Consider the following 72,089-nt stretch of genomic DNA (forward strand, 5'->3'; position numbering starts at 1 on the left):
TGCTGAACTCGTAATAAAGTTTAATTAAAACAAAATTAATAGTTGTGTTACAACTCAGCTATTTTATTCCATCAACCAACCCTTAAGTTTACGTGACATGCCCAATGTTCCATCCATATCCTTATCCAGCCGCCGCGGTACATCTAACGAACGTACGCTAGTGGGGATTATCGTTGGGCCACGAAGGGAAGAGTCCGTCCGATCAATCACCTCATCCGTATGCGATTAATATCGCTGTATTCCAACAAATTCGTTCTTCTCTGAAATCGAGCTCGTATCGCTCCAAACAGCGTCTTGTATACTTCCAATGCACACACGCCATACGTTACACTTTGCGTAAGGCTACAAGTTTGCACGTTTGCGGAAACATAGTGCGGAATCTTTAATCGTCGAATTCGACGAACTTTAACGAACTGCGGTAAAATTTCTAACGACGTTAAAATTACCGTCGAAATTACGCAAGGCCACGAGCCCCTGTGCTCGTTAAACACCGAGTCCCAACCTTAATTTCTTTTTAGTTATGGTAGCGTTGCGTACACGATGGCAATTCTACGAGCGGGGTTGGCGTATACGCGAAGCTTGAAACGCTGAAAATCTGGCCGATTCGCTGGCTCGTGTTTAGAAGAATTAATTACAGAACGTGATATTTGAAATTATCGCTTAATTCGCGCGACACACCTTACAGCAGATAAACGCGTATTCGAAGAATTCAGATACTCGGCGTAAACGATTTACGATCGAGAGAACCCAGGAGAAAGATACGGGAAATGTATAACAGTTAACTACGAACCGCGTAACGAGTTTAGGCAGATTTTGCCGACCGAGCGTGTAAAATTACGATAAGAAATTTACAGGAAGAAAGTAGGGGAAAAACGTCGGAATCGTGGCAACCGCTACTCTAGACGAGCCGATAAAAGCATATAAACGCGTAACGTTAAACCGTAAAAAGCGGAGCAAATGATGGAAAAACGGTGTATCGAATCGCTAATTGCAAGATCGATATCAAATATTTCCGATAGCGTGGCCGATTTCCAGCTAGCTACAGAATTTTTACATCTGTTTCTCGCACAGACGCATTAACGGTACATTAGCGCGATAAAAAGCCATTTGCGCTAACAGCCAAGCGGATAGAAGCTCGTCGTCGTGATTTCTCTACGGCTCCGAGCCATACCTAGCGACTATGGACCGCGATTCGTTTCAACGAATCGGCGATAATACACCGGCACAGCCTTAATGTAGACATTACCGGCTCGATTGCGTCCCGATCGCAAGAATCCAGGTCGTCGTTTCTGACGCTTATTTAACGCAATATTTCGCCGGCAACAATATTCAGGAGCGGCGGTGAACCGTCTCGCCAGATAAAGGCGAAGAGAAAAGCAAGCGGAGACGAAATAAGGGCAGAGAGAAAAAGAAGAAGGGAATTGGCGCTTCGCGCGACTCTGCTATCCGAGCAACACTCGTATAAGACCACAGCTAAGCAGCTTATCTGTTGATGATGCACTGTATTTTCCGCCCACCGTACACTGCTGCTGCTAGACACCGGAGCGCCGGAGTGTTCCCGCTTGATAGCGTGTCGTTTTCTACCGCACATAACCCGCCCTTTATTCTCGCTTCCTCCTTACCAGTCCTTACACAGTCCCCTTGGCTACGTTTTCCCTCCAACGCAACGACCAGCTTTGCTATCGCCGCTGCACGCCGACGCGCCACGTCGCTGTGTTTTCTATCGTTCGCCAAACTATCGTTCTCCTTGCCTCGCTACCTTTTTCTCGGAACCGCCAATTTCTGTCCGGCCAGTCACCTTGTCAATGCCAACGCGACGCGAACCCCGCGTCCAACGCGCTCCGACCGATTCATACGGTCTTCGTTGCGCTATAACTTCGACGACGTATTCGAAATTAGTGTGTCTGCCCGTTTGGGAAATATATACGTTGAAAGTCGACTCTCCGCTTGGCCGTGGAAGCGAGCAAATAACGGGCTTGGCGAGAATTTAGGCGAGCCAAGTACGTAGATACACCGTGTCACCGGTACACGAACAAAAAGTCTTGATCTTCCGAAAGGGAAGAGGCAGCAAAAGGCAGAAGAAGGGTGCAGCGGTCTTTACAGTTTGCTTTCGACGATCGATAGTTGGAAAACTGATTTTTCTCTCGTAACAATTAATAGTTTGACGATATTTCAATTATTACTGTCAATTTATAGCCACGAAGATTTATCGCAACGACTAACGTTGTAATTTACATATTTTTCGCACGGTAAATGTCAACCTGAGGATTTAGCGGCATTAGTTATTCGCTTAGAACCACACTAATATTATACTAAACGCTAGTTTATGGTAAAAGTAGTTACGTATACAGCGGCCATCGATCAAGCATGAGCGCGTATGTACACGAAAAAATTCTGCTGGGAATAAAATGAAAGGTGCGATATTACACGTTCGAAGAGGAGAGAACGTGTGCGTTATATAAATTCGTAAGAATTACGGACTTTCGCTCGTTAATCGTTGCTAAACAACATCCTACAAGCGTTATCCCAATAATTTTAACTACTTTAATCGCTCGATAAAGCACCATTTTTATACTTTCTTTCCTATGATATTAAGGATGATCCATAGCCAATAAATAATGACAAATTGTTATTACGTGGCGGCGTATACTACGGGTATTTTCCGAATTAATCTCATCGTCGATCGTAATAAGATCGTAAGAACGATCGTTGTAATCGGTTACAGACGGCTAGCGTCTCCTTCGAAATCGCTATAATTATTTTTCCAGCAACTCCGACGCTCCTCCGATCAGCAACGTTTTAATCGACGCTAATCTCGTGGCTGCACCCCTTTAAGCTCGAATCCTCTCTAGCTTTTTCCAGCGTGAAGAAGGTTTCAATTGTTCGACTAAAACTCTACTTTGACATTCAGCGATTCAGACTCGTACATTGACCGCAATCTTACCTCTCGAAAGAGACGATAGAAAAAGGTAAAGAAAAAAGCTGAAGGAAACTTTGCAATCGCGATAGAAGTCGTTCGCAACGCAAGTATACTCGGTCGGTCGCTGCTTTCCTTCTACGAGACATCTGAAAGCGTCACGGAAGATTCTTTAGGGCACCTAGCCTCGAATCCCAACAGATTACACAATCTACGATGTCTCCCTTCCAGCTTGTAAACGGTGTTCTCGGCAGCAGCCAGCTTCCACGAACAAGCCCACGTAAAATCATTTTTATCGCTTTATATTTTGATACTCGTCGACGATGTGCTACTCGTGGTCAGTTTCGATGAACGTTTCGAAAGCTGCACCGTATCCCTGGCGAATTGTTCGATCGATTCCATGCGAGTAACCGGTCGAATTTACGTTACGTGGCTGCGCGTTTTCGAAAACTACCGCCCGGACTAACTAGAAAGGAAGATTCTCGTCGAAGTGCAGTTGCTATTCTATTCGGTTGGCAACTAAGTGGTTGCTGATTTTGTGCGCATTAAATGCGCTATCGCTTAGTTGCCAACCCAACAGAACTATCAAATTGACTGATTCTACAGTTTTATAAATGTGTCAATCCTCGTTGGTCCCAGATGGATTAATAGTACCAAAAATGTACTACATAACGTGGAATTCCTTCTGCAAGAAAGTAATAAGTCAATAAATATAAAAATATTCTATTATTACGTACTTTTTGAAGATCAATCGTTTCGACTGGTTTTGGTAGAAATAGCTTCGTGTTAACTATCGATAGTTCTAGCGTTAATTCCAGTGATTCGATTGCAAGCTAATCCTGTGTTACACGTTCAATCTACGATATTCTCAAAATATGGAATTGGGGAGAAAACAGGTACTAAACTCATTCGTCGAATGACAGTGACGGAGACGAAAAGACCCAGACAAATACGTAATCTTACCGATGTATTATGTTACAAACACACGGAGGAGCGTACAAAGCCGTCTGTCCGACAAAAGGAATCCTTCAGAAAGGGGAACCGAGGAAGAAAACTTGGAGGAAGCTGGCTGTCTCGCGTCCAAGTCGCTACGGGCTTTCAATCGACATTGATAGATAGGAAAAAATATTTGACATTAGAAAGAATCCTTTGGAAACTGATTTCTCGTGCTGTTTATGCGGTTGCCGCGAGTCGTTCTAGCTCGGTTCTAAGCTAAATTATTCTATACGATATTCTCCGTTAGATTTGATAATTTCATTCGAATTATCGCTCATCCACAGCGCTGTCACTGGTCGCTAACATGGAGCTGAAAAGACACATGTACGACGCGACGTAACGTGTCGTTGTAAAAGGTAGACATTTCCGAAATAGAAGAAACGTGCGAATTTACGACCGGCAAATATCATAACCATTAACAGTTTCCATGGAATATATTTCGTACCAAATGCCAACCACGATAAAATACTATTTTTACCTCTGGAAGCTGATTTTAACGTTCGTTGAATTTTCATCGGTGAACGTCGACTGACCGAGTTCTAAAAAATTCACATCAACGACACGAGCGATCTTTGTCCGATTTTATCGAACGCTACTTACTTAGGTACATACGTACGTGACGACAAAAAGAAAGGTGGAAGGTTTTTAAATAATTATTCGATCGATTTATAGCCTCGATATCGACGAAGTTTCTAGCTATTATCAGAACGTAGGTGGAGATACTGTTTGAGACGACAGAGTTTACGACAACGACGCTCAGTCTTTGTTATTTCTAAGATCTTGAGTAACGATAGACGACGTTTCCTGCGTCAACCACTGTGGCCGAGATTCGGGCCGAGAATCGAGCCAAGCGTTAAGCCAAGAAATTATTTTGTGGCCGTGGAAACATCTTCCAGTCACAGTGGATTACCACGTACCACGTATATACATACTCGCTTCTGCACTCTCGATATCAATAGAGGCGTCATGAACCCGGAACACGACCCGGGATTTCCCATTGATCTACAGCCGCTGTTCGCTAACGTTCCAGCCCTCGGATAGGCTAAGCGATTCCAGGCTCTGGAAAGCTGTCCAAGAGAGCGAATACTCGCTCATCAGCCATATTATAACAGATAAAGATCAGAATTAGAAGAAGAGGAGCGACGAGACTCGATGGACGATCGACTCGCCACGTTCCCAACTGTCGTTTCTGATATCGTGCGACGTGACGTAACGGCGAATGCGAATTTTCAACGGTAGATCGTCTCGACGATGAAAATTACGAAATTTTGGTATCGACTTGCAGCTTATTCGCGAACATACGTACGTCTTCCGATGACGCTGATAAATTTCGAGTAAGCGACGACGATTAACGGGCGATTCGTAACGATTTTTCGCGAGACGAGGGATGCAGATTGCAACGAGATCGAGTAGAGCGTGGCGTCGGCTGACGTGGTGACTCGTGCAACGGGATAAAATGATGCGATTCCGGTATATGTTATGTACACAGATATACAGAACGCGAGGATAGGGGAGGGAAGAGAAGCGTAGCGCTGCGTGTTAACGAATAAAGAATGGCATGTTGCACCAGCTGCATCGGATGGGACGCGGTGCACTGCAAAACGACATGCAACCGACAACGTGTCGGCAGGAACAAAAAAGAGGTCGTAGGCAAAAGGACAAAAGTGAATAGTCAAGTCAGCTTCTGGGGCCACCGGCTATCTATAGATGAGATAATTGCGATCAAACCTTTTAATAGAAGAACCGAGAAAATTTCAACTGGCAGGGCTGGTTTGTGGAACTGTGCGCGGAACGCTGAGTTTTCCAATGAATCCTACCCCTGTGCTTTTATACGCAGAATTCGCAATTCCATTGAATTTCATCGTAAAAAAGAATCCGACATTTCATTTAAAAAAAACGCCATTAGTCCGCAAATCTTCTTTATTCTTTCATCGTCTGTAAAGGAACTGACGTTGCTGAAACACGCCGATAACTACCAAGCATCTTGAGCGCGGCAATTTTTAACCAGGTACCAGGTTTTCAACGCGGATAAATAGCTTAAACTTTAGCGCAAATAGTTGCTCATGTACGAAGTTACAGCATTTACAGTTGTATGGACGATAGCTTGGTAATAAAAATTACGCGCGTTAAATTTAAACCAGTATCGTTCCGTATAAAGGAAAAACATGATCGCAAATGCCACTGGTTACACGTAGCATCGTACTAACTACAAATCGTTAAACACAAATGAGAACAAATGTTCGCTATGAATTTCTTTATATCGGTAGTAGCGACGAATCGAATCTCCATAAGGAAATTAGACATTTCACGAAAGTAACGAAACTTACTACGGAGAGAAACGCTACTAGCTAACAGCTCCCTTACGACGATGCGAACACTCTGTTACGCTTGGTCAATACAAAGATACAGGCGCACACACCAACACCATTTGCCGGTATTTTCTACTTTATGCACATTTACACGTTCCTAAACGTTCCCTTGCTTTGAATCGCACGTATGTCATTGGAGTGTAAAAAATTGGATCGGTTATAAACGTCAGAACGCATCCACATGCAGTAAAACCTGGAAAGCCGGAATAAAAGCTGTCAACGATCCCATCGATCTGCCGCCAATTTCCCCGTTTCTCCGTTTCCCGTGCCATTCGCATACCTAGACCAGACCAATTCGTTGTACGGCCTGCGGCATCGGTCTGCGAAAGAAAACGCGTTCGCTCCCCCAGCGTGAAACTCTCGACTGACTGTTTATCCGGTTCATTTATCTGCCAGTTGGAGTACAGGTCGCGTTACATTCTTCGCAATCCCCGCTTTCGATAGAAACGAAACACGCGGCGGTTGGTAAACGTGAACGATGCGACGTCGTAACTGGGAAACGACAAATTCACCATGAGGTTAATAAACAACGTGTTGGTATAGAGAAGGCGGGAGAGAAAGTAGATGAACGCGATACGGACAGAATTAAACGGAAAAACAGCAAAGGAAAAAGTAGAAAACGGGCGAAAACGAAAAGAGGCGAGTAAAAAGCGCGCTCCCGTCTCATTTCGCGTACAGCGCGAGAACATCAAAAGCAGCCGTCGAAATTGTCTGGAATGAAAGTGGGTTGCGGGTTGAACGGTCGAAAAAAAAGCAAAGAGCTGGACTGGCACGCGCTATCGTTCCAGGACGATCGATGCGAGCCGCCAAAAGAGCGAACATGTTGGGAAATCGAGACGTGTCGCGCAGCTGATTGTGAGTCGGCTGCACACTGGCGGCTGCAGGGATCGGGTCATCGCTCGTTACCATTACACCGCGCTGGCCGCGATACCATTCGTTTCGTCTCGCGTATTTCACCTGGACAAAGGGAGGATCGCGTATCGATCCAACGTCTCGTGTTTCCGTCGATTAAATTCAGCCGTCTTCGACGATGGCGGAAGATCGATTTGCCGAGAAAAATCTACGAAACGTTTCCATATTCCTGAAAACTGAAAACGGCTCGTTTTTCCACTATCGCATCGTATCGTCGACGATACGTCACTTAGCGGTAAACATCGTCGAACGTTCGATCTCTGAGAGAAGACGACGAAACGCTGCAAGTCCAAGAGCGAACCGAATTCGCAATATCGTGGATAAATCGCGTGTAAACTAAAATCAAACCAGATGTAATTCCCATCTAGCATCGATTGAGCGTACAATCCAATCGATATGAACAAAAAAAACTGAATTTAATACCGGACGATTTCAATTGATACGATACAGGAGTAACAGGCTTCGACTAATAGCAGAGGAGAAATCAATTTGCAATTGTAATTCCTTGGTGTTGCGCGACATTTTCAAGCGCATATCGGTGGTGTCACACCACCACTTTTCGTTTCGCGTACTTTAGGAGGAAATAGGGTGATGCAGCTACCCGCTAATGAACGAAGATTTCCGTGCGTAATCATTTTTCGAAGTAAATAAATAGCAATCGTGCTAGTAAATGTTTCGGAGCTAAACACCGCGATGTTGGAAAAACGAGTTTATCGCCAAGTCACCGTATTAACCGCACGTGTTGCGATTTTAGCAAAAATTCATTCTTTCGAACTACAGACCCACGTATTACTCGTTCTAGTTCCTAACTAACAAGCGGAAAAAATAATCCAACGTGGAACTTTATCCTCCGTATTCCGAGAATACTCGATGCCAAATGTCAAATCGTTGACGTTGAATTTTTCAGATACGTTCATCTACCGATTCTTCTTCTTCTATTCTTTACTCTTCCTTGTTTCCTCTTCCATAAACGATCCTGTAGTATCCATAGCCGTGTAACAGGTTACGCGGATAGAAAAATTACAAAATCGATTGAAAATATTTTCCACGAAATTGCGTTTCGATGTTTAACTATAAATTCCTACGACCCTACATCGCGCAATATTTTCCGCTTGCAATTGCCGTGTAGTAAAAATTCACCGGATCTATCGACCGAGTCGATCGATCATTGTCACGCATCAAAAACAATGGAACGAGACCGATATGAAGGCGATTGGTCGGCGTAAATTGTAAACCCATTCATAGCCGGACGATCACTTTATTCCCGACACTGTCGATGAAACGTTCTTTCTGGAATTGGCACGCCGCGCCGAGCCGAGTCGAGTCGCGCTGCGTCAGTCCCCACAGTTCTATTTGCGAGTAAGTCTGATTAATCGGAACAAGGGTAAACACGACACGATTGCCATTAACACGCGTATACGTTTGATCCGTTTACGGGTCTCTCGCGCCTCCAGGCACTAGCTTTGCTACGTAAACACATTTACGTGGCTCGCTGTGAAAGGTTAATGATAATGTAAGTTCGCATGCGATAACCGCAAACCCAATGCGTACTACGCGTAAAAACGTCGCCCGGTGAGCCGAGTTACCTGCGTTTCTACCTTCGCAAAGGTTGGCCCGTTTCGGAAAATTACATCACGGAACACTGTCAAATTGTACATCCATCGGTCTGCTTCGGTGTTCTTAATCCGCGTATTCAAACGACGAAACTACAACAGTGTGTTAACTACAGTTTCATCCAAGTTCATCGACCCCTTAACCTCGTACAGGTACATACTTTGTGTTACAGGTTACAGGTATTGAATTCAATGAATCGGTTGATTAGGTTGCGCAAAGAAAGGATGGAGAGGGAGATGGAAGGGAGCAAGACTTCCTAACTAACGTATTTAACCAACTTGGTAACGTAACTTCGTAACTTGGCAACGTATTTAAGGCGAGAATTTACGAGAATTACTACATATATTCGTGTAAATCTTGCCGGTGGCGAGAGAGCTGTGTACATTATAGTTTCCTAGTAAACTGCTATCATTTATATCGCTCGGATTTTATCATAAATTCTTTCGATTCGTTCAAAACCATTTTATTATACGGTACTCTTATTTCTGAAATGTGAACGTAACTTATGTATACCCTAGGCTCCTGCAATACGTTCTAATTCCTAGTGGAAAGCGGATATTTCTGCGAATGTATACAATTTAGATACAAGTTTACTCGGTGTTACGTGGTATTTCGCTTAACCGGAAACGGTAGAATATCTCACGAGGGATTAAAGTTATTAAAAAGTATTTTAACGAAAATTGTTTGGTTCGAACGAAAACATCCTGTAGAGCAGATCATTTTTTTCTTTTTTTTTTTTTTTTTTTTTTTGGATACGGTAGTGAGAAGATTTCGAGATCGACTTCGTTTTTTAAATGGAATATATCTTTTAATACATTAGTCGAAGCATCTCTTACACTGTAGAAAAGTATCAACCGATTAACTTTGATTTATCAAATTTAACGCGTCTTTCCTTGTCTTTCATACGGTGAATTCGACAAATCGAAATTAAAACATTTGCTAAACTAATAGTTTCTCGACATGAACGATACCTTTTCATAGGGAACGCGGAGATCGACCGATCGATGTATTAAAAGATATTGCATTAGAAAAAAAAAAGCGAATTTGATCTTAAAATCTATCTCGCCGCTCGATCCACAAAACAGTAATTTAATCCTTCGTGAGATATTTTATCGCTTCCAGTTAAACGAGAGACTTTTTTATGTATACACAAGGTCATAAAAATGTTTTGCAAGATCGTAAAAACTTTTGCATTTCTTGTGCGATACGTGTATATGTTTATACTCGATATCTCGTTACAGTTTACGTAAAAGGTTTACTTAACTCGTCCAATTGATTGTTTATCGGTAAATTCCCATTAGGCACTACTCTTGTTACAGCATTCGTAGCAATAATTATACAGCGAATACCAGCTATAAACCACGTCAAACTATAAACCACATATTTCCAATTTTGAATGGTTGGTTGAACGTCAGATGTTGCAGATTGCGTTTCGAATCCGGATGGTCGAGTTTGATTAAAACTACGCTATTATCTATAAATTGATAACCTGAATCGCTCATATCGTATTATGTACTGCAACGAATCTTGTCTTTAACTCCTGAATTTTTTAACACAATGTCGTGCCTCTAATTTTTCTACTTACGTATAACTATGCACATACGGTTTACGTGTATCTGGATAATATTATCGTTTCCCCTTCCCCCCTTTTTTTTCTTCTTTTTTTAACATATTCCTCGACTCTCGAATTTCATCCAACCGTGCAATATGAACGAACATTTTGCAAGGATGCATGCACGTGAGGCAGCAATTCATTTCAGTCAGATAAAATCATTTTAACATAAAGCCCATGACACAGAATTTATTAAAATTTGGTTGAAAGCTCATGGCGCATAATTTTGTAAACATTGTATTTCATGGTAATCGAAGCATAATATAACTTACATCCAAAAATATTCCAAGTTTTCAATTGAAGTCGCGCTAAATGAATTGTACAATTCCCGTATGCGACTTTGCTAAAACTCATAAATATTAGAGAGAGAGAGAGAGAGAGAGAGAGAGAAGCGAACTCGTTTCATAATTGAAACATCGTAACGTTACAAGTACTGCGAAACATAAGACATTAAATATTTAGAATTGTTAATACGTTAAATCTGATATGCGCCTTTTTCGTGGCGAAAGAAATTACGTTACGGTATAACGTTCGAATTTTGATTAAAATCAGTCGCGCGAAAGAGACGCTGGTTAGAGCATAATATTTTTATCGCTTACGCTGTTCAAATACGAACAAGCCTTTTAGCCAAAGAGAATTCCAATTGCTTCTACCAAATGAATCTATGAACTTTCGTATTTGCTTCATCTTTTCAGAACGATTCGTACGCTTTGCTGTGTATATCAAAGGAACGTTGATAAGAAAAAAGATTTCGAGATCGCAAGTCAAATACATATATTCCTACGTGTATAAACTAATTGAATGCAAACTCCAGAGATACTACGCTTCGTATCTGCGGGCGAGTAAGGCCGGGTGAATGACTAATTTACGCGTAGTTAATCCGGACACTGGAGGCAACGATAGAGGAGATCGACTCGAGAAATATCTGCGCTTTATTAGTCCGAGAGACGAGAATCGCATATCGTTTACGGTATTACCACGTTCATTTCCCATTCAATTGCCATACCTTATCCAGGAAACATTTTCATGATGCGATGGTCAGCGTTGCTCGCTTCGGTCGTTTCTTCCCTTAATTTCCCGTGTGCACGGAAATCCAGGTGAACGTGCAACGATAAATCACTTCTCCAAAATCTTGTACGCTAGGCGACGATTAAGTAGCCGAATGGAGTCGCGAAGATTTATTACTTGGAAGAAAGTTGAACGTGTATAGACGATATTCATAAAATATCGGGCCGAGCGAAGAAAGTACGACGCACGCCAGTGTCACGTAAAATAAACAGAAATTTAAGAAAAAAAAAAAAAGAAACTTTATTTTTTCTGGTTTACAATACACTTCCGAGCTCTAGGCGTGACTGTTCAAGACTCACCTGGACGATTTTAGGAGGAGTATTTAAATTCTTCTATTCGTGGAAGTGGGAAAAGACTTATTATATACTTCTGAGAACAGGTAGAGTGACCGGATGTTACCCCAGTGGTCACTCATGCTAAGGCGCTTGGAATTTCGCTATCTTGTCGCTTAGTTAGTCGGATTTCATCTGTGACACCGGACAAGTTGCTCGTGCGAAAGTTCGCGACGTACTGAGGCTGTTTCTATTGGAAATGTCGTCTGCTTTCAACGATTCTATCGGAAATAGAAACAACGTTATACCTCAATGGCAACAGAGTCGGCGCGTGTTGTGATAATAACGAGGAACGCGGTCCTTCGCTAGGTGATTTGACAGTTCTTGAAATTAAAGGTTCGGTTCGACGCGAAATTACGCGCATTTCGTCGCGTCATTTAATAACCGCTTAACGAGAAAATAAGAGGCTGCTCGTGTTTTCGTCGAAAGAGAAGCGTCGTTTCGTGTTGCGTGGCGTGGCGTCGGGTACAGTGCAGTTTTCTTCGCGCCGATTAATTTCCGCTAGCTTGGACACTGCCACTTTATTACTGCTCTCGCCAGGGCTCGAGTAACTCTTCCGTGCTTGGGATTTCTCCAGCTCGTTTTGCACCTACACACGTTCAACAGGAGGTACGTTCTTCTTCGAACTTGCGTTTTCGTCTTTCTTTTAACCATCGTCTATTTCCTTCCACTCAATTACGCGTTAACTTGTAACATTCTGCGACCAGCTGCCGTGTTAACGGAATCGATTCTCCTTTGATAAGGATACGCTGTCCAAATAAATACACGGGACGTATCGATGCTTTCGCTTTAAAATCAGTGCGCGAGTATCAAGCGCATTTAACGACAGCGTATATTTAAATGACGTATGTACGTACTCCGGTAATTCAATGGCACGAATTTCATTGCGAATTAGTCGTCGCATTTTCTTTCTATTTCACACACGTATATGAAAATTTGTACGGTTAATAGCATACACGCATAATATTGTAGCGTAAAATTTGCCGTGCTTTATAAATAACGAAAATTTCATCCGTTGGCGTACAATAGTTCCAGGATATACAGTTTTTTTTTTTTTTTTCGTTTTTACCAAAAATAACGTAATTTCCGCCTTAAATCGATAAATCGTATAGGACGCGTTTCGTCGTTGTATTAATTTATATAAATTTCGCAAATTTTACATATATTTTGGTTTCCTTTCAAACAGGAAATTCATTTTCGGATACTCGACACATAATATGATATTTTGTTTCTATAGAAATATACAGTTACGGGCAAATGCGTTTCGGCTTGAAATTGGTAACGTTTTTGTCCAAAGCTACGTACGCGCGTATTCGCTGAAATTCGACAGTTTGAAGTAACTACGCGCGTCATATCGTTGCTGTTTCAATTACCGAACAAAATGGGCAATCGCTGGTTAATACGAAATTGGAAGAAAAAACAAGACAGAAAGATATGAAATTGCGGTAGTCGTTTCGTCGTTGAATCGATCAAAGTTCACAAAATGAATTATACGTTAACGAAGTTAGCCGAGAGTTAGGAACTTGCAAGAACTCTGACCTGGCTTGTGCGTATACCTAGCGTAGAATACATTTTACTTTTAGTAAAAACGTATCGTTGATCGATCGTTCGGTCGAATAGTCGGAACCAGTGAAGTGCATACACGTGGTATATCGTAATATGATAGTTAAGTATAATAGAAATTTCGTCTTTAAATCGACTTATTTCACATCTGAATAATCGTTTCGCCAACTTCGATATTAAAACGTGGAAAGAACACTATTTTCCAAATATCGATAGATCGGTCGCGTTATCGAACGGTGCATATAAGACCAAGTACGTTATAGGAATAAATTGGCATAATTCGAAGATATCGATGATATATGAAATAGTATCGGGAATGGAATTACTGGATCATCCACGGTCCAACTGTAAACGTCGTATTATGGAAAAAATGCGCTGGATTTCCGTAAACATCGACATTTTTAGATTTACATTTTCTACGCTTAGCGAGTTCATTGCGTTTCTTCGTCCCTACGTACGAATATACTTTGCGCTTTAAATCAAGCATTAACCGCGTTTTAATAAGTACAACGTGTTACTTTTCTACGTAATATAGCGTACAGCTTCGTTTCCCTCTGCCTTTCCATTGCTACTATTATATCGGAAATGGAACGAATGGCCGATTAAAATAAGTCTGGGATCAGCGTAATACTACGCTAAAAGTTATTTATCGCGTTTAATGGATTTCATCTAACGAAAGCAACCAGACTTTACCACGTAATACGACACGTATTACCATTTTTACACATATATTTTCATATGACTTTCCCAAATGCATTTATACGCGGGCTCGTAGCTTCGCACCAATGTTCCCGCGAATTACCGGCGATTTTAACCATAAGCGAGTTATCTAAACGCCCGTCCAATGTAACGTAATCGATTTTTAAAAAGAATCGCAGCTGACGCCGGCTTGCAACGTCTTCCGCGCTATTTATTTATTTATTCGCGTGGAACGCATTCAACTTTCCCAGCTTGTAACTGTCGACCGCGATCTCTTACATCAATTTCAGCCTGTCATTCCGCAGAGAGTAGAGTACCGTGAATTCAAACGAAAAACCGCAGTCTCGCGAGCAATCTATGGCGAACCGAATGTACAATGTACAAGCGGCGAGCCCTCTCCGCCGTTCTTCATCCTACCGCGGCCCCTCCCTTTCCTTTTTTCCCTCTTCTTTTTCCTTTCTCTGCCACGACCGAGCGTGAATCGTGCGTGAAAATGCTTTACGCCGCGGGTACAGGACCAAGAGGGTGGCACCCTCGTTCTTACCTACGGTTCTCGAGTTGCTGGAGTCGGACGAGGAAGAGAAGCCAAAGAGAAGCCTCTCGCCCTCGAGAAATCTCGCGTGTCGCATCTGCAAGCACGAACTAGATCCGAGGAACCGTTGCGCGCCGCGTTTCCTTCGCCATAGCCCCGTCATATTATCTGGCGTTCGTTTCACTTGACTCGAGGTCCGACTAGCCTCGATTTCGTACGTCTACGAAAACTGCAGTCACGTACGCTGTGTAGACCGGGGACGAACGGTAATTCGGATAGCGTAATCGACGACGATATTGCAAAATTACGACGGTTATAATTTTGTTGGAGCCGTTTAAACCCAGCCAAGAACATCGACGTAGAATACGTTTGCAGCAGAGGATACCTCTTACAAGCGGTCGTATAGTTTTATCGAGTTTCGTGCGGAAGAATCAGCATCCATTTATATGCTACCTGCACAACTGCCAGGCGAACGTTAGATTGACACGAAGATAATTGAAATTTCGCCGAGCGAAGGAGACGAGAGACTATAACTGGGATTTTCTTGGCTGAAGCTTTCCAATTAACATAAGCATCGTGATTGTGTTTTTATATATATCGTACGATGTAGCTTTTCGCTGACTCTATGCGAAGTGTACGTGCGCAATTTCTGTTCATTCAACGCTAAGCTATTTATGATCGTAGACGTGGCTTTTTCAACCGAGCGTTCCTACAACATACACGCGGGTTACACTTTTCATTCGAGTCCTGGCAAAATGTAATTCTTCCAAGTTGCATCCGGTCGAATTCGTCCTTCGTTTCTTATCATCTCCGAAATAGAATTTTTCCTAAATACTCGTCGATATACGTGGAATTATCTTGCCATCGGTTTGCTCGTCGAATAAGTTCATTTGTATAATTCGAATGGACCAGCAGACTCGTACATTCAGCTCGATCTTCTCGGTTTGCTGACGTCGATTAAATCATCGGATCGACGACGCTTTCGAGAAGGTTCTCGTCTCAAATTTCGGAGGAAAAATGACGGATGAAAGATCCGCTTCGAATATAACGAACATATTTATGTATCTCGATTAATTGAAATTTAATTTGTATATTTATATATCATAGAGAGAGAGAGAGAGAGAGAGAGTAATGGAGAGCTGGTAATACAGGCGTATAATAGGTAGTTTCCAACTCAGCAAAACGGGGACGCAGGCTGCGCAACTGAGTAAAATCGGGTTTGGATTGTTATTGGATACACAAGTGTTCTACATGGCTGCAGTATCGTTGTTCGCGTCTGTATTCGTGCACTTGTGCTTCGCAAGAATGTAGAACCAGTGCATTACAGAAATTCTCATCGTGCAACGGTGTACATCGGATCCGGTCGTGTTACTTTTCGATGACAGGTATTCTCTTAATTATAAGAACAAAACTTCCAATGAGGCTGTAATTAAGACGGCGCGAGTGGGCGCAGCGTGGCGTTTGCATTTTCTACCGAGTACACCGCGGCTCGTTATCGCGAGCGACGAAGAAGCAAGCGATCGTCTCCGGTGAATTCTAATTTGTATCCGCATCTGATTTTCCTTGCCGCGTGTAGCTCAAATTCTATCGGTACTCGATCGATTTCCATGAGTTTGGTCGACAGAAATTAATCAAAGGCTTTCGTTAAGACGAGGCTCGATCGATAGCTTCTCGTAGAAATTGCAGAAATGAAAATACTATAATGATCGAATAAGAGGAGCAAGATACGACAAGAACGAAAGCGTGACGAAAGATCGAGAAGGTATTTTGTTTCGTTGTTGGCGGCTCGTACGTGTTCTACGTACCTACCTGTGTACGTGTATAGGTATATCGTAGCGAACGTTCGAGACAAAATGAATCGCGTCGAACGTTATTCCACGCGTGTTCTCAACTTTCTTGTAGCAAGTCCGATTGGCCGAAATGATGTTATTAGTGGCCCGTTACGAGTAGCTTTGCTCGTAGTATATCTAACGTCGCGTGATTTACGAGTAGACCGTGCAATCTACTCGTACTATCGCGACGGCTAATTTTTGGAAGCCGGTTGAAAAATGGCATTCCTCGGAAGGCGGATACGGTGGATATTAACCAAGCGTTGGCGCGAGTAATTGAGAATACAAACGTACTTGGCCAGTCGTGATAGCGGATGAGTAAAATTGGTCCTTCTGAAATATGGATTCGAAACACGCCAGACGATCCATACGGTCTGATGCGTAGCCGACTTCAGCGGTATAAATCTGTAGCTGGCGGCTATGAAAAACGCCCTGGATCCAGGCACTGCCATTCCCTAGCCGCTATCCTTCAAACAAGACGTTGGGCGTTAGGGTTTAATAGAAGGCGACGACGACGATGTCACGTCGGAGACACAATAAATCACGAAAATGATAGATCGCCGGTGATCTCCTCGCGTCGCAGTTCGAACGTTTCACAAATAAGGTGAAGAAATTGAACTTTGTATATGGTAATAGAATTTATTATGCAAATCCGACCGAGTGACGGTTCAAAGTGTTACAGACTGATGTCTAGCGCTTATTTGGGAGGGTTTCTATACCGAGGTTTTAGTCCCTCTGGAGGGGTTGTCGTTTGGTGTATCTCAGATGCGCCTATTCCGTTACTATTTGGTTATTGTTTCGATGACTGTGGTATGCAGAATGTCTAGCCTACCCTATTGCTGTTTTTGAACGTGTGACGACGACGATGACGACAACGACGCTCAATATGCGACACGCGAGTACGCGTTTCATCATACCAGGGGTATTCTTCTCAATCTATCCTCGCGTTTCATTTTCCAGTGTTGTTTCGTTCGACGTTGACTCCAGTGGTAGGAAACATTGAAACGGAAAGTAAAGTGTAACTATGTATATGTGTATATATATATATATATATATATATATATATATATATATATATATATATATATGCGGAAGCATGAAACATAATGCGAAGGTAATTATGGTCGAAAAAGCTACATAGATAACAGGTATGCGATTGGGAAATTTTTCTTCCAAGTAAAATATTCTCAAAACTCCAAGAAAATTCTTAACCAGATACCGTATTATCCGTATTATCACCGAGGATTACGAACGAAATTTTCACTTTTGAAAACGCCGACGCTGTACTTTGACCTCACGAAACTAACCGCAAGCCGCGACACAAATTTTTCGTTCGGACTTTTTCGTCGTTCGTCGTATGGAACAGAAATTCCAATAAGATTAACCTCGGTCGGAGAATGTGCGCGCTAGCGGCGTTGCGAATTACCAATCTGCTTCGACCTTCCGTCAAGTTTGCAAGTTCGTTTCTGACAACATGCCGCTTAACAGGTCGCGATACTCGCAAAATGACCTGATACGTTTCAATGGCGAAGAGTTTCCAAAGCTGGTGAATTAATTGACTCGTAGTAGGTTTGCGGTGCTCTAAACTCTGCCTCTTTCAGCGAAACGTTTGCTTCGCCATTCGAACAAATTAGGAAAGCTGACCGATAGAACTCGACCCAATTGAATAGTTAGCGTATCAGCGTAAAATGAAATGTTCACATCCTCGCTGATACGTCGGTCGCATTTGAAACCCGTGGGCGACGAAACTGTCGAAATTAAAGCAGCGTCATTGTCGCCGCGTTTAAGTTGCATTTCGTTGGTCGAACGAACGCGTTCGCTGGCTATTATATCGCTCATTGTTTGCCAATGGAAATTGCCTACAGTGAATTTACGCCTCTGTAATTGTAACGAGTTGCCGCGTCCCGTCCTTTCAAATTGCTCCAACACGACCAAAACTACGTCACGTTCGCGTAACCACCGAACGATACGTATCTAACGTTCTGATGTTTTAGATACGTACGACGTGCGTGTACAATATGCAGGAAGAAACATATTTTTCAGTACGATCGTTAGTACGGCCACCGGATCGTAGAACGAGAACTACGAACGAAACTAGTAGGTACTTGCATCTGATATAACGCGAACTCGATTTTGCTTGATCGCCGTTCGTGAGAATAACGAGCGGCCCTGAAATTTTCGAGTATGTTTTTCAATTTTCGCACGCATCGTTACTTTCAAGAGGCGATTTGCGAAGCAGCAACGTCGATAAATCGGAAACGCCGTTCTCGGGATCATTAACTTCTGGTTCTCGTTGCCAGCAGCGGCATTCGTTTTGGAAATTTTCGACGGTTGGCTGGAGCTCGTTGTTAAAATACGTCCGACCGAGCGACGGCCAGCGTTTTACGCGGCAATAGGAAACGCGATTAGTTTCGCCCAAGAACTTCTTTTTGCTTCGTTAGCAACCACGCTCGTCGTCCGATTTTAATTAACGTTCTCGAGTCAGTCGCGCGCGCACCGATTTCCGAGAACGTTGAAAAATTGCAGTTTCTGGGACGAAAGCCGAAACTCAACGCGCAATTCCATGACAGATAAAATGACGCTGTTCGCGTATTCCGCCGCGCCAGCCAAACTACCATATATAGAACAATTATTTCCGCGCACGTCTTGCGGATATCCAAATTTGTTAAACGCCGATTCTCCTGTTTCCAGGAAAACCACGAATCGGCTGATGCCTTCACAGCCATTGACGTTCGCGTATCGAAGTACGTGCTCGTTCTCGTAGAAACGAACGAGACAAAGCTATCTCTTGCCTGCAATATCGTTAACAGTAGCTTCGGGATTCAACATTTTCCAGCCTCTGATAGGTCACGAGAAACTTTTCTAGCTTTTCTAGCGGTAACAACAGCTTTCTCAAGCCATTTTAGCAGGTGGCTGGACTTTGACGGAAGAATTTACGAGACATCGCGACCAACTTTCGGAAGTTGCAGTCAAGCAACGACGTATGTTTCTTAGCCGCCAGTAAGCGGCAAGGCGTACGAGCAACCAATATTTTCCCATAACCTTATGGACGCGAGCACTCGTTTTTTCCCTTAAATCGAAGACTTAAATCGGCCACGTAGCTATCGGTAACTTTTCGGGTTTTCAACCTGTCAAGTACGTGACGTCCGCGGCACGAAGGAACACAAGGGGTCAATGGGGCCCCAGGGCGTGCCTACGAGGTTAACAGGCCCGTTAATTGCTCTGACACGACCTCGGGTTCATGGTGCGACAATAACTAAGGGAGCCAGGCCGTTGGGTGTACACTGTGCGCGCGTTTGCCACACATAACTCGTGACTTTCAAGGCCCAATTTGCCAAGCTGATGCACGAATTATTCGATCTCTTCGTATCGTAAATACGAGTTACCAAATGCCCTAACGACACAGCAAACGCGAATATACGCATCTAATAAATATCCACGTAGGCGAACGCGAAAGATCGTGGAGTTAGAATTTTCCACAGTCTACGATTCGAAGGTGAAACGTTGCGCGCATCTTATCTTTTCGTAAGATAAGCTGTATCGCTTTAACGACGACAGAATAGACAATTAACATAACGAGAAAACATAGATAGATTTGCATAGATGTAGGGAAGGGGAAGGGAGATAAGTAAAAAATTGGGAATCGTAACGGTAGAGGAAAAGAAGGATATCGGTGACTGAATGGTTTTGCCAGATGTATGGCAAGGAAAACAGAATTTAAATTCCGATTTCAATTCAACGACACGAAGCGTGTAAGCAATTTCTTTCTCTCTATTCTGCGTTCATCCAGGACTAAAACCTTGTTGCACGATGGATCAAACAGTTTTCGCATCCAACGAGTTTCGTTTTGCAAATAGTAAAAGTGCAGCCAGCGACGCATGGCCAAGCCAGTAATCTAGCAAATACCCGAGATTTCGCGATCGAGTAGTTTCATCCTGCGAAGCGTACATTTGATCCGTCTAGCCGCTAGTCTGGTCGTCGTAATATATTAGGTTGTCCGAAAAGTGTCCTTCTTTTGCAGACACGTCTTTTACAACAACGCATCTTTATTTATACAAACGCGAGACCTAATCTGTCGAACGTTGTGATCTTTATTTTGATAGAACAAAACGGATCATGCGTAATTCGATGAAATGATAACAAACGGAAAATGTTGTACGTCCATCATTTCCTTACAAAACGAAAGAAACATTTCGGACGACCTAACGCGAATCTCCGGCTTTGTTATACGAGTTGCATACGAATAACAACGAACAGCAACGATGTGGAGCATCGAAACGAGTGTCGAACATGTTAGATCAGGGCGAAGCTGAGTCCAGGCTTGTTACAACGTCACGGTATCCACGTGTTAATGAAATTCAGCCTGTCAAAGCCACCGACTAGCTGCCGCGGATTCTGACGCGGAAACAAACTGTAGCTGGTCTCGAAACGGTTACAGGTACGCGTTCGTTAACGGCAAATCGTGTCGGTAGATGGTTATGATTGATAGATAATCCCTCTTGCTTTTCTAAGCGGCCGGCTAGTGAATCGAGCGCAACGCGTGCTTACACACATACATCATCAGCGACATCGGGTGAACGTCGATACCGCGGCCGATTGTTATTTACGATCATAATCAACGCCGTACGACCGGCCAGTTATACCGCGTTTTCGAGATAACGCGTTCGTTTCGGACATCACCGGTCGAACCCTGGCCTGGCCGCGCGTCACGAATACGCTGCTTCTCCGATTTAGGATAAGAAATTCCACTATATTTCGTCACTTCTACGTACGCTAAAAATTAGATTTGTCGCTGTTGGATTATTATAAGATCGAGGTTATATTATCTAATTTATCTATATTTACCTGTATTTAATCTAATTATATATATGTGTGTGTATATAGAATTAAATGTATATATTTATGTATGTGTATATATATACGATATTCCTTTGTTCCTTCGTGTTTGGTTTGTGGTGCGAACGGGAGAGGAACGAGACAAGGTGTCGCTACGATTGGCCAAGGACAATTCCTTTGGTGTTCCTTTGTGCGTGATGCGCGCAGCCAAATGGCCCTAGATGGTCAAACCATCTTCAAATGGTTCAAACAGCGAGAACCAGTTGGTTAATGAAAATCAGACGTACAGACGTGCCATCCTCCACGCAAACTATATTAAATTAAATAATTATTTTAAAACAGCAACTACTATGTCCTTTAATTTGTCGCCTCTGATCAACCGAGTCATCGAGACTTATAGGACTTTATGGACCGGAGCGATCAATTTTCCTGCAGTGTCGATTTTAATTCTTACAACAGACACGCGTATGTGCGTTAACACGTAGGTGCATGTACATAGCTATTATCATATTTAGCGTCCTAATATCGGAAAAGTTCGTAGACGACAGTGGTCGTTAGTATGTCGTGGATCAACTTTCAGAATGCAGACTCTTTCACTTTCTTTGTGTTTTATATTTACGGCCATACGTGGTCACACGCTGTCCCATTACTCGCGTTACGTCATCAAGCTGCGATCATTTCGCACGATACGAGCATAGATCGACAAGCTCGAATACCAAAAAAGCTAGCAATATCGTATTTCAACGATAAGACAAAGAGGTATATAGCGACTGAATACTTCGAAGGTTTACGTTTTCAATTGCGCAAAAAAGCACGCAATACGATACGAAATATCGCGGGAATATCGTACTCGGTGGTACGCCTGTGACGGGCTGACTGAATTGCGAATTAATGGGAAACACCGTAGCGCTCGAGTAGAAAAAGATAAGAACCCGAGGAAGCTCGAATCTTTCTCACATTAGCAAACATCGGCTTGCTAACGAGTGCACTTAATTTCGCGTTGCGGGAACTGCCGCTGACACGAGATTAAAAACGTTCACGAGGATGTAAACCACGGCATAATTTCCGTCCTCCTCGGGCATAGCTTGGCGCACGCGCGAGTTTCTTTGCTCCCATCATCCTCGAGTATCACCGGCGCCGAGCGAAAACACGCGTGCCGCGAGCGCTTTCAATTTATCGTCAAACGTTCCCTCGCATTCGGCCGTTCTTTCTTTCGATTATCCTCGCGACGATTAGCGAACGAATTGCACGACCTAAAGATCGACAGCGTTCTGCGATGGAAAAAGTCGCCTTATTTTCGTTTATCATCGGCGTTACGTGGATGGATCGTTTAAGTGGCGAATTAAAGAGATAGCGAACCGCAAACTTTCGCATAACATGCCGCTATTTCAAACATTTGTCTGCACTCGCGGCGTGCATTTTTCGAGCGAACAATCGAACAAACGCGATGAAAGCAGTTGGAAAGTGCACGCTGAAAACGCACGATTGCCTTTCGATTCCCTCTTGGCCGCGGGAACTTCCAGAATAGCGCCGATAAAATCGCAAAGCAGCTGCGAAATTTCAACGCCGAGAGGCAGCCAATCGCGGTGCTAATGGCCACTGAAGTTGTTTGAACAATTTGTACCGCGTATCTCCTTATTTGCATCGGCAATAGCGTGTGCCCTGAAAAGAGGTGGGGCAACTACAAACAGCCGTTTAGCGTCATTCCACCGTGGCAAGCCCGTAATCACCGCTTAATGCAATTTGCAATCTTAAAACTCTCATATTTCCGCAATTTGAATGAATTTGCTTAAGCAGCGGTTACCGCGTTTTGCGCGACCCACGCCAATTATTTTATTGCGCTTACCTGCCTGGCTAATTTTTAATGGCCATCCGCTTTTAATGCACTGTTAGCCAGCGTTTACGGGTTTATCGCGAGCAAATGGCTACGCTCTTCAAACGACGCATCGTTGCGCTGTATCGCGCCTCGCTTTACCCTTCGACCAAAGACCTTCCACCGACTCTCTTTTTCGAATCGTCGTACACGACACGAAATTTAGAATAACGTTGCTTTCGCTTGCGATTCGAATTGCTGAAATCCAGCACTATGACGTTGCTAATGTCCATCTGGTCGAGTTACACGATATTAATTCCACGACAATATTACACGTGACAACAGAATACACGCGCAAGAAGATTCCCTTTGCACATAGTTAGCCACTCGGATTAGTCTCTTACACGTAGATTATTCTTTGAAATGTCAAAAAGCAAGAGGAATTACACCGCGTCGCGACTCCGTGAGCAAGTGAAACTTCGTAGCTTCGCTTTTCTCAAAAAGAAGGGATTACAGTCGGAGGGTATGCGATTTCTCGGCCTCGTAAGGTGGCGCGTATTTCTTTGAACACTTTACACGATTGGGGATGATTGTTCATGCAGAAACGAGTCGAAGAAAACAAAATCCTTTTTCTTCTTTTTTTGCTAGATTTTCTGTTCTGAAAAAGTCACGCTTCGAAAACCACGCTGGTTTCTACCTAATCTATGTTTACGAGGTATGAAGTAAAGTGGATAAAAGTAGCGCAAACGCCGACGCAACTGCGTACGAAATGTCAAGGAATTGTTAAAGTAGAATACAAAAGGATAGATATAGCAATACAAAATAAAGGAGAATATAAAAGTAAAATTGTTAATTGGATTAACTATGTAACAGAGGCCACTGTGTACTTTGAGAAGCGAACAGCAACCTCCATTGCGAGTTATTACGATTGAACGTACGATTATTTGACTGCGTTCTTAAAATTGCACCTACGTTTGGTTGTTAATATTTGAGAAAAATCCAATATTCAATGACTTTATTTAAATTCTTCGGCTTTTCCAAAGAATTGTTCGTTAAGTATTGATACTTTCTAGACATAAGTAGGTTAATAACTTGTTACGAGGTATGGCCATGACAGCTCAATTAATGTGTTAAAAACTGTGCGGTTCTATTAAGAAGAATAAAGTCGACCTTTGCCCGATTCCCGAACAATACTCGTAACACATTCACGAGATTTAGGACACGTACAGAAACGATCGACTATTTTCGAGAGAAAGATTTAATTTTCTACTGGCTGGTTAGCAACAGTCAGATGGTACACGACTTTCCAGTAATTTCGACGAACAACGTGTATCTTCAAATTTTCTGCCTTCGCCTTTCCTCGCCTCGATAGCAAATGTCGTGCCATAAATCTCACAGTCGCGCAGTGAAGCCGTTACGTCCCACACGCGGTAAAAATCCATTTACAAAAATGTTTCCATAATGAAGGAATTTGTGAGAAACTTCGGCGTTACCAGTCGCGAGTGATAAAGAATCCTGAAACGCGATTCTAGCCAGAGCAAAATTACTTTTGTCCATCTTTTTCTCTGAACGTCTGTATATTCTAAAACTGCTTATTTATTTCTTATTTTTAGCGTAATAAAATACATTTTATTTGCCTTTTACGTGTTGTACGCACAGGTACAGGGATTGTTCATTTACCACGATTGTTTCATACTTAGACACAGGAATGAACTTTATTTGTTTTTACTTTTGATCTCAAAACGTCAAAAATAATTTCTGCTAAGCGGTCACATTACTCTGGTTTCTCATTACGAGTTGGAAAAATGATTTATTTTCATGAAACGTGTGAAATTCGATTAAATTGTTTTTCTTTCATTTTCCTCGCAGATTATTAGTTGACGAACGTTTCAAGACACCGTGGTGGCAAGCAAACGAGAAACGCCAATGCGAAATTTGTTCGGCTGTCTTCTGTTTCTGTGAACCACGAAGGCTACGTTGATGAAACGTTGCGCGTTATACGAAAAGGTAGAAAAAGACAAGATTGTATAGCGTGCTCAGACAGATAATCTGCCGGAGGAAAACGAGAAACAAGCTTTTATCGTGTTACTTGTACTCTCAATCCAAGCTTATACGTTAAACATTGTTTCGAAAAGTCTATAATTTATAATCTCGTTTCGTGTAAAACATCGTCGACCTGCGAATCACAGTCGAGAGTGCGCTCGTCTGCAAAGAGTTAACGCGTACGAAATTCCACGTATGTCTTAATCGCTCAAAGAGTACTCGGCTCTGTCGTATATTTTAAGAAACAAAAGCTTTAATTTCCAATTCTTTACAGATATCATAATTGCATAACAAAGTTGGCAGCGTTGCATTTTCCGTTTATTAAATTTTCCAGCGCGTTAACTTGACCGTGTACAGTGTACACCTGTTATTTTATCCACCGTAACACGGTGTACAAAGAAAGACTAATAGATTTCAAATTCAACAACAAATCGAAAACGTTCGTGTATTAACGCGCTCGAACATACTTCACCGTAAAAGTCCTATCGATCGTGATTTATGATTTGCCACGCAACTACCCTACCCGCTCATTCTTCCTGTCGGTGGAATTCCAATTATTCACGATGACGACGACCCTTTAAATATACGAATCAATTAAAATTTATTGCCGCTTGCATTTACATGCAGCGCGAGTATCAAGCCATTAAAGTAACAGCGAGTCGAGCTCAAGCGACGCCCGGTACAACTCAACCGTTCCATTCGTTACGATGTTATTGTGAATTTGCGACACGCCTACCGTGTCTAGTATAAAATAATAAATAATCTAATAAAACGATTCTATTTATTTTACATCGCGCTAACCAGTGTCGTTTGAACGGCGCGTGTTCACTAGTCGTTCGTTGCCCCGATCACAATGTCAGTGTCCGCTGCACGTATCAACGTGACTGTGTCATTCGATCGAAAAACAAGGTAACAATACGGGAAAACATTATAACTCATACAGCGACCGAAGCTAGATGAGTTTACGAGCTAGTTGAGTCTAACAGTATTAGGTTGTCCCGATAGGTTCCCTTGTTTTATAAGGAAATAATAGATGCACGACATTGCTTGTTTTATATTATTCTATCAAATTATGTATGACGCATTTTGTTCTGTTTGTTAGGTAGATGATACGTTTACTCCGTACATGTGAATGTGTGTGTAAGCGTTAGAGGGCATCCTGGTCTCAGTTGAGGCAAAGGACTGGTGGTAGTTGTTAGAAGGATCTAGAAAAGTCGGTTGACAACGAGCGTGCGTGCAAGATGGTTATCGAGGTCTTCAGAGTGTAATATATATGTATAGCTGTTGTATGCGAAATAAAGTAAACTATTTGTATTTCCGAATCCTCTCTATACCTCAACACTGTTACGTTGTTCTATTTACATCTGACAGATCAGGTTTCATGTTTATGTAAACATTGCCAGATAAAGCAGCTGCGCGCACATTGCGAAGGACACTTTTGGCACAAGCTAATAGCTGCACTTTTTAAGATGGTAATACGATCATCGTGAGAACGACAGCGTGCCTATGCTTCGCGATCGACGAGTATTTGGAAACGTCGTACGAAAGCTGGGTTTCGAACGAAAGTGAAATATACGTTCGGCGGAATGGGCCGCACGCGTCACGCAAATCCATATCGAAGGTTCAGTTACGAGCGTCACAGGTGTCACTGACGATAGGGGCAAACCCGAAACAACGTGGCCCATGGATTTTTCCGTAAACTAGCATTCGTGACACGTTTGCCAGCGAGCAAAAGAAGAAAGAAGAAAGTGGAAAGAAAGAGTATCGGAATCGCCGGTGACCAAGTGTCAGCCTCAAAAGCTTGTCGAGGCAAGTTCCGCGCTCTCGTTCGAGCTTCGAAACTCGGCAAGTCCTTCCACATTCCGTAGTCCGTGGTTGTTAACAGAAAGAAGGAAGCAAGGTTTAAGTTTAAGCTGCCTGCAGCAAGCGCCGAAGGCACAAGCTATTCTCGATGCAACGCGAGCGTCGCAGATTGCATTCGCCGCGAGCGGAACGCGGCGTGGCGCGGTGGCGAGTTTTGTGTCAAGGCACTTGAGCGAATTCCCGACATTTTCCATTTCCGCTGAAAGGCTCGTAAACAGAGGAAGGAGCTGTACGAGCCTGCAGGCCGAGTATCTGGTTATCCAAGCGTGAAATAATGTATAAAGCGCGGATGAATAATGACCCGGTTGCGATCCATTGCGGCTACACCGTTGAACGCAACTTGCCGCGTCGCTTGTCGCTTCCTCGCCGTCTGGCTCGTGTAGCCTGCCGTTCTCCAACGTAATCCAATTTTCGTAACATTCGAACAACTCTGTCTCGTTCTTTTAATTTTTAATTCCCAACCGAACGAGTATCGACGACAGTTCCGAGCAACTTGTATACGGAATACACCGATTTTTCCAAGAAAACAGAAGATCGGGTTGTCGAATAGTTATCGACGATTCCCAGCGATTTCGATGCTCTTGAAGCGCGCCGTCGGGATTATTTTGAACAATTTTTTTCTATACGTATAACAGGTAGTTGATTCTGGTTTTCAACATGCGCGAAAATATATTTGGTATCACGTACGCCGCGTGAAGCAGTCGGTGTGTTACTTGCTCGGTGTGAATCTTAACGAGGTTTTACAAAACATACAACGAAAATAGTCATAAAAATTCCGGTCACTGAATACTGCAAATAGAAAGGAGTAGGCAGGTTGGGCTATTTAAGCGATGCAGGCGATTGAATAAAAAAATAATTTTTATTCGAACGAAAGTCAATTCACGATGACAAATGTAATAGGGAAAATCTTTTGTCATTGATAATGATTAACAGTAATCAAAATAAAATTAAAGTAATAAAAAAAACCATCGATAATGGTTATCGGTAAGAAATACAAATTTTGGTCATTTATATCGGTTAATAGTAACCAAAATGAAATTTCCACCATCGATAATGGTTGTTCGTAACCAAAATAAAGTTCCCATTGTCGATAATGAATACCGATAATCAGAAAAATTTTAATCATGCAGAATATGGTTAATCGTAACGAACATTTTTTAATGAAAGATATTAACTATCACACCATAACTTAAGCATCTATCTGGAGATAGTTATAACGTTTGGTTGTAACGTAAAGAAAAATATTGAGTTTGACCAAACTTGATTATGTCACGTTGCGGATGGTGGCCCCGGCAACATGTTGCAAGGTCATCGAAATTCTTCTAAAAAAAGATAATCAGGATTTGTTTAATTGTACAGCTCGTACCGATAACGTAATTAATATAATATACAGGGAATCGCGCCCATCAATTTTATCATTACGTTTTATCAACCCGAGCGATCGTTCGCGAAACACACGCGCGTTCTACGATTCGAGACACGCAAGAGCTTGGATCCGATTTCGATACATGGAAACGAAGCAAGATATACCACGCGTTAATTAGGCACCACTTCTGGGTTACGGGTATAATATGCTGCCCGCAGTATTGCAGATCTGTCACGTCCAGCTACGTTAATGAGTCATTAACCTGACGACGACCCACTTCGTTGCGGCAAAATGAAACGCAGATGTTAGGGGGGGAAAAAAGAGATAATTTCGCTAAACGATAAAAGGTAGGCTTTGAATTCATTAACTATACGTAATGTAACGATACTTCAATTTTTATTCTTTTTAACGGACAAAGGATTTCATTCGTTCTGCTCCACTTTTGACTGTAATGCGACGAAATATCGGTCGATATGTCGTCGTGTCGAAGCAACGTGACCGTCCAATTTGACTCGACCTTCGACTTTTTGCTTTTAACTTGCGTTCACAACGCGGTAAATAATTTTCAACGCGGCAACTACAAGTGGAATTAACGAACCGGCTACCACTTTACCATTGACATCTATATGTAACAGTATACGCATCGTACGAAGCAAACGTTGGAATTTTTCACTTTATATAAATATTCGATCATTCCGCTGGTAACTGTCCTACAAAAGCAATTTATTCCGCCTTTCGCTGTTTTTTCCTCGAAATTTCGATACATGGAAGAATAGCGAAGAGAATACAATGGCAGAAAATAAAAACGAAAGCATGAGAAAAGAAAAGTTTTCGACCGAACGCTTTTTTATATTCGATACGACGTACGCACCACCGCACACCGTACGAGACTATCGTACTTTCCTCGAAAACAAACTTTCGCCAAACTGGAGTATATCGTGGACCGGAATTCGAATCACGCGTTATCGTGAAAATATCATGCGAGTCCTTTTCTTTCGACATAATCGAAAGCTTCTCCGTAACAAGCATGCGTTAGGAGAAAACGCAACGGCTCGCGGAGGAATATTAACGAAGAACCGGTTGATGCATCGTCGAGGTGCATCTCCTTTAAACAAAATTTCATTTATGCATCTCTCCTACGCGCCACAATGCTCGAGCCTGAAATAGGTCGAAAGCTTGAAGCAGCAGGAGGGCGGCTTGCAATTTCATTTCACGGAAACGCAAAAAACAATGTTCCTCTTTAGAAAGCGGGCTAATTGAAAGGTTAACCGCAAAAATTAGGTACCCTACCTGTTTCAATTTTTCTGCCGTATAAAATAATGTTTTTAGAGATGTTTTCAGCCGGCAACGCGTCGAATACAGAGGGCATTCAGAGCCGCCGTTCCGTTTAAATAAGAAACTTCGAGACACGCACCTTTGCAATAACGACGATGCGTAATACCGTGCGTGAGACAAATAACGCAACCAACAATTACGTTGTAGCCACGAAATTCATTAAATCGTGATAATCGTAGTAATGGAAGCGCGTGTACTTTTGAACTGGCAAATGGTGGCAATCACTTTTGTAGGAACCTGTAGCTCCAGAAGGATAAGTAAACTTAGTATACAGCGTATGTAAACGTAGTATATAGGAATAGCAGGTAAACTAGTTATTTCGTACGTACGTTAGTTCAAATGTACGTTTATCTCTATCAGAGGTGCTATAAACTATAAATACTAAATATACGTCTCCTTCTACCACTAGAAACAGAATTAGTAGTTTCAACGCCGTTTTCGTAAGCGAGAAATTGTTGCCAGTGCTGCACGCGTAGCTTAGCATAGAGCAACATCGTATACGCAACATCGTACTGCTCTCTGTATGTCGGTATACGCGTGTTCGTCTGAGAAATGTCTCGAAAAAGGATATCCGCTGTAACGTAACAGGAGCTTGAAACGAGCAGGACCTTAGAAAGATAGAAAGAGCTCTGTTGATTTCGTAACCGAAGCTATATTTTATATAGAGAAGATGAAAATGCTGTTCGAGCACCTTTACGAGGTGATTGAAACTCTACGTTCGTACACGTTTCTTTTTGCGGTACAAGCTGATATTGTCTCGCGAAATAGCCGTTTCTTTCGGGCTTTCATTGCTATTTCTCAAGATCCTGTGAGAAATCTAGGAAAGGATAAACTTATCCATAAAGTTTTCAACTTTATTCCGAGGTGACTGTAGTGTGAACTGCACTCCTTTGTATTCTCTAGAGGAGGCAGTAGCTTATTTACATTATGTATTTTATCAGCTAGAATATCGAATGATCGTACACGCAAAAAGCAGGCGATATTATATAAACTCGTTGTTATTGTATATTAAATCCACATAGGACGTCGAACTAAATTTATAATAATAATATGCTTCCGCCATTGCCGGATATTACCATACGCGATATTTGCCACGGACGGGAGTCATCGCGTACCTTAAATTTAAACAGAATCGCTGATAAAAAGAGTATTTGAAATTCCTATCATCGCGTCCATCCAGTTCCGAATGTTCACGTATCCTTGCACGAGCATATCGTATATCGTATTTAAATAACAAATTCAATATGTATTATACAAGGTTTACCGCGTGTCTCTCTTTTCAAAGTCGTTCGAGGATATCGTCTTTACGACGCCTACGCAATTGATCTGAGAACATCAGGCGGTCAACGTACCAGAATTTATTTTTCCTATTTATTTTTCCAAGGTTTTAAGAGTTTCACGACACCGTACTATGTATCCTAGGTTGTCCGAAAAGTTTCTTTCGTTTTAAAAGGAAATAATAATATATGCGCGACATTTTTATTTTATTTTATTGAATTACGTATAATCTATTCTGTGGCAATAGAACAAAATTCAATGAAATGATATAGAACTAGAAATACCGCGCATATATTAATATTTCCTGATAAAACGAAAGAAACTTTTCGGGCAACCTAGCAAATAGCAGATTATCGAAAGCGAAATAACTTCACGACCTGGTTGCCGTGTCGTCTATTACAGACGTCTAACGTGCGATACAATATCGCGTTTAAAATCTAAGTTCATATTTTAATATGTCATATCAGGTATAATTATCTACCTTATTCCTCTATTATCCGTGTCGTGGTACATCGATAGGACAAACGTATAATTAATATCGCATAAACTAATAACGATGGCAAGATGGTCGAACGAATGCGAATTCATAGCGAGCAGTTTCGTAAGAGGAGCACGAGTGGCGCAGACTAGAACGACATGCGATAGATCAAGCGGTGACCTAGTACACAGTACACGGCTGCTTCCGGACGAACGAGCAACCGCACTAGAGTTTCGCTATACGTGGGATCTGAAAGTAACCCTTCCCGTTTTCCGGCTTGGTAGGACAGCTTGCCCAGCCACGAGGTACCCATTATTGCCCGCTCGACGACGCCCGCGCGACCACGCGCGATTTATCGCCACGTGTGTTTTATTGGTTTCCCCTGCTACCATCGACGTCCACTGGGTTTCCGGCAACCGTGGTTAAACGCCTGAAGGCTCGAAACGTAAGCCCGCACCATTCCTGCCATTTTTTCTTTTTTCTCCTTTTTTCTCGCTAATTATGCCATCACGCAGCTTTGTCTCGCCACTGTCCTTGTACGAAAGTGGAATTTCGATTAGACGATAAACGAAAGGTCTACCACCCTATCGATGGTGTTTCAAGCGTACGAATGGTACGAATAACCGACTAGAATTGCGGAGCATGGAGTTGGCTTGCAAGACCAAGTTAGCTGCTAGCTACTACCTGCTTCAAATACGACCTGGCATCTACGACTACATGCATGGCGTAGCTACGTGCTACTTGCCCTGTTTGGGATTCTCGCCTTCCGATTAGACCAGGATAAGTTCTTCTGCTCTGCAATTTCAGGTAATATCCTTTAGTTTCTAGCAAATTCTTGGGAGAATTATCTTTGACATGGTATACGTATATTATATCGGTAGCGAACAATCGCGCTACGTCGTCCATTGCTCTCCAGTTTTTCTTTTCTTAAACGAACAAATTTCTACGCGCTACGTAATTCTATTATACACATAGAATACGTAAATAGTATAATATATCGACATATCGTTATAGGACTCGTACCGTATTGATTCCATCGAAAGATCGGATTTTCCGATTCGATTATTTTCGACGTTAAAAGTAAGTGTCTACGCGTAGAAAAACAGATATACCGGATTCATTGCCTTTGTGGCGCACCGCTATAGCGATAAACTTGTTGATGCGTACCTACCCCTAAACAGGAGAGATTACGCGCCAGGAATATTAATTTTACAAGTTGTAACACCGTTCTCTGTTGGTTGTAGACCGTAGACTACAAACTGTAGACTGTGGAGAATAACACAATGCCGACAATTCTATCAGCTCCTCTCACGAGCCTCGAAACATTAAAACGATCCATTGTATACTTGTCAAGAGACGAATCCTATTATTTTACTATATTTATTTATTAATCATAACTTTATTATATCAATGGTTAACTAAGTGTGTTTTCGTATTAAGGAGAGGCGGGATATTTACGTTGCGACTTATCGTCGTAAAATAGGTCTCCATACGTGTTTTAATTCTATTATGAAGAATAGAAAGGGTTTAAATTTAGATCGTTCAACGTACCACGGATGGACACGTCAAAGTCAATATCAAGCAAGCTACTTTTATTTTTAGACGCTTCTCTGCGTTTATTTGACGATTGTTCGAGCTCTTCTTACCGTGTTGTGCAAGTACGAGCGAGAAGAGAGAGAGAGAGGGAACATTATCAAAGGAGTATATTTACGATTTTAACGTCTGTTCACGTTAATTACACATTTGCATGCTCGTTTCCATATCTACTGTTCCTAGATAAATAACACACTGTACACATTCATCATACGTCGTCGCAGAATTTATCACACGTTTTCATTAATTATTCAACCACAAAAGTTCTTCCCGGACATATTCGTACTGTTCTTATCTTAATTACACGCTGCAAGATTTATAGCGGCGAAGGAAAACGGATTTAGTATGCGTAGATCGCGACAAAGATAGACATCGAGGGCCTCGGTTGGTTAACTGATAACAAGCGAGTTTGCCCGGAAAGCGAAGGATCTTTGGTTCTGTCGGCTCGCGACCCACTTAACTAGAGAGGTTGATTCTTTTTCGAGATATCTGACAATACGGTTGCGTTTATCACCACCTTGTAGCATTTAATCTGGCGCATTCATTTGCACCTATAATATCTCTGTAAAACTATCGTGTGGTAAAACACGTCTGTGAAACACCATGATATCGTTACACCTTCGTCGGCCTGCCACATACAACGAACGCAATCGATTCAATTATTCGGGTTATCTCGAAGCAAATGGACCGATCACGCGACCAATAGAACTACGTTATTATTGGCTGACAAATTTACAATCGAGATCACGGTAATAATAGATGTTTGCTACAACTTCGACTAACTCGTTGTCTATATTCTCTGGACAAATTTTTTACAATCGAAACATAAATCAACCGTCTTTATTTAAAAAGTGAAATACACGCTCGTGTTTCAGTCTCAGAAAATGAGAAATATCCTTGTATCGGATATAACGCACGCGTAAATCATATTGGGTTGGTGACTAAGTGATTGCGGATTTTGTCAATACCACCTAATGACAAAATCCGCAATCGCTTTAGTTGCCAATCCAATACATGATTAAATACGTTTACGTTCATATAATGGGTAACCGTGATAGTCATTACGTCGCAAGTTCTCTTATACATATGTAGTATACGACATTAGAAAGAATTAGAAAAGAAGAAATCGAAAGAAGCGACACGATTCCGCCGAATGTAAGTATCTGCTTGTCGCGTTTTCCAAATATCGCGATTTCGTTAAACTCTGTATTCGTCGAGTCCTTACCGTGGAAAGTTGTACGTACAGAGATCGACGTTTTTCGAAATTTTAACGACAAAGAGATAATCGCGTAATACTCGTTCGACGATATAATAATACCGTGTAAAATAGTTTTGTGGCCGAGAGAATAAGCAACTCGTGAACAAGGTTTGATATTTCTACGCGGTAATTTACACGTGCCGTAGTATACTGCAAGGAGCAAGCATACGGTATACACACAGTGCACCTGCTGTATGTTCACCATATGAGCCATTAGGCAATGAACGTGGGCGGTATACGCGTTCTATATGTCGTATTATCGCGCGTATATCGAGCCTGCCAATAACAGCTGCTTATATATGGCCTATCCTTTCGTAACACGGTCGAGCTGTACTTCGGGCAACTTACTGCCGATGATGCGATCCCAAAAATTCCGATGTCACGACGCAACGATCCCCAAAGGGATGCTTCATTAAGAACGAATAAAAAAACGAGCGAGAAAGAGCTGCGCATAATTGGAAAACGAGGCGAATGTGAACGTCGTATTTCGGCATACACAGACCGTAAATTGATTTTCGTTCGGTGAAATTGACTCGCGTGTGGCTTAATTACGCGTTATCCTTTCGTTGTCGTAATCGTAGAAAATAGTAGGATGTAATCGTATTTTCCTGAACTTTCCGCGTTATATATTTCGCTATTTCTTACCGTCGTGCGATAACGTTAGTTCGCCTTCTTTTCCTTTTTTCTTTTCTTTTTTTTTTTTCTGAAAGAACCTGACAGTATCGTTGCTGGTTAATAAACCGTAATAATCCTTACGAGTTACGACGAGTTAGTAAACCAGTCGCGACACTGTCGCGTTTTTCCGAAGAAAAAGACGTTGCGACGTTATTGCGCGACGGGCGAAACAAATAGCGAAATATGTAACGCAAGAAGATCAAGAGAATACGATTACCACCTACTATTTTCTACGATCACGGCAATGAAAAGATAAAGCGTAATTAGGTCGAACGCAAGCCAATTTCACCGAGGGAAAACAAACTTTTGGCCTGGGAATCCTGAAATACGACGATTACATTCGCTTTGCCTTCCAATTATGCGCAGCTCTCTCTGTCTCTCTCAAGACTAATCGAAACGAATCTGGAATGCAGGACGCGACGTTTCGCAGTGCTCAGCACTGTCAGCGGCGGCTGACATTCTGGGATGAAGAGCGCGCGCGGGTAAGTTTGCTCGCTGGAAGGACACAAAAGCACATAGGCCTTAATTGACCGATGTGTACGAGAGACAAATAGTATCGGTTCGTAAGCGGGGCGCGGCACACAACGAAGACAGCTCGTGTAATCATCCCGTGTTCACCGTGTCTGTCTGCTCGCATTACCAATCCCTTATTTCCTACAAACTGTAACAGTACGCGATTCAAGGAACAGAAGCATAGACGAATAGATGCATAGATAGACGAGTCAATACTCCGAGCTATGCATCAGCTTGACATTACACGCCGAGTGTCACACTTGACATAGATCGTACATTACACGATTCCGTTGCCACGTATAATATTATGTTGAAACGCGTACGCGTCGAAACAAAGAGAACACAAATACTTGGAACGACGTGCTTCCGCTATTTTTGTATGTTCTTGTAATCGAATATTATCGTAGCGTACCGCGGAACTAATACGTCGATAGATAAGACATCCTTCAGTTAGTTGGAGGATCGTCAGCAGAACTGGCTGCTATCCGATTGAATTGGTCCGATCTGCGTCAGGAGGCTCAATGGTCGATGCTGTCCCGGTACATTGTCCACGTGTTTCGACTAAAGCAGCTAAGTAATTATGGTGAAACATGATCTGTCCATAATTCAATCGCATACCATGTGGGCGACGGTATGACGGTCTTGCGTTTCCAGCTAACGCAAAAACTGTCGATCGAAGTAACGATTTAGTTTATGCGAGAACACTCGATCGAAACTCTCGTCTTTACGGTACGCGTTCTTTTTTTAATTTCACTTTGCAAGTTTGACTGCGTATACAGTCACGAAGCGCGTTGCGCGTGTATATTAAAACCTCAAGAGCCTTTAAAATTGAGAATCTTCTGATTATCTATAGATCGTTTGAACAGAGAGAATTTTAACGGAACAAAGTACGTTGTACGTTTCTTTGCGTGGAACTACGCACCTACGTAACAGTTACGTTCGTACACGGCATGGAGAAACGAACGTACGTTCGAATTAATTCTGATATTTCTTTCATTACGAAAAGAAGATATATTCTCCTTGTAGACGATATTACGCACACGCGAGTATTTACAAAGACAGATTAAAATAATGAATTCTATGATAAATTGAATAATTCGACGAAATAGCCAGCCATTGGTACGATCAATTGTATCTGATATTAATGAAATGTGCAGTTAAAACGTATCCGTTCTATTTGATGAGAAACATCGTCCCCGAAGCTGGCTCTCATTGTCAATTATTGCAAAATCTTCCTCGCATCTAAAAAGATATTACGGTACAAGCTCAAACAATGGAAACTCATAAGCGATGCTGACAATGAGAACGATAGCGTGACGGAGGTCCGATAACCAATATTTTATGCATCGATCCACGGTCAGACACTGAACGAACGTCGATAAATAATAATGGCTATTCTCGTGCTATCCATAAATCCTGATACTTTAAATTACGTGTAGATACCAGTGCATCATGCATTATACGCGTGCTCGTGTATAATACTGACTTTCATAGGAAGCTTCAGCTGCTGCCTCTATATACAATTAACGCGTATTATGCAACTTCTGTATAAAACGACTTTGTAAAGCGACTGAAAGTTTCATGAATTCTTGCATTATAAAGTTTCGCTTATAATCTTACCGATATTGCTACGCAAAATATAAGTAATAAATTGATGAGAATCAGAAATCCGTAAACCTTTGCCCGTCGTGCCACTGTGCATGCACGAAAATATAAATGTACGCTCGGGTTATTTATTAATTTATTAATTTATTTATCTACAGGGGAAACAGCCATTAGTAAAATCCATTAGTTTTCGGTATTAACAAGAGTTACGTAGGATTAAAAAATTCACGAACCTCGAGGAATGATGGACAGCGTTTAAACGAGTTTTTAAATAGACGTCGATCAATCATTGTCATTTATAGGCAATTCCCTTTTTCTTTAACTTTCAAGTTGACATCAGATTTTACTTCGAGCGTATAATCGAGCGTTAACGCGCTGGTCAAAATCTCACGTCGAGAATAAATAAAAACCTATTCCAACTATTATATAAATCTGGCATTACTCGATTTCAAGTTAATGACATAAATAAAATTAAATAAAATTTTTCATCGATCCACCATTTTTGATAACGCAAGCCTCTGCGAGTAGATTATCGTCGAAATGAAAGACACCTTTGAAATATTTCGTTTCGCGTCAAGATATAAATTCTCTCGACTTCTATCCTTATTTCTTTACCTTCGTACGCGATTTAATTTATTCGAGACAAAATGTTCGCGCTTCGTTCGTTTCGATGTTATTGGCAATTAATAATTCATCCTAAAGGACCAGGGAAATCGCTATGTACACACGATACGTACATGCATAGGTAAGTAGCTTGCCAGAGATTCAAGTCGTTCCAAGTCAAATGTTCTTCCGTAGAACCGTTTCAGATATCGCGTAGGCTAAATCGTGCGATCTCGTTGAAAGTGGTAGAGTTAATAACGAGATGTTATCGCGGCAGTAAATTAACGTCTATTACCATTCTCTTGATATATTCGATCTGGAAGCAAGTAACAAATGGAAGTTGGATTTGCGTGTCACAAATTCGAAATCATATAACTTTCGGTACCAAGCAATGTCTAAATTATCAAGGAAAAGTAGCTTAAAGCAGAAACTTTATATATGGTAGAAATTTATCGTAATCGCCTTGTACTGGTAAGAACTGTAATTGAAAGCTTCGTAGCGGCGATGAAGTAATTTAGTTTCTAACATTAGACCGGCGATTGAGAGAAACATTTAAACTCTTCGAAATTGCAGTCTAAAACGTTTACAATTCAGTTCGTTGAAAATGGATAGATAGTTTAAAGCTCTAAAACATTTCGCATTATCTACGGCTCGATTCCTCTTAAGGATCGCAGAATGAAAGGAAACAACAGGATAGGATTTTGATACGCGGTAACAAACTTTATCTTATAGATACAATGTCTCGCTTCGCCTAAACAATTTCACTCGTAAGTATATAAAATGCCGATAAGCGATCTTTCGCGAACGATCGAGCGAAATCGTTGATTGAACGACGCTGTGCTCTTTCGTTTTGGACAACATGGAAAAAGAAAAAGGAAAACAATGAAAGAAGTACACTGGTATAAGCGTACTAAGGGAGGCTGTGAAGTTGACGACAGAAAGCAACCATCGGATAAGGAAAAAAGCAGGAGTTGAAATTCAATTACGTAAATGCAAGGAGACCGAAGAAACGGTTTGTGCGGTTCGGCGCTGATAAATTAGGTTTCACTGTAGAAATCTCGAGGCAGCTGATAAGCCGAGGTATTAAGAGGAAAGATTTTGAAGAAAAATGATGGGGGGGGGCGGAGGGGGCGAGAATATCAGGTGAACCGACAAGAAGTTAAATTCAAGTGATCATTGACACGGATGGGTTATGCGAGGAAATTATAGATCGCTGACCGTTGCTCGTTAGATTCACGCAATTCAGCATTGGCTGAACGAACGATCTCGGTTTCCCGTAGAATTCTACCTTTATATTCGATTTGAAGCCGTCTCAGCGAAGCTGGTCCGAAACGAACCTCGTTTAAATAATTCAAGCAATTGCCTGTTCTCTCGGTCTTTATCGCCATCAAACCGTGATTAAATGCTTTAAGGCGTGAACGATGATAACGTAGAATTCGTCCTTGAAATTTCTGTGGAACAGACTGGCAAGAAAAAGTAGGATTACAGGAGACAATTACTTGCTCGGTGGAGATCTATGGTATAACGATAGACGCTGACGAGCCGCGCTCCACTAAATGCAACGGAAACGTTACAATTGAGAAAGAACGACTGGCACTCGTAGTACAAGTCCCACAGAAATCAAGCTGCACGGCAATAGGAAAATTAATTACCACCGATTCAAATTGCTTTCATCGGCAAAGATACGAAAATATCCTAACGAGAAAATATTTTTAAAATTGTGTTATATTTCACGTTAGAATACTCCATACTATGCTTGTAATATATTCCGTTTGAACAATATAACTCTACGTTAAATGCAACGAGGAAAACGTTCGTTTAAAATTAACTAAAAGATACATGTACGTATATACGTCGATAAATCTCAGGAACAATATCACGTTCTATTATAAATTCTCGGCTTACTCGTCGGATTCGTAGGGAATCTCGTATCCAAAATGCAACTCATCGTCGAGCCGTGAAAAAATTAGTCGTCGTTTCGAAGAGAATTTGAAAGAGTCTCGTGGTCGAGCTTCTGCGGTTTTTCGTTATACATTACGCGCACGATGCGGCGCAACTCGACGCGACACGACGCGTTTCCTTTCCACTGTTACGTTTATGGTAGATCGTATCGTAGTCGTAGACAAGCAAATTTACCATAGTTATATTCTCGTGTACAAGCGAAATTTATACCACGTCCAAACACTTTTATTTCGAGTCGACTTCATTCAACGGAAAATGTCTTTTGTTTTTTTATCATCGTCCCGTCTCCGACCAGAAATTCGTGGAAATATCAGAAACTACTAATCTTTTGCGCGCGTTATTCGTTTAAAGTGATTCTTGCAAATGTTCGGTATTTTACAAAACGTCAAAGATAGATTGAGAAGGAAGATTTATCTTTGGGTAAATGTCAGAACAACGACTTCAACGTTGAGTCTACTCTTCTTATACGAATCGTTTGTATCTGTCGTAGCCATACGATACTATCGATAGATAGGTAATAAAGCACATCGTGTTCGTTGTAACATTTTCCATTACTTGGACAGTTGGTTCGTGGTTTCGCTTGCATCTCTACGGGTTTTATACGTAAACCGGAATTTTAACAGAGCTCGTTGCCTCTTAAGAACATTCGGAATTTATGGCGAAAAAAAGTTGTAGGTTCAGAGACTTGTACATCGCACTAGGTATATCAGCGCTATTACGGGTGCAATTTCTACTGAAAATACCTGAAATCGTGAAACTTTTGTAATTACCAGCACTTTCGTACGGCGACACAATTGAAAATGTTACTGGTTCACGAACTTCACGATACCGGCAGAGAATTTAAAGTTTAAAAAACACGAGAACCAAGCTCTAAAGTCGTTTGAAGAATGAAAAGGATAAGAAATACGAACAGCGTTATAAAGCAAATTTGTAATTTCTTTCTTGCAGCGCTCGCAACAGCGCGATGGAAGAACAGCATCGAAATATGCTAATCGTACGCTCAGAAATACCGATAACACGAAAAATTCTATTTATCTAGAAATTATTTTTCTCCTCGTCCAACCATCCAATCTCTCGCATCGGGTCGAGTGATCTTTCGAAATGTCTACGTCTCTTGGTAAACAGTTTCAGCTTTCCTCGAGGAAACTTCCATCTCCTTTTCCTCCATTATCTTTCTTTTTCTGTTTTTTTAGTTACCGCCTCTCCCTCTCTCTCTCTCTGTTACTAGCTTTTCCTCTTTCTTACAATTAGTCGCTGTATCATTCTTATTTCTTATTTCTCCGATTGCAAGAGAGGAAACGAGCTAATCGCTCATTCTCTCTCTTTCTCCTCGTCAAGAGATTTCTTAAACAACCTGACTCCACCTTACAAGCCAACGAGAAGCCTCTCTCTTCTTAGATAGTCTTTCCTTCCTCGTCCATTCGCAGACCTCGCTCTACGTCGTTCTCTCAGCCGACGTAGCTGGATACGGGTTAACTATCATAGCTGAGATATTTGTTTGGGAGGAAGAATAGGAAAGCTGGGTAACACGAGGCACAGACCATTAGAACTAAGCTCTGTTAGTGGCATAGGGCGTATCAAGGTGCATTCAAGCTACGCTGGAAAATGTAGTCGCCATTAACAGTGATACTTTCGCCAAGATGCTGGGCGGTCCAGATGTTTACCTACCGACTTCCAAGCAACAGAGCAACTAAAAATAAGTTTAGCTTGCTCGCTAACGCAAACCACTACCGCGCGTCCGTAGAAACTGCTTTTCTTCTCTGCTTTACAATGATCGTTACGTTTATGTCATTAGCGTTCATTTGTATACGTTTTTAAGTAAGTAAGCAAAGCTTGAATGCGTGGGTATTTGTAGAGATTTGAGAAAAAAACGAATCGTTGACAGACTTTAAAAGGGCCTCTGTGGAAATTTCCAACACGATCGTACGCCAAACATTCTTGCGTATCCTCGTTTGAAATAACGCCGCTTCGAAAACGCCCATCATACACGAATTTCATAATAATAGTAATCATTTCGTTGGAAAAACGTAAATATATATAATTATATTTTATCATAGTACATTCGCGATCATAGTTAAAAGGATTTTCATCCTCTTTAGGAACACGAACATTTCATCGTTGTAGGATAATTTAGCTTAGTTAAAATAAGATGCTATTAAACATTATTGCTAGGAAATATTTCAATGGAAAATGAGTTCGCAAAGAACGATGATAACCATAAATTGTTGTTAGCTACGTGAAGTATATATATATATATATATATTGTTTTCACTGTCCACTGCATAATGGATCAGTCCATTTAAATAATATTGCGAAACATATGCAGGGAATACAATATTAACACAGCTGCGCACGCAGTGCCACGAAAATTAACCAGTTAACTGCGGAATTTAGTTTTAGAAATCCGTCATGGGGTTAGATCGCGCAGCGCGTAAATAAATACAAGCAACGTCGAGTAAACGCACCGAAATAAAGTTTTTGTTTCACGTGCATACTCGTCAAACGCGGTTAACCGGTGAAAGAAGATAGCTAAGTTGACTATAGCTAAAAAGAGGAAGACACGGAATCGCGGCAGTGTGTGTATTCACTTGCGACGAGAAGATAGCCAAACTCGAAGGCGATAGAGGAATAGGGAAAAAGCTTTGCGAAGATTTCGTCGAATGACCTGTCACGAACGACTCTGTTAGGTTATTTCATCGTTTCTCGCCGATGCCCTGGTAGGCCTGCGAGGGACGATACGATGTGATTCGGGTCGAACTGAGAAGTATCTTTTCTTAACGGAGAAAAAAGAAACGATATTGAGCCATCAGGGGCGCGTGCGAACTTGCGTAATCCCATCAATTACTATCACCGGAACGTCCAGTCTCTTAGAAAGCAAGAGAAATAACTAAACAGAAACTACTGCTACGTAATTTGCTACCGGCGTTATAAAATAGGAAAATGGAAAAAGAGGAGAGGCGTTCCGTTTGAAAGCAGAAACAGCAAGGCAAAAAGTAAAACGGGTAAAGAAAAAGTACAGAGAAGGAAGGGAATTATACAAATAAGTATCGTAAAGCGAGAAAGTTAGAAAAGAAAGTACGTATCTTCACACTTATCGACCTATATATATATATATATATATATATATACATATAGCGATGCGAAGACCAAAACACGTAAAATACGCACACGCGTACATAAAAATAACAAACAGAACAACGTTCGGTTTGGATTTCATTTTCGTTGGCAGTAGCAGGAAACGCGATACTTCGAACGGTTGGAACGCGACCGGTCGCTTGGTTCTCGTCGCCCTGATATAAGCGAAGATATAAGAGAAAGCGAAGATACTTGAGCTTGACAGTGGCATAAATTAAGTTCTCTTCCGTGCCGCGTCGTACGGTGGTTTAGCGTGTCCCAACGGTTTTATGACTGCAACAGCGAAGCGACGCGACGTCAAGGATATTCTCGGTTATTCTTTGCGCGATGGTCAACGTGGACGCGGGTCAAGTAACATTTCACCTTTTTAACTAAATCTTGGCAATTTTTGCAAGCTCTGTGACTTTCTTAAACTGTGTATTTTATTCCTTTCGATTTGGCTGGCATGTTTACGACTGAATTCGTGTTCTCGTTAATTGCGACAATATACTTACACATATAGACGTTAAGTTATATATGCAGTAACAAAATGCAAATGTATCTTTGCACTTGCGAACAAGATATTATCGCGAATACGCGCATAGTCGGTTTTAAACTATTCGTTCTTTTTCTCTTTCATCTTTCCTCGTACTTGTCGGTAACGAGAAAGACGCTGAGAATTGATAGCGTGAAAATCCCGTATATTTTACCAGCTCCTCTTAAGCACCGACTCGAAGCTCGTCCGAATCTGTTATTTATAATTTTTCGCTAAGTAGTCGTTAATAATTTACGGCCACTCGGTTTTCTTTGGCCGATCTTTTTTCAGAAATTATTCAACCAGAAGCAATTAAGCAACTTTGTTTGCTGTTATTTAAATTTTCTACTCATTAGCGTGTCACAAAGGCCAGCAATAGAAAATACTTGTTTACGTTTTTCTGATTTCATTCCGTTCTTCGTTACGAACCAATCGTAAAAGTTAATTAAAAATTAATCACAGGCAACATCAATTGTTATTTTATTTTACGTCATATTTTTTCATCTGAAATAAATTTACCGTACGGTTGTTAACCCGATCGATCGCGCACAGGTCGTCACACAAATCTCGGTTCTGACCGTGGTGAACGTTAGCATATTACGTGTTTGTTTATAAAAAACGTAAAATAAATCTTAAGCACGACCGAAACGTTACATGCTTCTGCCATATGCACGTAATAGCGTACTGAATTTCTCGATACGACGAGATGCTTTTTTAGGAATATCAAGCCGAAACGTTGTACATGTATAGCGTGTGCGAGACATATTTTTAATCGATCTCTTCGAAAACAAATAACGAATAAACATAAAATGCGATATGACATTTCCATGGGAAATCCTTTGCCAGATGCGAAGCGACGGGATTGCGTCGAGACTGTTGCCGCTTCTAACTTTAAAATGCAAATATAAAAATGAAATTTCGCTTCTAATCCCACGTATTAAAGATCGAGTTTAATCCCTGGACACATATATATCTTGGAATGGAATTATTTAAGAGCGGCCGGCCAACGACGATAGCTTTTTTCCGCTACGCGAGTGATCGACGAGTTTCGTAAAATTCATTAAAACGAATTCCCGCTCGACGAAACTGGCTAATGACTAATGACGAACGCACGAGCCACCGTGTTACCTATATACTCATTAGTCGATAAAACTTTCGCAAAGACGAATTGCCCGTGCGCTTGGCCAATTGCGCGCAATTTCCCTCAATGTTCCTACCTTGAATAATGAAACAGTAGCGCGAGCCAGGTAAAAGTGGTCTCTAGTTCTACAGGTCATTACGCGTTACTCTACATGCAACTACGTACAACATGTCCGGTTTAACTGGAAACGATCAAATATATGGAAAAATACGAATGACACGAAAATATGTTTAAGGCGAACGTCGTACGATATCGAGAGGAACCACGCACTGTGTTATTTATCTCTTTGATCTTGCGATATCCTTCAAACGTTCTGTGGCGGCGACAGCGAGATTTTGAAATGGATATCTCCGTTTTTTATTGCATATTCTAGTAGCTGATAATCAGATGTTTTCAAAATAACACGAAGTCGCGCGTTTTGAAGCATCCGGCATCAGGATACGAACTTTCAAATCCGATCGATACAAGCAACTATGTTCGTACCGAAATTTACCGCTCGGAATTGACGAGCTGTTTTGGAAATATTGGAAAACTGTGAGCTTGCGTTCCGACAATGTCATACCAGTAACAGCACTATCAAAAACATCTTTCTGCACGGTGTACATCGAACAACGTTAATGCTGGATTATGTGGAGGACGCAACTTTGTAGCGTTTTGAAAACATCTGAATGTTAGCTACAAGGACATATAATAAAAGATGGAGGTAGCAATTGAAAAATTTTAATGTTACCTCTACAGCAGACCGCAAGGTCATCGCAAGACCAAACAGATAGAAGGAAAAAAATATGCCCGCCTTGATACCATACAACTTTCGTACGAAACATTTTTTCGCGTCGTTCGTGTTTTGCCAGATATTTGATCGTTCCGAGTAAAACCGTACATATCGTATATCGGTTTCCAACTACCTTTTACGTTACAAAAAAATTGTACCATTTTTATACTAAACAAGTTGCAGCATTTCTCCGATATTATTAACAGAAGTATACGAAATACGTATTTCTCTGTTTCCCTGTCTCTCGTTCTTTCTCTTCTTAAGATAGGAAAAATGCAGCAAAGAATTCATTCTATCCAGAAATGGAATTTTCTGTAGATACTTGAAAGTTGAGGAACGGTCGATCGGAAGGCAACGTAGAAGAAAGACGCGTTTAAACGCATCGTCCAAATCACCGTCAGCTCTCGCCGCGAACCACGATTTACATAGAAACTCAACGTTAAGTCAATTCCCAGGAGCGCGATCCAACGATCGAGTGAAAAAACCTTCGGCGATCTCTTGCTTGAAAGTGACTATAAAAAGAAAGTAAATCTGTCGGATGAAAGAAGCGTCGTAGGTAAATCACGTAGAAAACAGTTTTATCGCGTGCCGAAAACGTTCCAGTTCTCTTAAGAGGCAACGAACGATTTATGTTTATCGAATACGCAACAACCACGTAATTCGTCCCACGGTAACTAACACTAAACGGCAAATACGCGTAAAGTACACGTACGTATCTATCCATATAACTCGTATCACTTTTCCCAAGATTTTCGTTCGTTGCGTCGGTTAATCGTACAAGTAGGTGTATTTCGTAAGGTGTATCTGAACTATTGAGTGGAATATTTAGAAAGGAACTCGGTGTAGCCGTTACGAAACTGAAAGATGATTTTATAATAACGGCAAATAGTCGATGCATACATTGGAAAATCAGAATTGCGATGAAAAGAAAATTACTCGTTTACCTTTGATTGCTTATACAAATGTTGGAAAACCTTGCTCAAATGTTTACCGTCCTTTTCGTTTGTAGCGTGTCGAGCACGAATTACCGGCACACGGATGAATACACGTTCGATCGGTTGTACGACTCACCCATCTCTCGCGGGTACTGGTATTCACCGACTGTATGGCCTCCAAATACCGGTATTCATGCATGCATAGCTGCAAGTATTTTGCAGCGAAAGAGCTTTCCGCTCAACTGATCCCTACATACTCCCCTGCCTTCTTTCCATCCCTTTACCTCTACATTCGCTATGATGAAATCTTCGGCGCCGCGAAACCTCTAAAAAGTGAAACGAGACCGCCAAATTTTTTTTTTCTTCCTTCCAACCGCGCCAGATTCCGAGAAATGCACCTGCTACCCGCGGTTCAATCTTATCCGATCTTACGAACTACGCTTCCTTCTCGCGGCGATATCGCTCTATAAATACATTTTTTCTCACCGTAGCTGAATGTTAACCATGTCACGGATAAATGCATGCATATATAATACAAATGACGGCTTGGAAATTTTTCCAGTGGCAAGCAAACGTTTCCTCTTCGCCAGACACTCCTCCACTGTGCCAATTTTAAGCGTAATACGCGTGTGCTTCTTTTCGTGCCCTATACGTTGACATTAGAGAAAACTGTCCAATGTTTACGTATTATCTCTTTCCATTTCGATCGATCTCTCAACCGATACCGTTTTATTCGTCGTGCCGCTAATAGAATTCATGGAACGTGTACACACACACACACGCACACTTTTAATGCACTATCTTAGAAATACACGCGTTTGAAAATTCTCCACGAGTATTTCTTTATGATAACAACCTTGTAAACGTTAGTTCACGTTCGTGTATTAATTATTCGATTTGTATAGTAAAAATGGTATCTTTTTCTGTTAATATCGAACGTTTCAAGGAAGTTTCCTAATGTCACGTGGTTTACGTAAGGCGTTGGCATTCTCTAAACTTTAAACAATATATCGTGTTTGACAGCTACATATTTCATGGGAAAGGAGATTACCGTTTGCGTCTGAATGCTTGAAAAACTCTCTTGTTGAAATCTCTATGCTACAATTGAAATCTCTATGCCACAGTTGCAAGTAAAACTCGCTCCATTGTTACACGATGAATCCACGTCGATCAGATCGTTTTAAAGCGAAATATTCAAAAGCGTTAATAAAAAGATCGTAACCTATCGCTTCTGCGATCGAAAGTGCTGACAAATTTTAAGGATTATACTAGCGTGATTTATAGAAAAATTATACTCTCGTTCCAGAGACTTCTTTCTTCTTCGGTATTAGTCTTCCAGTCAATCTAAGAAGACACCGAACTCACATTTGAATTTTAAGCGTTTCTCCAAAGAATCGGAAGCTCGCTCCACAACGACCTCGTTCGTATTAAGGCCAAAAGTTCAAAGATCATCTTTCAATCGTCTCCTTCCAACTACAATTTCCCTATTCTACGTTAATCTTTACCTTAACGCGACTACGCTAATACTAAAATGCGAATCGTATCATCAAAGATAGAAACGATAAGAAGAACGCTTCGAAGATGTATTTTACCTAATTTTTGACAAGATATTTATGATTTATATAACAGTTAAATTCTGCTCCACGTGGAAGAAATATCGCTACTCTAACAGACGAGCAATTAGCTTTCCTGTCAAAGGTCGGTATCTTCTGAAATATATGTGGAGATGGTGTGACGTCAGGGAAGGACGTGGCGTGAGGGGTAATTGTTTATAAACGTTGTCAAGATATGTTAATGTTGTCAAGGAGTGTTGTGAGCGTTACCAAGGTATGTTAAGGGAAAAATGAGCATAGAAAATGCTGTCAGAGTTGAATTTATCGTGATCGTGTGGAGTACGTTGTGTTGTTGTGTCGTAGGATTAGTGAGAAAACTAAACGCGAAACGCGGTATTATATTCGATTTCGTGTGAATGCAACGATATTGTATTTATCATACTGTTTTCTATTAACTTATAATATAACATTCCTACATATATAGCGAAATTCTATCCTAGCTATGTTACAATTAGATAAGAATTCATTAAAATGGAAGCAAGTTCATCGACACTAACATGTATATATACTACACACGTATATCGCTATATTATTTCAATAACAGAAAGTCTCGTTTTATTCTATCCATTTATATTAAATCCGAGCGTAGATCGTATTACATATTTGAAGTATTCTGTACGATATAACGCATAATTTAACATTGAATTTTCTTTTAAAACGAGACCGTGAGACGTTCTCGCCGCTACGGAGTTTTATCTCTGTTCCGTTTTAAATTGCGACATACATTTTTCTGAAACAGAGAAAGGAATAAAGAGGGGAAAACCGACTCGTCTTGCTATCGTTTAACAAAGGCCACGCATTATCAAAGGTTCCTAGGGATGCGGAATTGATCGCTCGTTAGAGAAGCGGTGGTAAGCTGAAATAGCATTTCTACGGTCTGTGATGCGGCAGGTGTTGACGAACAAAAGTGAACGAAGGGATTTTTCCCCTTATTAACACATAGTTTACCGTTCTGTAGCTGAATAGTTGCATAATATGCAAATACATGCATACGTATATAGCAGAGCCGCGAACAGAACGTTTAAAATCATTCTCTTTTTTCCAACTTGAACGAACGCAGATCGGGAACAATGCACTGTACGCGTGTTTTCCCACCTCGTTAAATTTCAATTGGTTTTCCGAGTGATCAAAAAATTGATCGATAGCTCTCCCGAACTCCTTGCGACAAACACGACCTCCGAATTAATCGTTTCTCGAGTACGCGCTGCTTATTAAAATTAGTGCGACTTTCGATCTTACTTTCAGACAAGCCTGTAGTGCAGTTACCTTGTACACTCGTCGTTAGACACCAATATGGTCTTTAGACGTACCATATCCACGACGATTCAGTTCGTAATGTTAGAATTAAAATTTATCGATGGATTATCCGACTTGATGACGTATTTTTAGTAATCATAGTATGTATATGTTATCTTCCGAGCAATAAATCGGTATTTCTTACTAATCACAATAGTTGAAGTTTGTTTGTAAATATTGGCTCATCGCGGAGAGGACAGAGGATTTTTACGAATTTTCCGTTTGCACGAACTGACAAGGTATGATCGATGGTGATATATTGTTTTCATTCGCCGGAGGAGATGAAAGGCATATTGACTTTCTTCCAGAAAAATGTCAAAGTGATTTTTTTTTTTATATTATACGAACTCGTACATTACGCTTAATGACTTTCGATCTTTCGATTACGTCGTTTATTAATTTTTTATTAACCACGCAGCCATCTTGGATTATCGTACGTATTCGTTAAGTGAAATCTCTACCATAATTCAGGCAAGTGATAATCGAACATGGTTTCTCTAAGGCACGATCCATTGGTTGGATTGATTGTACAGCATAAGCTAAATCCCTTAAGACTCATTGTCAGAGTATGCCTGTCATTGCATGCGTCATTGATCACCCTCTCTACTTTAGCAGGGTTCTAGCAATCTTCTATATTCTACGGTGTTAATTCAGGCTCGATCGTAACGCCCTCTCTGTCACGAGAATAATGTTGTGTAACGAGTCTTTTAATCATGCAAATACTTTCCGATCCAATCATTTCAGTTAAAGTCAAATAGTCGCGATGGATTCGATAGATGAAAGGGAACTCGTTCGGGTTTCATAAACGAGTGAATCTTTATACATTATTGTAGATGTAACGACCTCGTTGCAACTCGATTCCGAGTCACCTATCTGTAAAGATGATTTCATAACGCATTAGACGTAACATGTCTATTCATCGTCGAATGTCTGCCATTCAATGGCGCCGATCAATTTCCAGGAACCGTCAAAGTCGTCGTTCACTCATATTTCTATTTACTATCCGCGCTATACGTACATACGTATGCGATACACGTATCATGTACATGGAAGAAAAATTAATTTTCCATTGTCGACACGTTATTCTGGACTCCCTTCGAATCATATTACAAATTCGATTATCAAATGAACCGACAAGCAAGATCAAAATGGCGGCCTTTCTTTGGGGTGTTAATCGCAAATCGAAAAACAGTAGAAACGATGTACAATTCGAGAAAAACGTACACGGAAAAATAATAATAAAATACTAAAAGGAAAGAACGAAAGAGCTAAGATTTTTTGAATATCATAACCTCATACGTAACATAATTAATTCACTGTATAGATTATCTGTGTTTCGTTTAATAGACATATTGGTCGGCGGAAATACAATCGTTCGCAAACGCATCGAATACACACGAAGTATATAATCGCTATATGATCAGCTTTAACCGTTATTGATTTCCTTACAAATGAAATTCCTCGCAAAATTCACTAAACGAAGTCGTAGGCAAATTTTTGTGAGAGTCGTTTCGAGAAAATCGCCTGTTTAGAAATTACTGGAAACGACCGTAACGTTTTGCCTCTCGTGATTTGTGAATCTCTTACCGAGAAGGAGGAACAAAGGATAGAACTCTAATAATCTAAAATCATGGAAACTAAAAAAAAAAAAAAAAAACCAAGAAGATTCATTACTCACCGTTGTTGAAAAGGCACGAGACAGGTACAACTTTGGAAATGAAACACAAACAATGACAAGATGCCACCAGCACCACTGATCATCACTCGTTGAATGCATGTCTATCTCGACGGAATCTCACAACACACATTTGCGTAGTACTTTTCAACCTGTTCTTGTTCTACCGGAAAAAATTTCGAACTCGTTCGGGAGAAAACACACGAATGCAAAAAAAGACAAAAGATTCACGAAAGAACGTTGAAATTCGATTCCGTAGCTAACTTCCGATCGATGAAAAATCGATAAACTTGGTGCCAAATGAAATTATTATCGAGAACCAAAACGCGCACGAAAAAGAAACTTTTTTCACTGGTCGATGAAACGTACACGGATAAAGAACATGGCGGTCGTGATCCGTTTACCGGATGACGCGGTGCAGACGATCCTCGATCGATTAGAGGTCGATGAGATTAATTCAGGAATCGGGCACACGAGCCCCTGATCGTCGAGCGAGCATTCGCGCGCGAACACTAAAATTCGGTTGCTCGTTCACGGGTGAAACGCGAGCGTTGCTCGATATTCGCGACGTTTATCGCGACAATGAATAACAGGAGGTTCGATCGGGCAAACTCAAAAGGACGATTTAGTGAGGCAAGATAAAGGCGCGCGCGCGGTACAGTCGCGGAACGTGAGTGCCGCTTCGGATGTCGACTGATCCCGCAGGCTGGTGGAACGCGCACGCCCTCTCTAACGTCGCGCGACTCACCACGACCTCTGGCTCTGGCTTCATCCTCAACTCTGTCGAATAAGTATACTCTGTCACATTAGCTGAAAAATGTTTCTGTAGTTTTCTAATTTCATACTTCTCTGTTTTCCTTTCGATCTGACTCTGATTCGCCTTTTGCCTTGCACTCTGCACAGATAGAACGCTTACAAGCCCGAAATACGATATACAAAGTTCGTTGATTTCATCGTCCATTTGTCCACGCTTCGAAACGATCGATCGTACGAAGCGATACATCGATCGACATTTTAAACAAGTTTCAAAATCGATTCGATCTTTGGTCACAACTATCGTTCGGGATTCAGGATTATTGTCCGCTTCGTGGTGGCTGATTCTTCTTATAAGCTGCGTACTATTTTTTTCCATTTTTCCATTTTTCCAACCGGAACATGGTAACGGATTTTCGTTTCGACAGATTTACGCTCGCGTGCGTATTTTCAAACGCGTTATATAAATATACAGGGTGTTCGGCTACAGGTATCAGGAAATTTAAGGGGTGATTTTCGAGGCCAAAATAAGACGAAAATCAAGAATTAAAAAATTGCATTCTCTTTGTTTTTTAGTTATCGATAATTAAAGATCGCTCAAGATATCTCTGCACGCGAGCAAACTTCCTCACATTCTGTATATTTATAGATGAAGCTTGCGTGTTAATTCTTCACGTGATAAAGATTATTCGTGTGACCCGGTTATAATCTAATAAAGTACACCGAATCCAACATTTCTCCCGATAGAATTTTGACACAAAGGCGTGTACATCTTTCGCCATCTTTAATTACGCGTCTGTGAATCGTCCAAAGTAAAGATATTTATCGACTCATTAGCGAAAGATATAAGCGTAGCTGTCAAGCGTCTCCTTAAACTTTGTGTTAGTTTGCAGAAAACATTATCGTCGCGTGTTGCATCAAAGATGCCCGATTATCATAGATTCCTGATAAAATATTTTCCATTAAATTCTCACCTAGTTTCTAAATTCGATTCGCGTTAAATTTTTAATTCGTCGAAGCTATCGAAAATGTTTGAAAATATTTCTTTGCCTCTCTTCTTTCTCTTGCTTATTGCTATTCTCTGGTTTCACGTGATCGCGAGATTCAACGAAGACGAGTCTTTCGACAGAAATTCACGGGAAAAATTCACCGACTGTGAAGCGTAGCCATGTTTATATACGTCGCGATCGTGGCGGCAGACAGTTCCACGGTGCTACGTACTTAAGTTGTCGGTGAAACGTTTACAAACAGAAAAAAAAAGAAAAAAATGCAAAGCTAGAGAATATCGAACCCGTACGCAGTTCCCGGAGCATCCTCCACCGCGCCAGTCCTCCTTCTGCTTTACGAGTTACGAGACGCGACAGACGCGACGGCGAGTAAGGAGCCGTGGCAAAGAGAGGTTTCCGGGTACTCCTGTGGGAACAGTAGGGACTCGCGACGTCACGGTTCGACAAGCGAGTACGTAGTCGCTGTTTCCACATCCTTGAGTCGCGCGACTTACTCTTTCGTCGATTTCGTTCGCAAAGTAGGCGCTTCAGACTTCAGACTGAAACGTACTCATTCGCGTGTGCACTACGCACGTGTCAAAGTATCGCGAGACTGGTTTACGTTTCCGACGCTTTTCCACATCGCCGCAACTGCAAATACTTAGGCTGGTGGTAAAACGCTAGTTAAAAAATGATCAGGAGGTGTTCGGTGTTTTTGCCACATCGAGTACAGAGGATGAAAACGCGATGTAAATGTCTAGCGTATGAAGCGAGTCTGAGTGAGAGTTAAAACGAGTCTCTGTCGGAATCAGAAGAATCCGAAGTCTCGGTAAACGATGAAATCGCGGTACCATTTCGATTTACGAGCGGCGATTCCTCATGAGTTTGAGTCTCGTTCGGTCAATTTGTCTTCGTAAATTGATTCGCCGCGTCTCGTACCGGCCGACTTGCGTGCACGGCATATCGATAAAATACGTCGTTCGATCCACGATAACACCTATTCATCTCAGCTACATCGCTCTGCAAGGATGCACTATTGACAACGTTTGAATCGACGCTTCTTTTCAATTTTAATCAGGTTATTCAAAATTTCTTAAAATAGTAAGCTTAATCTGTACGAATTTTTTGACGAAAGTATGCCTCGTTGTTTTCGCTACACAAATATTACGCTAAACATTACGTTATACAAATCATAGCAAGGTAATTTCTTAGGTAAAAAAAACCAACAGAAACCACAGGTACTAACGAAGTACGGAGATAAAGAATGATCGAGAAAGGAACGTTAAAAGATTATTACTTGTACGCGAAACTCGTTCAAAAGGCAGAGTTCCATTGAAATTTAGCGGTCTTCTTAGACTCGTTAACGTCTCCTGTGTATAACTCGAAACTTGGAACTCGCAGCTTGGCATATCCTTCTCTTTTGTTTTCGAAATATAGGACGAGCGCACACGGTAGAGAGAGAAACGTCAGAGAGTTAACGTAATTTAGTAAGTATCTTCCGTCTAATAGAATAAAAGCTCAAGAAGCGGCCTACTTGGAGGGCGAAGGATCGCGACACCGGCAGGAATAAAATCCTCCGAAGGCTTTCGTTTTACCTTTTTCCAGTTCAACAGGAAGAATGGAGACTGACAAAAGAGGGAATGGGAGTATCCGTTAGACCATGAAATACGAGTGAGAGGAGTTCGTTCGTCTTAAAAGCTACGCTGTAAGCTATGGTCCATATGAAAATCTCAATAATACCGTCTCACGGTGTAATTGGGCAACCGAGCATTCGAAGCTCGGAAATTGCCTACAAATTACCGGAAATATGGACCGATCTTACGCTTCGACGATGCTGCACCATTTTCCGTACCTTATTATGAAAGTCCCGTCCAACTCCGGTTCCACGTTCATCGCGTTGTATCTCCGAGGTAAAAGATTTTCTCCACTTGTTTCTTACGCGCGTTGAATATTACTGTCCAACGAAAGACATTACGCGATTCGTCGTTTACTCGTGCATGTTGAATTAGAGAGATTCAGCGACAAGTAAGTGCGTGTGTGACTGAAAAAATCGAATCAACGTATCGTAAACGATGCTTTGTAAGATGGCTCGTAATATGAATGGCGGAGGGCCGTGGCAATCGTTTCTTTTTTCCGATTTTTTTTTTTTCGATTTTCTGTTGCTTTGTTACGTTGATAACGGCCAGTTTTTGAAGAATAAAATTGGAAATAAAGACGTGCCTTCTTCGGATAGAAATTAATCGAACGAAATAATTATCAGATCAAAGACAGGAATTATTATATCTTATAATCTGGCCTTTTATTTTTATAATTTAGGACATGGATGAAATTATTTAGGATTCTTTAATTAATTTAATTCAGCGGAACGAACGAGAGAGGAAAGTAATATCGATTCGGTTGTCGTTTTAGATGATCTTTGACGCAGACATCACGAAATAGACTAATAATCTAATTCGTGTAATAGTTATTCCCTTGAGAAATTAATTCTATAAATATCGTTGAATGAGTTTAAAAAAAAATCGTATAATTGACACGTTAGGATGAAACAATTGATTAACGAGTATGGGTACGGTGAGTGGACAAAAATCAGACTTTGCATATGATGAAGTATATGTACGTAGGTATACGTATTTCTTGAATGGCTTCGACGATGCATGTTAAATGCTAACAGACCGAATATGCCAGCTAACTAATTGTTTCGCGCGCTTTTTGATCGACTTCAGACAGACACACATTCACACGCACACAAACGTACAGACGTTTCGCCTTTTCGGTAACAATCATAAGCGCGCGGCTCGCGCTTTATTATCGCGGAACGTAAATTGCAGAGTAGACTTCACTAAATGAACATTATATAAAAGAACGGTTGCAGTGGCAGCATCAAAGTACCCTACGTTCGCCTCTATCGTCTACGCTCTAGAATAAATCGCGACACAAAAGACGATTGAAAGAACAAACCTATTCTGTTCTCGAGAGTCTGGTCGATAAACGAAAAGGCAAACTATAAACTAGAATGTAGGACTTCTTTCGTTTATAAGTTTAGGTAAATGTGACGAAGAAGAAGGTGTGGAAGCTTCTTAGAACCTGCGAAAAAGTGCGTCTGTGCTTCTAGACGAAATGGTTTCTGACATCAGACGAAATCGAGTCTGCGGAGTAAACGGAGTAAGTTGATAATTGCAAAGGACGTATATACAACTTGTGTTTTGTTTCTTATCAGTCGGATACTCTGAACACGACTGATTTTTATGTGGAAACGGATCTCTTCGAATGGAAACGAATAGCGAGACTCGATTGATCAAGGGCTTGATGCTTTCTCTCTCTTTCTTTTTTTTACCGGTAACAGTGTTGGCATTTGCGTGTGCATGCGTGACGTGCATGCGTGACGTGCATGCACACGCACGTCACGACGCCGAGAAATTGTGGCTGCGGTATCAGACATTCGACTGTGCCTCCAGAGCGCAGGTTTGCAAAAGTTTCGACACGACCTGCTGATTTTGCTTCCGCTGACCAACACGCCCTGTAGTTCCACTTTCGGAAACCAGCGTGGGGTTAGGAGTATACGTTGGTAACAATCCAGAGCGATTTATCGGTGACGTTCGTTGGGCCAAAAATCATTCGGCGCTAGAACGCTCCTCATGTTCATGCGAACTTTTCGCAATTCGCAATTGTTTCCCGTTGATTGTCCGACGTACGCGAACCTACGCACGAACATCGCGCTTCACCACGTTTCACCTTTCATTTCCATTCACGTATCTTACGAACCTGTCAGCGATACGTAGAATTCCATCGCGATCAATAATCCATTTATATGTACAGAAAACGAAGCAAAGTATCGGGCGTTCTTTTATTTCCGATTTGAGTTTCTCAGGATTCGGTTGTATTTAATCCCTTAACGATCTAATAAAATTACGAATTCCAGACAACAGATCGTTGTCTTTTATATTATATTGTATTTTTCTATTCTTTCTTTTTTTTTTTCTTCTTCTTTTTTTCTTATTATACCAAAAGCTTCGGCTTCGATGGTGGTGCACCGGTGTTCGCCACTCGCGTTTTACCCGTTCTCTATTTTCAGGTATCCTTCGGCCGTACACACCTTTGCACCCTTGCCGTTCGTCATCTCTCATTCTCGACACACTGTACAAACAGCCCTGAGAAAGAAACCGAATCTCAGCTGTCGCGGTTGTGTAAATAGCACGAGATGGTTGACCGTCTATCCACAGAGAAACCACTGGCCGGGATCTCATTTATCTATACGCTGGTAGAGACGGCCACTACCCTTACATTAGTACCGTAACAGAAAGGTAGAAGGGAACTATAAATGAGGGCTTGTGGTTGTCTACCGACACTCGGCTAGAGTCGTGTGTACATGAAAAGAGGTGAAGCTGTAAGATAAGGACTAGACGATATACGAAGAAACCTCGCAGGGATAAGGGAAGTAGAAAATGGGGCAGAGACAGAGGTCAATCGTAATCAGTATCGATTGGTAGATTATAGATAGCGATTTAATGTATTCTATTTAACCAGTTTAATCGTTGCAACATTTTTGAAAAATTTCGAACGAACCCTTTCTCAACAGATGATCGTATTAAACGTATCATACGGTTCTTCATATTATAATATACTTCATAAATCTTTGGAACGTGAAAGTGCAATATGAAAGATATTGTATGTCGAAATGAGTACAGGGTTACGGTAATCCCGTAGCACCAAATTGGAAAGGACGATACGACCGTTCAATCAAAATTGCTACGGGACACTGTTGCCCCGTACCGCGAAATAGGAAAATCCATCACGGGGTCTATTTGTCCCGTACCGCCAAATAGGAAAATCCTTAAAAAAAAGCCGCCGTAGCGAACGCGTTAAGGTTTTCTTCTATGAAACACTTTGTTAACGCTTTATTACACATCGAAGCATCGAAACGCTTCTGTCCATTATTTTTGCAATAATAAGACATTCCATTTTTATATACGCTGACTTACGATATAAATATCGATAGGATATAAAAATCATCTCCGGAATATACGAATACTCAACGTGTACACTGAATCGTAGAAACAAATGACACGTTTCGAACAATCGCAGCAAATTCAAATGGACTCCATTTGACTGTTTCAAACAAAGTAGTCCTTTACAAAATTTTATTTCTTTTATTTGTCTTTTATCTTGCAAGTTTCAATCTGATATATGTTAAAAGTATATAATAATAATAATAATACTAGAAGGCTAGGTAGTTGGTAATAATGGACGAATAAATTCTGACTTGAATTTCATGTATAATTATTATGATCAAAATTAAAATATCATAACGCGCGCGACAAACATTGGTTCTACCGAGCGCATTGCACGCGGTCACAAACATCTATGGAAAATAAAGCTACTTTGTTTCCCGATTTATAAAACAATCATAATCAGCATTACAGTATGGAATATGTATTTAAAACAAATATGAATATTGATATTGATATACTTTTTAACAAATATCGATATAATTTTGAAAAATATTTGTAAACGTAATGTGATTGATTTAAAAATTGTACCATGACTGTTTGTTATTGTCAGAGTTTAATATTTGACATACACATTTCAGTGATAAACTCTGTCCCATTTTACAAATAATCCGAAATATTTCTAACAGACGCAAATTTTTTGATAAAACAAGAAATATGCGATGATATTAGCGATAATTAATGACATTACGAGTTAAAAACGGAACACTTTGTGATGGCGACTTCATCGTGGAAATAATGAAAGTTATTGGTAAAAGTCCGGAGATGACGCTACAATAGAAAATTCATACGGCAAATGGAACAAAATGTAAATTACGTATTTCAACCTTTTGTTCCAACATTAACAGTCTAGTCAATCTATATTCTTACATTTAACACGAGAAAGAAGAACTCTACTAAGAAAACCTACTTCGTTTAATTATCCAGATTTCTATTTCAGTATACAGGTTGAAATGTGAAATAATTCATTTCATTTATTTCAAATAAGAAAATAATTTAGTTAACATAACCGAATTAGAAGATAATCTCTAGGAGATTTTCTAATATCTCGATACTATTCTCAATAAATTACAATATTATTTATTATTAACTATTAATCTATTACTAGCTATCTGCGACAGGTAAGATCAATAGAGAAGATGAAGGGATCTTGATAAATTATTTCGTTTCGTTATGTAATAATAATATTAGAAGAATGAGTTACACGTCGTTATACGAAGCGAATTAAATACGTTTCAATCGTACAATTATTGGTATTTTCACTTTCGACACTCGAGTGACGCTTCGCGTCACAGTCTCACTATGCAAAGTATTGGTGGGAATGTTCTAACCGATGTCAAGTCAAGCGTATTCGAAGATCCGTTCTCACCAGTGAATATGTTGACGTACACGGTTCACGAACATGATACAGGTGTTGGTCGATGTTTCGTGAACGTGTTTGTGACAAGTTGACGAACAGTTCTCGAACATCAAGAGTCATAGCGATGTCTCTCCGGACCTCTGCAGGTATGTCTAACACGGAGATGGAAAGAAGTCTCTCGAGACGGCACAGAGGAAGGTACTGCTGTCTATCGCTCACCGTCACGGGATGTGTTGCATTGTTTTATTTGAACATGCGACTCCTTCGGCCAGTACTCGTGACTAACGTTACGATTGTGTCGAGCCTGTTAAAAACAACCGATCAGACCCGAATTCCTTCCAGAGGACTTCTTTCCATCTGTGCACGGTGCGTTCGTACTTGGGTTTCGTGTTCCTTGTGAGAAACAAGCAGAGCGAGCGAAACGGAATAGGAAAAGCGAAATAAAACGGTACAGGGTCAGGTGATTTCTCACTGCTACGGTTAATGCGAAGGTTGATACGAAATATGGTCACGTTTGGTATCATTTTGATCGCAGGAATCTCAATAATACAACTATACTGTACTTCGTAATGGTATAACTAACTCGTGTCACTGGTTCATCTTGGTATATCGATAAAAACACGATTAATTGTTTTACGCTGTTATAAACATAGGACCATGGTACCCGAATGTACTTTTCTCTTGCGTTCGTCAAGTGTCCGCTGAAAGTTCGCTCTGCAAGCAAACCGGTTACGAACAGCTTGCAAATAACCGAGGGACATATTGGAACATATGGAAATAATTAAACGCTCGAGTCTAATTTGCATACTGCTCGCGATTAGTTTCACGAACAGAGGATTTGTCGTCTGTAGTGTTCACGAATCCGTTCACCACTGTGCTCCGATGTGCACGCGGTATAATACGAACCAGCAAATTTGACAAAAGCAGCGTAAAACAACGTCTCGAACAGAGAACATAAAAAGCAGCAGATACATGCGTTTGAACGCCAACTAGGCATAGGATAGACCCGATATTAGATCCTTTTTCGTGTGCCACGTTTTAAGCGTCATTTCATCTTCTCACCATTTTCACGTCACATCCAGCTTTATCGATGCCAATATAAAGTATATGTATTTAAGTTATTTAGTCACGATTTAGTTACATATGCATGTACGTACTTAGTGCTCGCTTTAGAGACCACAAACAACGGGACAAGTCTGAACGCTTATCTCTAGGTTGATATGAAAATTCGACCAAGGGAAGAGGGAAAAGCTAGAGTAAGTGAGATACCGATATCCGACACGAGAACACGCGGAATGCAGTGAGACAATGTAATTATAACACGCGCGATTCGAAGCTCACGCCGAGATTCCATTTACAAAAATTGGTGGGAACAGCGGCGGAAGCTAAAGTGGGTAAAAATCCGGACGCTAAAGCGGACACTTTCGTAATAGAGGTTTGAATAGTTATGTTAATTACAATTACAGACGAGGTACATATAATTTACTCTGCTTTTCTCTCGTAACCTTTTCTCTTTTTTCTTTCGTCTTTTCTTCTTCTTTTTTCCTCTTCCCTTTTCTCTTTACTCCTCTCGACATTTCTCCTTTCTCCTTCTGCTCTGTTATCATAATACACGTAACTACAATTTTCTGGCCAAAAATATTATTTCAATTCGAATTGAAAAGCTAATACGAAATGAAAAATTAATCAATTTTGTTTCATGAAATTAAATTAATGATACGTATATTAAATTTCTATAAGAGCGGGTGTAGCCACGTTCCAAATTCATAAATATTGCTCGGCCAAATTATATTAGCTCGCGTTAATATGTATAATTAGCGTTAGCAATTATTATCAATAAACATATCGAACAACGTTACGGAGAAGATTGTTTCGTATTTCAACGATTCGAACGAATCATACTTACGAGGCAATGCAGAAATAAATGTATTTCATCAAAATAGGATCCATCGGATATAATACACTTTTCCTAGCGAGATAGAAGCTGTTTTATTCCATTATTATAAAAATCTGAAGCTTTTCAATTCACACGACGCTCTTCCTCTTCGGGGCTTTTATCGCCATTCCGAAATCTTTCGAACCGAAATTGCGCTATTTGCTTCAGTTATTTTACCTTCGCCAAATGCAAGATCGACGTCTCATGCAGTTTCAGCTGCACTCCGAGCTATTTTTTAAATTCCTATAAACAAATCTTTTTTTGGAAGAGGAATTTGCCTCCTCTACGTGGTTGCACGATATCGGTAACAAACGAATAACAAACAAACAGCATAATTAATAAGTGCTGTACGAAGCTGGATCTCTGAAAATCGCTATTAATTTCCAGACAACCTAATTATAGGAAAAGAACGAACAAATTATCGTGTCTTCCGTTTTGTGAAAGACTTATTCTTAATAATTGTTAAGGTTCGTTCACAAAAGTAGCGTTCGGTAGCTTTTTCGCGATGAACGCTCAAAGATACACATTTAGATATAACGAATGAATATTGGCACGAACGATACATAGGATGTATTTAGTCTGTTTCTGTAATGGCGAGTCGAATCTAGTCGAGCGTAAAGTTAATCAAATCGCTACAAAGTTATAAAGAACTCTAGCGGAAGATCTTGACAGTCGATGTTCACGCTGAAAGACTATGGGAGACGATTTCAAGGATTTAAGGTTCGAGGCTATTAAGAACGTTGGGGGAAGAGAATCGGAATGGAAATCACGGGCGTTCGTTATTAATAACACCGAACGAACATTGTGAAAGGCGGTAGTTTTCGTTGACTTAAAGGACAAAAAATGCGATGAATGTAAATCTAAAAGCGCTAGTAGAGATTCAGATTATGCGAGTGTACCTAGTTCGAGAGAGAAATGATCCAGTTGGATTTATGGAAAATCTCATCTCTGATCTAGACGTTATTTCCGCTGGTTGATTGGATATCCTGCGACCCGATTTACAAAAGCGGCAGATGTTCTTGGACATTTCGAGGCTAAGATTATTTTCTCCAGAAAGAGACCCGAGGAAAGCGAAGAGGAAGGAACGTGGCCAAGAAAGGAGATTACCGACACCCCCACTTGCTTCATCATGGTTTCAACATACCTATTACGCCAAGTCACAGACACTCAACCACGTAGTTTCCTCGCGTTTAAAGACGTTTTATTAAAACAGCTATGCCCGAGATTTTACATCGTTGCCAACCCAGTACAAAAAGTTGTATTTTTATTAGATGTTCGATAATCTTGAAACAGCTTGCAGTGTATTAATAATCGAAAAAGGAATAGTTGTCATTTTCCTTTTATCAGGGAAATGCAAGAAGCTTTGTCCATGTCTATCATTCACCCAGCTGAAGATGATCCACCTTAGTAAAACCCTCTGTGTAAGCCGCGTACACACCCTCGAGGGTGTTGGGAACTCTCCATTATACCGACCGGCGTCATTTTCTTTCGTGCAAGTCCCGACTCCTTTATCGCGTCTTGCGCCGTCGTCTCGACAATCGGAAAAGGAAAATAGACTAGGGGACAGCAGCAGTAGCAGCAGCAGCAGTAGCAGCAGCAGCAGCAGCAGCAGCAGCAGCAGCAGCAGCAGCTGGTAAGATGAAAAGAGAGTTGGACGTATAAACGTATAGACGGTGGAGGAGACAGGATGACACAGATCGAGGAAAAAGGAATGAAAAGTAGCGAAGAAACGAGAAGGAAAGAGAAGGATAGCGTGACATAAGAATACGACATGGAAGGAGAAAGGAAGATTCCGCACTTCTTCTCTCTTTTTCCTTCTCTCGAGTCGAGATTTTTTTCGCACAGACGCGGCGCGACGCGACGCCAACCATCCCGTGGGGCAGGAACAAAATCTCGGACGATGCTGTAGAACGTAGGCGATTGCGCAAGTGTATCTCGATGGGAATCTCGAAGAGCTGGGTAACGGAGATCCGGTAATAACGCGATGGGATTGCGCAGATCAACAATCTGTGGGATTCCGCGAGAAATTTCTTGAAAAGAGACACGCTCCGGTGAATCGTATTCGCATTCGAGGCTGACGAGTAACGCGGCCCGCTTGAATCCTAACTCTCTCGAATCTACCTCGGAATAAGGATACGCGCTCGTTTTCTTCCAGTTAACGATTTCATACTTACCATCTGCAATAATTATTTCGTACTTTGTAATTTACATCGTACACTTTTCGTCTTATTTACACGAGCAACACGAAATTTAGCAATCCATTTTACGTAAGTACAGCCAATGGCTGTGTGTTAGCCGACCCACCGTCTGCACCGGATGTGCCACTAGCATTGTCCGTTACCACCATCGACATCGGTGCAGTTTCAGTTAGCATGGTTAGTAATCATTAGATTGGTAACGCCTCGGCTGAAATCACGCCGCTACACGAAACGTTTCATGGTTATCATCATTGATATCCACCATACGCTTGTATTTTCGTTCCTCATTCTGTTGGTCGGTGCGTGTCGTGTTAGCATTCATCGGTTTCAACGTAATACACGGAACGTGCGCCTAATGACTTATTATTATCAGCGATGGGAAGGAAAGGAAAGGAAAGGAAAGGAACGAATGAAGTTGTAACGGATCGGTATCGGTCTTCTAATGTATATGATTGATATAATGATAGGACCGAAGAGACGGGGGTGTAGAGAAAGATGGAATAAGAGGGAAAAGCGGGAGCGGATCGCAAGAAAGTTAAAAATTGACGCCATTTACATCGTAATTGTTTTTCTTTTCTTATTACGCGATTCAATTATCGGGTTAATAATAATTCGATATTAAACGATGTTTGTTAGTTTCATACTTATGAAACTGTTCCTCGTCGGAAGTGAGCTGTTTGCTTGAAGATGTTGTTAATGATACGACGTGAATTTATTTATCTGTACGTACGATGTACGATTTAGATAACGGGATCATATTTACAAGTATCGAACAAATCCTATTTTTATTACTAGATTTTCAACGAAAAGAAAAAGAAGGTTTGCGATAAATTAACGAGCAACTTGGTAAAAATGAGAAGGATTAAACGGAAACATCTGCAACTGCTACGAAAGAATCGATATCATTTCCATGCAATCTCTATTCAATGAGAGATTGTGACGCTGGAAGAAAGAAGACGATGCGACCTTTACACGATTATGTGCGACGAACATAAAACTTTCCGATAGGGTTTTTCGTAGGAATTCTCATTTCAGAAGAGTAACGTAGTATTACAGCTCTCGATATTGATCCTCGTATCTTATTCGACCAAAGGAACGAATAAATTCTTCAGGACTGTAGATAATCTGGTAGCACCTGTGGAAGCTCTTGTGGTCGAAGCAATCAATGCGCTTTTCTTTCGGAAAGACACATTACGCGATTCTTCCTTACAAAGAGATGGCAATAGTGCTTTATTAAATTCCTTAAACATACCTTCCACGTCCTTTAAAGTGCCTCTTCTGCATCATGGAACATTGATTCTGCCTATGGTTTTCAGACAAGAACACATTCTTGAATTTTTAATATTCACTGATCGACAGCCTGAGGTCACAAGCTCGTATCGAAGATTGATATTTAATATAAAATTAAAAATAACTTTACAGACTTTAATAATCCGTCATATTTTGTACTTGTAGTATGTACATAGGGACAGAGATGCTCGTACAAATACTTCTCGTATTTGTATCGTCCTAACTTTTTGCTTCCATAAAAACCTTTACATCGAACGTAGAGGAATTATACGAGAAGCTATTTAGTCGGAAGCTTTAAATATAAATATAAGAACTTTTCTATAATAACAACATCTTGATATAACGATACTAAAATTAAACTCAGGATTCACATTATAAATACGCATACATTCGACGTACGTACCTGTGCATACCTATACATACGAAAGTATCCTGATTAATTCTCGAATCACAACACGAAAATTGAACAAGGAAAGTACTGTTCGCGTTTATCAGATGATTCGTTCGCGTTTCTCTTAGCGCGAATGGTTTTGATGTTCGTAAAATTCGAAAGAGTGAGACGATGAGCAGAAAGTAGAGGGAAGTTCTGGACAAGGAACACAGCCAAGTTTCACAGAGGTTACGCAAAGGTAGAATAGGTTTGGATTCGAGGTTCGAAGTTCAGCCGGCGATTAATATTTGCAGACAATGGGCAGCATATATTTCCACGGCGCCTCTTCGTCGTCTCTTACCTTCTCGTTCTTCCTTCCTACGATCTGAGAACGTTTTGGTATGCGAACACAAATATGCAAACCGATCTCTGTGTGCGATCCACGCTTGGTCCTTACACCTGCGGAGAGCTCGCGAGTGTGTCCGCCACTATGTCCATGTACGTGTCATGGCACGTCTGCTGCTTAACGTACGATGCAAGTTTCCTTTGTTCGGTTGAACTGCGCGAGTACTTCTCTTTCCTTCGTCCCCAACCTCTTCGTTCTATAAGAGAAAGGTGTCTTCATAGACAACCACTGACGACCTGAACCTTAAATATCTGGAACGACATCGAATCGCGCCGCGCCGGCCACTTTTCGAACGGCTTTAAATCAGAAAGTTTCCAACCATGGCCACCGTACCCTTAGCGAGCAAGTTGCTGGATTTCCTGCACATTTACCGTGACACTCTTAAGACATCCTTAAGCAGGGAAAGTTGAAGCTTTTTTCGTTTAATAACTATCCAGTAACGCGTTTTGCTGGAATCTTCAGCTGGGCCTAGCCATTTCCAGCAGAGCGCGAACGACCAGTTTCCTTTAGAACGTTCGTTGATAGAAAGTTTCTATCGATCTTCTATTAGAAAGCAAGCAAAAGCAACGCGATTTTTCGAGCAATTTCTATACACACGTACAATAATGCCACTATACCGTATATTGTACAGGGAAAAAATTGCTGTTCTCCTCATAGCTGGATAAGATTATTTGTTATTTTATCATTTCTCGTTATTGGTAAGGGAGACTATTTGTTATTTCATCGTTTCTCGTTATAGCGAAATAAGTAGCGATAAAGAAGCAGGCAGGGGAGAAGGCAGGCCGCAGTTACAAACAGTAGATGCGATTCGTTGCTGGATTTGTTCGCTTTCGTGCGAATGTTCCGCGAAAGTGGGCGATTGTACGCGACGCCAGACCGGAACGTACAATACAAACAACAATGCGCAATCAAGTAGTTGACGGCTGACGTTCGCATTACCATACTATTGTGGAACGCTTGTGGCGGTATTTTGGAATTACCGCACCGCTTCGTGAGTGATTGTCCATCGTTCAGCCGCGAGTTACAGTCTCGAAAACGTCGCCTTCTTTCTTTCTTTCTCTCCTTTTTTCATTCTTCTCGGCAAATTTTAGTTGAAACCGCTTGCCTTTATTAAACGCATCAAACGTATTAGCACGCATTTCCTTGAAATATATTATCTTAGGAAGGTCTTCAAATAATTCTCATCCATTTGGATGTGCTTGCATAGTGTCACGGTAAGCGACGTAATTCAACGAATGAATATCTAATTTCGTTAAAACACACGGCTTCTATCGTCGGATTGAACGAAGTAACGATATATATGTGTGTTATTATTCCGCAAAACGACGTAGATGGATAAAAAAAAGTCTCGAGGAACGCTCCGTGGAAAGAAATAAATATGCATGTGTGCCACTACGATACTCGTGAAGTGTTTCACGCGAAAGAAACGATCTTCATTTTGAATATGTATTTCTTTTGAAGAGGAGGTTTCAAACGGTGGAAGTCGACTATCTCGTAAATAAGTTTATGCTGCGATTATTTAATATTTAAAGTAATACACATGCATACGTGTATTAGCTTACTCATTAATTAGCAATATTACAGTAAACTCGTATTCAGGGCTACTCTATTGTATCGAGGTAACTTAAAATAGAATTATAATAGGTATATACATATATCGTATGTATATATATATTTATAAACGCGTGTCTCGGTGATATACATATTATGAATTGTTTAAGCATAAATGACATAAAGACTATGGCAGCTATATATATATATATGTATAAAAATTCTAAAATATGGAACAAGGTATTATACTATGTATAATGTACAGAGCAGGTTCGTGCATGCACGTGTCTGTAGCCGTTACGTGTGTACAAGCGAAGGTGGCCACATCATGCTGACCTGCATGCACAGTTCCGTATAACTCAAGGAGAGGCCATATTTTTCGAGATCATCCAACTTCCGAGGAAATTGAACCATTCTACGGTGTATATTTTACTAGACGCCTTCGCAAACAGCCAAGCTCGTCGATATACATACATATATGTATGTACGTTGTTATACACAGCTTCTTTTACCGTTTCTTCCTAAAGTTACTTTCTGAGCCTTTTTCTGTTTCACAATTTGGAAAACAGACGAAGAAACGACGTCGTACATATGTAATTCCGAAAGAGAGGGTGGAGAGTGTGGAATAAATTTGGAAACGGAATAAAATTTAAAATGCCATTTAAACCAGATTTATTTAGTAGTTTAGAGTCAACGGAGAAAATTAAAGAAAAACAGAATCCAGAAAAAGCGAAACGGAGAGGCAAGACTTTCGTTTCACGCGTGCCTTAAATTCTCTTTCCCGCGTTTGCAGCTGTATCTCTTATCGCTTTCGCAACTGAATTTATACTTTTGCTGAAAAGAACACGTAATTTCATTGAGAAAATCTTGATGCAACAGATCGAAGACTCTTACGAGGATGTTAAAGGAGTCTAATATTTTTAGTAATACGCGTTATCCGTAATAAAGAGATACGGGTTCGCGTTTTAACATGTTTTTCATTTTCTACGTACCATAAATTTGATTTTTAATCCATTCAATGTTAGGCTTTGATGTCACGACGTGTAACATTACTAAAAATATTGGACGCTTTTAATATCCTGGTAAGAATCTTTCGTTTTGATCATCTTGTATCAGGCTTTTGTGAAACGCTGATAGATCGACCTTTGGTAACAAGAAAAATATTCTTCGGAAAAATATCTAACAATAAACGCCAAACATAGTTCACTATGCTTTTACGCGTGAAAACGTTTGCAGGTATTCAGCAACTGTTAGCGCGGTAATCATCCGTCAGCAGTTTTCTCAAGCTCTTCGAAAGTCCGTCTTATATTCGTCTGTGTTTTCAGCCGTTAACGAATGCAGAAGTATCGCAATAATACTTAAGGCAAACAAGACTGAATTTAAATGTTTGCGCAGCTAGCAGAGCCGAAGTTTTCATTTCGTTTACACTAGCAAGTTGTTCCAACATGAGAAACACGAGGGTGACAAACTTTGCTTCCGAGCGCTGCAAACCTAGATGAATGAAATCCATGCGATTGCTCGTTAAATATTAGTAATCATAACCGAGCAATTACGTTAACTTCTTACTTTTAGCTCTGTAACATGTATATATCCATATACATGCGCGTGTGTATTAATCGTATTAAAATTATGGACAAGGTGCAAAGAGCTGATTCAAGTCATATTTTGTCTATATTCCGTTGATTAAGTTCACTGACGTCTAAATTCTTACTACCCTTTGTTTACCTTTCCTTTACTATCCCTATACTATCCTTTGTTTACCAATTGCAAATTAATTCAATGACCGAGCTGCTTGTACATGTACGTCTATTTATCTAAATACTTGGGAACGTTCGAGGAGAAAATATCAGAAAATACGTAATACGCGTCCATATGAATATTAATATCGTGTAATCATACGGTAGGCTATGTATACGTTTCGGTACATCTTATAAATATGTACTTACCTAGAAGAGAGTTACGAGTCACTTAACGCGTATCTTTCTTGTAAGGCGTTGCTAGTGTCTTACAAGAGTACTTACTAGTACTTCTCAGTGTGTCTTAATAGTGGCTTACTGTTACGAATTTCTACTATGTAAAACCATTGCCTGACAGGTTCATTCGCGCATAATCTATGTATACGAAGATGACACAAGTGTCAGGATAATAAAGTCACTGACATTAACAACGAAATGAACGGAGAGAGATAAGTGGAGAATAGTTTGAATCCCCATCAGCGCCGTGCTTGATATCGGTCAACTATATCGCTGGTACATTTATAATAGCCTCAGTGACCGACTGTTCGCTGCTCGAATTACTAATTCATCTTCAGCAATTCATCTTCCTTACACGCGTTGCGTAAAATAATTACTATTTATATCGGAGTAGTTGCGATAAATTTCAAGAACGCGAGAGCAACGAGACACAGGCTATAAAACATCACAGTTAAATATTGAAATAACAAGAACGATTTATCGACACGATCGTTGCTTATCGTCGCTGAGATCGAAGCTAGTACCGTGGCAAAATATTTGTCTTGGTTCTGCTACGCCATAAACGACGTACTCGCCTCAGCGTCGGTTTCTTTCGTTACAAACATCGTACCACGAGAGTAATATCGTCGCACGAATTCGAAACTCGTAATTTCACAAGAGAAATTTCTGATCGTGCCTGAACAACATGGCAATAATTAAATCTCGGAAGCAGCACGGTACTGAGCATCCATCGGCGAATGCAGGCTTTATCGTCGCCGGCTGCCTAGGATATTGAACAACAACGGCAATCTATCCGATCGAATATCCAAGCCTGCTTCAATGAACGACGCGACGCGACGCGACCAAGAGTCGGGGGCAAAGGTTGGCGAGCGACGAATAGAGGGAGGGGGGTGGCCCGCGATCAAAAGCCGCGCATGCAGGATCTCTCTGGATAACGGCATTAATTGAATCGGTATCGGACATGCCGTGGTCTCGCGTTATTCTATTACCGAAGCAGCTATTGTCTTCCGTGGTTTATAGTCATCCCTACCATCCCCTCATTGCCACATCCACCCTTCGTACCCGACGTTTCACACCTCAGTTGATGTCTCCATTACGTTGCAACTCATCTTTCTCCTCTCTTCCTCTTCTTTCTGCGGTTTCCTCGCTGCTCGCACGAACCTTCAAGCAGAACATTACAAGATTACATTTATTTTATATATTTAAAAAATTGTTGAGTAGCGAATCGCGTTTTCGACTTGTCAATTTGCTCCTTGAAAAGCGTGTGCCTAAAATCCGTGGCAAAATGTAAACGAGCATGCTCGTCAGACACGGATCATGTGTTTATTATTATCTATTGTACGTACATTATCCACGTGTAAATGACCATTATCTCTGTTCTTTATGTTATATTTTTTATTTCGCAGAAATTGTATTAAAAGCTTGTGAACGGAAATTTGCACGCGTACGTATTTACCATACGTTACGTTGCTCTGGAAGTTAACTACTTTGCACGTAGGTACAGTATGCGTAACATCCTTCCACGGAATCGTTTCTGGTTAAACCTTTAATTACATCCTGTGAAACACTCTGTAGATCGTTGTGGTGTGCGTAGCACTCGGTACTAACGTAAGCGCACTCATCTCCGTTAAAGCTTTCGTAATTTCCGATGGTAAGGTGGTGTGGCGGTATCGAATAGTGACATTTCGTGGGAAAAGCGGTTGTGAGCCGCTAAGAGGATTGTGAAACACTATCAACCCTTGCGAACAATAACCGCAAATCGCCATCTATTATACGAACGCATTGTCTTTTCCTAACATTCTCTTCTCACCTTTCTGCCTCTAAATCCATTACTAATAAACATCTTTCTCTGTCGAAACACGACTCTACCATCCTAGTTCGTGGCCAAAGTCAACGAAAATACTGCGAAACGAATTCTTAACAAAATTGCCTGTAACATCTTATCGAGTGAAACTGACGTTGTAACTCAAACACGACTCCGGTAACTCGATTATCCTGTGAAAAGGTAACCGTAGATATTATCAATAAAGGCAATATCATAGTACCTTATCGTTAATTATACAGGTGTAAAATCGATTATTGGCTCGGCAACTAAGCGATTGCGGATTTTGTCAATAGGCGGTCTTGGCACATTCTTTTGCTTTGTCAACGTGTTCAAAGCACCTCGTCCATTATTTAGTAAAAAACAAAGTATAATTTAGTAACAAAAATTGTATCGACTTGTTATTTAGTTTCGTTTCCATCCCAATTTAAAAATGAAAGAACAAGACGCGTATTTCGGACATATTTTATTGTATTATTTCCGAAGAGGCAAGAATCGCAAGCACGCAAAAAGTTATGTGTCGTGTATGAAAATGAAACTTTGAAAGAAGGGCGGTGTCAAAATTGGTTTGCCAAATTTCATCGAGTACTAAGTTAGACTAAAAAAAAATTTATGCTACGGTTTATATGCGTCTTTGTATAAGGAATCATCGCTTGTCCATTGTATTTTTATTATACTTGTGCCTGCATACTGTATACTGTATGTATAGGCATAGTATGTATGTACAAAGTCGCAGGAGGATGGATGTTATTGGTTTGCGTGCATAGTGTTGCTCGGTTCAGTCGAGAGTATGATATCAGATGGAATACAAGCATTGGCTAGACCTTCGGATTAAAAAACAGAGATGCTTAATCGGCGAAAGAGTCAGCGAAATGTAACGCGATTAATTATCGTGCAACACGTACGGTTAATCGTTAAAACCGATTATTCGATATTCGTTACACTTAATTGCTTTACAAAGTGATTTACAGTTGACAATTAACGAGTGATAACTCGTTACCGAAACAAAAAGCAAATGGGATATTAAATTTTATTTATCGCGGAGAAACACGTTTTAAAAGCGTGTAATTATGCGACTTCCAATGTAACGGGAAGTATTAGGTCGTCCGAAAAGATTTTTTCATTTCATAAGGATGGACAATATAATGGATGCACAATATCTTTCGTTTTATATTATTTTATCGAATTTTATCGATCCATTTTGTTCTATCAAAATAAAGATCACAACGTTCGACAGATTAAGTTTCATGTTTGTCTAAAGACGCGTTGTTGTAAAAGACGTGTCTGTAAAAGAAACACACTTTTCGAACAACCTAATAGTCGAGGAAAAATCGATAGAGATAAAAGTTGAAGAGAGGAAAACTACACTGGACGACTTGGCATTTTTACGTTCGGGAAAACAAGTACGTAGTATAGAAGCGAAGTTGTAACAACAGGGATGAACGCAATGGGCAAATAAAGGCCGTTCGTTACGCGACGACGCGATGCTTGGCGTCGCTTGGCGTCGCGTGACGAAAGAAGCGACGGGCAAACAGCGCGAAGCTTAAACGTTTTAAAAGTTAAATCGTGCCGTCGTAGTCCGGCCAGTCGAACGCGTAGAATTCAATATCTGGCCGAGCCAAACATGCCGCTCGAATTGAATGCCATCGTTTTTCGATGCATTGCAAATGCGGCCATGAATCTGTTAAACTAT

Source organism: Bombus vosnesenskii, unplaced genomic scaffold, assembly GCF_011952255.1.
Source record: "Bombus vosnesenskii isolate JDL3184/JDL3185 unplaced genomic scaffold, Bvos_JDL3184-5_v1.1 scf7180000013293, whole genome shotgun sequence".
Taxonomy (NCBI): Eukaryota; Metazoa; Arthropoda; class Insecta; order Hymenoptera; family Apidae; genus Bombus; species Bombus vosnesenskii.